We start from the raw sequence: 72,089 nt of genomic DNA, 5'->3' as shown, positions 1-72,089 counted from the left end.
GGTTGGGGACTTTGTGCTACTGAAGGCGTCACCATAAAAGGGAGTCACTCGATTCCAGAAGTAGGGCAAGCTGGGCCCCCAATATATCGGACAGTTCTGAGTGATTGCTTGGGTGTGCAAGGTTGCATACAAATTTTATATGCCCGAGGAGCTCAGTCAGATCCATAACAACTACCATGTTATTCATCTGATAAATTGTTTAGCAGATGATTCAGAAGTGGTGCCTTTGGATGATATTTAGGTTAACGAGCATCTAAACTATGTAGAGAGACCGATAGCAGTTTTGGATAGGAAGATGAAGACCCTGCAAAACAAGGTGATAGAGTCGGTGAAGGTGCAATGGAAACACCGGAAAGGCTTCGAGTGGACTTGGGAACCCAATGAGGAGCGCTACCCAATGTTGTTCACTGCGACGAATTTCGAGGAGGAAATCAAATTGAAATGGGGGAGAATTGTAACATCCGTGTTTAGGTATCAATTATTTAGCATATGATTATTTCAATTTTATTAATTCGGGATTTATGGTTGACCACGATGTAGCAGTGGAGACCCACCGCGGTGCGTCCACGTCATTTAAGTGGCGGTGCGGTCAGGTATCCGCGATGGTGCGGTGGTGGCTAGGGCTCAAAACCCTAGATCTCAGGCCTTGATCCTTATTTAAGGAACATAAGGGCTAGAGTTTTCTCCCATCCTCAGTCTCCACCCTCCAGAAAGTGAAACCCTAACCCTAAAGTCCTTTGTGTGTATTTTCTTGGTGTTTGAAGCTCGTAGAGTGATTTTTAAGAGGTAGGAGAGGAGTGTTAGTGAAGAAAGGTTTAGCAATCAAGTCAAATCCATTCTCTTAGGCATTTTATAGACTTTTGTAAGTCTTGAAGGCTCTAATTTGTGGTTTATCCTTTTAGATCTTGGATATTAGGTTACTTTTGGTCCATTTTGATGATTTTGGATGAAATGATGGAATAAAGGTTGCAAATCTACTACTTCCAAGTTCCCATGAGTATTCTTGATGTTGGATTTGGTCTTTACACTTCAGATGATGCCATGCATGCATTTAGGACCCCCTTTTTACCATTTTTGACATAAAATGGTGTGAGCCTTGCATGGTATAACATCTCAAAATTTGAAGCAATGATTTTACGTTTAATTCATTTCAAATATCCAATAATCATGTCAAAACAACCGAAAGTGTATCATAATGACTAATATCAGAGTACAAATCCCAAAATCACATAATGCGGAAAACATGAGCGGATGCGGTGCGATCAAGTTGTGCCCTTCCCTTTTGAGCTGGAAGTACCTGAAACATAAACGGAAAACTATAAGCACAAAGCTTAGTGAACTCCCCCAAAATACCCCATACCATACATATATATAACAGTCAAAGCATAATTGGGTCTATTTTAACCCCTTCGGTCTCTTTCAACTGATACTAGGCCTATTTCAACCCCTTCGGTCTCTTTCAACCGGTAATGGATATATTTCAACCCCTTCGGTCTCTTTCAACCGGTATCGGGTCTATTTCACCCCTACAACTAACATATAATCATAACAGTAAGAGTCACAAAGACATCAAGCATAAACAGGCATAACGGGTAGTTGTCACGAAGATAATCATCATTCTACAAACATAATCTAGTGGGTCGGCATTGGTGCCTTCGACCCAAGAATATAGCGAAGGAAATTCACCTCTCGATCGATAATCAACTACTGCTGCTCTTACGGTCAGGTACACTAGTGCTACACCACACCTAGATAATCATACAACGCAAAACTTTAGTCTACCCTTCAAAACCAAGAGTTCACCAAAAGTCAACTCTGATCAAAAGTCAATGCCTAAGGTCACCGATCAACATTCCCATCAGCTTACCCTCACGTCGTGACTTGTTCTCTGGTCACATCATGAGAATGGACTCGACCCGACCCCACTCAGCGATTCGACTCATTCACAACTCATCTAACCAGATTCCTCAGATTGGGAAAACCTCATTTCTCACATTGTGAGATTCCCATTTCTCACGTCGTAAGATATGTTCTGACCAACTTTGAGCATTAAGCTCTTAATCCTTTAAGACATTCTTTGGGACCTTCCAGAGGACCTTCATCGAACCTAAGGACCATAAAAGTCATATCTTTTCAGTCATGCATGTCCAATGCATGACATAGATACTAACTAGGTCAAAAGAAATGTATTAAGATCAAGACTCATGCTTGGAGTCTAAAACCAACACCAAAACTCAGATCCAAAGCCTCATATACAGAAGATGTCTCAATGATCCATAAAGTTGCCAACTTTATGGATCCCATGCATGCTACACAACCCAACCATGCAAAGAAAGCTCTCAAAACCTAAATCTAGCATGCAAGAGGCAAAAGGTAAGAGCTTTATGACTTACAGAGGTCCAAAAGCTCAGCAAGACCACGAGGTAGAAGCTAGATTGCAAAAATGAAGCACCACAAGAGTCATCTTCCACTTCAATGCACCAAAAACCCCCAAATAAGCCCTTTAAGGTCACCAACAATGGCCAAAGTTCTCAAGGAGGTCGAATCTAGGGGTTTCAGGAGGCTAGAGAGTGAGAGAGGATGAGGATGGGCAACCCTAGCTCTCTCATTCCATTAAATACTCGAAAATTAGGGTTTTGCATCATCAGGCCTTGCTCACGTCGTGAGGCCTCATGATCATATCGTGAGGTTCAAGAATGTGGGTCAAATGGTCAATGGTCACTCACGTCGTGACCACCATGGCTCACGTCGTGAGACCTCTTCCCAAAATGCAAGAATTTAATAAATTAAGTGCCTCAAGGATTCAGTGCTACAGTTCTCCCCCACTTGAATCAGACTTCGTCCTCAAAGTCCGCCACTGCAAATAACTCTGGATAATGCTCCCTCATCTCATCATTAGTCTCTCATGTCCATTCTGAACCCTTTCGGTACTGCCACTGCACCTTCACCAAGCCCACGACGTTGTTCCTCAAGGCCTTCGTATTCTGATCAAGGATCCCCATCGGTTTCTCAATATAATTTAGGCGATCATCCACCTGGATATCCTCCAATGAAACCACCACGGAATCATCAACCAAACATTTCCGTAGCTGAGAGACGTGAAATGTGCTATGGATCTAACTAAGCTCTTTGGGTAGATCCAAACGATAAACAACCTTGCCCACCCGGACCAAAACCCTAAAAGGACTGATATACCTAGGGCCCAAGTTGCCCCTCTTCCTGAATCGGTTGCCACCTTTCCAAGGTGACACCTTCATGAGAGCCATATCCCTAACCTGGAACTCTAGATCTGATCGGCGCTTGTCCACTTGGGCCAAGCTAAACACACCTTAAGCACTATTTTCATTACATTCTTTCTTTTAAGCACTATATTCTTTTTTCATATATCTTTATTATGCATTATTATTCCTTATATTCAATCGATATTTAAGTTATGTATTATCTTACAATCGATCCCCTAGCCCACATTTAATGATACAACGTCTTTGTTATATATAAAATAAAATTAAAGATGGAGTAAATGGAATGAACTCCCTTAGGATACAAGTGTCAAAATCAATTGCTCATCGTTTAAGCAATTTCTTGATGATGAAAATTCTATTAATATTCGATTAGAGCTTCTTCTTGCGTACCTAGAACAATTAACAGAAGGAAAATCGCAGCATAAATTCATTTGATGCTATGAGATTTTGGGTTAAAATTCTTCCATTTATGTTGCGGCTGATTTTCGCGACTTGAATTAGAGTAATCTCGACCCAATTTGTATACACACGACATGTCAGATTTGCGGGTAGTATTGTTGCTCTTGAAACCTAGTATATTGTTCGTAAATATCTTCTGTGTAAGCTATATGATTGTTGACCTACATTTATTTGGTGCCAAAGGATTACAAAAATTTGGTATAATTGTTTTCAAAATTTCGCAAAATAATAGATCAAAGAATGTTAGCAATCCAAAAAATCAAAATAAGGCATAAAAACATATAAAACATGCAAATAAAAACATACAAAACAAACAATGACGGAAAATAAAATAAAAATTGTTTTGAAAACCCTTATAAGAATTCGTATTTTTTCCCATTTCATTCTTTTTTCTTTTTCTTTTTTGTTTGATTCCATAAATACCGGAAACATTGCATTATTTATCCTTTTTTCTTATAAATTCCAAAATAATTTGCAAAAAAAAATGTTGTTTCCTCTCATCCGAATTACTTGATCAATAAATATCAATTCATCCTTTTTGATCTTTTAATAAAACCAATAATATAGATTGCATATTATTTATAATTTAGGCTTAGGGGTTGTGCGATAGTTGTCGATTGATTAAGATCTGATTGACTCAAAGTCTTCGGATCAGACACAACCATGAATCTGACCGGATAAGAGGTATATTAGAGGATCCAAAAGTGAGTTAAAAGCTTCTAACTGTATTATATAATAGTCTAATTTTGAGCGAGTCAGATTTAACCTCTTACCAAACCAATAAGATGCATATCAAACAACTCATCAATTATCTTTTTGGACTAAACGTAGAGGCGGAGGACGAAGCGAATGTAGAGGACACAACATATCCAGGGAAGGTCACAAGAGCGAGGCGGGGTTTGGAACTCTACTGCGAGAGAGACGCCTCGCGAGCCGGGCAACTTATGACTAAGACTTATAAGGGCCTAAAGAAGTATCATTTAATCCATTAAAAGCCTAAGTTCATTAGCTATTATTATTATAATAATAATTATTATTATTATTATTGTTATTGGATGTTACTCTTCTCATAAACAACTTATGACTAAGACTTATAAAGGCCTAAAGAAGTATTTAATCCATTAAAAGACTAACTTCATTAGCTATTATTATTATTGTTATTATTATTAGATGTCACTCTTCTCACCATTATGGGTATGTATGTTTTAAGAAATAATCACTTTATTGTCTCCCATGATGTTATTTTCAACAGAAATTTTTTCCCTTCCGCATCATAAAGATCGATAACCTACCTCTCTCGAGTGGCAGAGCTCTTTAGAGGCCAAGGGAGGCCATGGCCTCCCTGCTTTTTTTGCCTGCTATATATCTATAATTATTAATTAATCATATGCTTTTGAGAAAATATGTGGGTTTGTCTGTGTCGCAAAATGAAGACGTTGCCAAAAAGTAATTGATTACCGGTCAAACAATAAAAAATATAAAAGAATTTAAACCCCTTTTGATTCCCAACAAACCCTCCGAAAATTAGTAATCCAATATTAAAAGCCAAATCTTAGCAAATCCTTATCACCAATACACCAATAAAATTCCAAATTATCAATCATAATCAAAGCATTTATAAAAGAAACAAAAAACACTGAGAAAACAAAGTTCAAAATGTCAAATACTAAGAAGCCATAACCACCGCAGAAGTCGTTGCCGGAAATCACTGTTCTCTGCCGCTTCACTCTAGCCACTGTTGAACGCTGTCCAGGTTTCTCATCTCAAGCTCTCCGCTTATTGAAGAGTTTCTACTATTTCATAATTAGTTCTTACTCTCTCAGTAATTAGTTCTTACTTGCCGACTTGCCGTTAAAAAAAAGTTCTTACATTCTCTTGCTAATTGCTATGCTCTTTACTCTTTTATTTGCCTATTTTTGTTAAAGAAATGGTGCCTCTTACTCTTTGACCCATAACCCTCTGTCATTTAAACCCTATATATCATGTCACTTATAAAATAAGATGTTTATGTGCTGTCAAAATTCTAGTTGTTTTGTTACTAAATTTATCTCTTATTTTTTCAATAAACAGCTTAACTATATTTATTATTATTTATCATCGTTAGTTTATAACCAGTTTGTATAAAATATTATCCGTTACGATAATAGCTTGATGAAATAATAAACTTATTTATTTGGTTGTTTGAACTTTTGTTTCGGCCCCCTATATAAAACGTTTATGTTCCGCTCTCCATGAGCCGATGATATTATTGCCACCAAGTCACCCGCTCGTTCGGTGCTATAACTCACTACACCCAAATTCTCTCCTCTCTGTCTTGGAATCACGAACAAAAAGCACGGGAAAGCAAGAAAGATTTGTTCAGTTGGAATTCTAGCGGCTCCTGTTCATGCTCTATATGGATCGCCACTTTAGGATTATATGTTTTTATAATTAGTGTCCAATTCGTGTTACAATTCTAAACAATTTATGGGTATATTAGTTGTTGATTAATGATGTTCTAAATGGGTCCGTGGATTTAGGATTAATAAACATTTAAATGCAAGTGATGTCTACTTGTCTAGCCTAGTTGGATTTATGCACCGGGTTTGATACCCACGTGGACTTGAGGTCAGGAGTTTAAATCTTTGAACCTGTTAAATTTGTCACTTGCAATTATGCCCCATGTGTGTGAAGTTTTTCCTGGAAATCCCCTTGGGGGCTGAGTTTGCCATGTAAAGGAGCTCGAACTCAGGGTCACCGTTGAAATATTGTGGTGAGGCTTCCGCTAAATCGTTTGTCGTTTCATAAAAATAAAATAAATAAATAAACATTTAAATTGTTAATGTTTCCGATGCACAAAACCCGAATCCGATCCGGTTTCGCTTACGTCATCAAAATTCCGATCCGGATCCGGTCAAAATCCGATCCGAATCCGGTCAAAATCCAAATCCGATTCTAATCCGATTTGAAACCGGTTTAAACCGACTTTAGTAGGTTTTAATCGGATTTTGGGGCGGATTTGGATCCGGTTTTTAGCGAATCTGGTTTACGATCCGGTATCAAATCCGATTTGGAATATAGGATTACGATCCGATTGAAAATCCGGTTTTAAATCCGATCCGATCCGGTTTGGTCAAAACCGGTTTTGACCCAATCCGGTTTTGAATAGTGAAACCGGTTTTTGTGCATCTCCATAAGCCTCTTTTAGAATATAAATCATAATACTTATTTTAGTTTTTGATGGTTCTTGAACATGATTTCATGTTCATGGAAATAATAATAAAAAAAAAACCAACTTAATTTCCTAAAACCATCGACGAACCAAATGTTTTTACTTTCAGAAAAGTATTAACTTACTTGTTTTTATATGCATAAAAATCAACGTATTTATGAATTTTGTTTTTTCAAAAGGATTGATGTGTCAAAATTTAAAAAATTTTGTGTTGTTTGATGCTTGGTTATTTTTAATTTTTCTCATAAAAGTTATCGTTTTGGTTTGTAATATTGTCTTAAATTGTTTGTAATCTAGATTAGGATCCATAATTATGAGTTGTAAGTTTTGGCTAGCAAGTAAACCACATGAATCAATGGATTAAACTTGAAAAATCCTAAAAGGAGTGAGGATAACCCAATATTGTTTAATGGCCCAACCGGCTCAATGCAAGAAGGTCTCAGACCAAACCGGTTATCGACCCAAATGGGTCTCAGCCTTGACCCGTGATGGTCCAAGACTCCAAGTGTCTATGGCTCAAAGAGAAGTCTATCCCAAAATGCGACCTCATTTCCTCCTCATTGATGGCGACGGACAACAACAGAGGCACCAAGGTGGCCACCGCCATCGACGAGGCATTATAAGTGAGCTATGGTGGTGGAAAACGACATATAGGGCTCTGTAACGCCCGTGTTTCTAGGCTAGACATTAATATTGACATAATAGTCTAGGTTAACCTTTGTAACTCATTTAGAAGAAATGAAAAGGAATTATGTGAATATTATGTGAAAATTATGTGTTTTATGCTTAATTATTAGGGTTTAAATAATTAAGAATAAAAATGAGCGTCAAAATAAAATATTAGATAAAGCCGATATCTATTAAGAAACTTGTAGTGGGCGTGACAATGATTACGGATATATAAAGAATGCCGAAATCCGAGTTATAACGAAGAAGTTATGACCTGTCGAAGTTTCGCGACAAAACCGGCACGGTGTCGAATGTCGTAAAACGCGAGTTTTTGATAAACTACTTTTTGGCCTTAGTGATCTAAACGAAACTCGTAGTGTTCGTTAAACCGAGAGTAGGTATAAAAAGAACGCCTAAATCTGACTTCGTATGAGGAAGTTATGATTTTTCGAAGTTTCAGCTTAGCAATAGACAGCTAAAAACTCGAATTTTAGATCAAGTGATTTTTAGCCTACACGACCTAAACGAGAATCGAAGGTCTCGTAAATAGTAGTACAACGGTAAAAAGTCTGACGAAAACGGACGTCGGATGAAGAAGTTATGAATTTTTAACGGATTTCCTGTCCCGGTCTGTTAAAAATAATAATATAAAAATTAAAGTCAAAATTAGCCGACGAAGTCTAAACGAAAGTTGTAGAGCGTAATTTTACCTACGCGTGCATATAAAGAACGTCAAAAACGGAGCTCGTATGCGAAAGTTATGGATTTTAGAAGTTCTGGCGCGAAAATCGAGAAATTTCGCATGAATAGTGCCAGCCACGTCATCCTTCGCATGCAGCCTCCACGTGGCGTCTTCTGATTGGACCGCAGCCTCGCATGGCACCCGCTGATTGGTCCGAAGTCGTCATCCTCCTTCCCCATTGGACCGAAGTTCGGTCCACTTAGAAGCCTCCACCTGTCCGAGCTTCGCACGTGGCCTTCGCAGGAGCTGCCCCGTGTCCGACCTTGCTGAGTCATCCGAAGCGTGGCATGTCCGAAGACCGACGCGTGTCTGCTGACTCCTCGCATCCGAAGCCACCTGCCCCCCTCGGTCCGAAGCCTCCCCTTATAAATAGAGGGGTGCGAGACTTCCCGGGTAATTTTGGGATTTTGCCCTTTTTCACCCCTAAACTCATATTTTCACCATTTCCACTTCCCCCGATGCCCCAAGATCATTTCCAACGCCCGGAACACGTCCCGGAGGGCCCGAGAAGCCCGCAAAATTTATTTTTTTGGTTTCGAAGCCCGACCCTCGCAGAGCCCGATTTCTCAATAAAACTCTCGGTTTTATTAGAAACGATCGTTTTAGGCAACGAAGTGTTGTCCGGTTATCGTTAAATCATGTGAATGTATAGTCACTTTCACTTTACGCATATATATGAAGTATTTTTTTTTAAAATACGTGCTATGTGTAATTATATTAATTGTTTAATTAAGGTGACTGTTGAATAGATGTTTTATACAAGTTTTAAACTGTGTATGTATTTTTATCTACAAATATGTTGGGTAAAACATGGGTAGATAAATTAGATGATGTGTGATGAAATAAAAGAGATGAGAGATATCGATGTTTAAGATGATCAGGTCATCTAACAGAGTATCGACAACGGCCACAGACTATTTTAGATAGTCCAGTGGAACGTTAGCAGACTTGTAATCGGTAGTTATGTTTGAACTATATGTTCATAAGGTGTTCTCGAACTATATGTTCATTAGGTGTTTTTTTTGAACTATGTGTTCATCCGTTAGCTCTTCTCTTTGACATTATTACGTGTCGGGGTACGGGAGCGTACGGGAGTACTTTATTAGTATTTTCCCTATACTTTTAGTTTGAAGAGCTTTGGAGTCTTTGTTTCTTTTATGAAGTGATGGGACGAGCTTCATGAGTCAGTGATATAAATCATGAGTCAAATAGTGGGTGTGTGACGAAAGGTGAGTTGGATTGATGAGATGATCAGTGATATAGATCATGAGTTGAGAGTGAATGGTGAAATATGAGAAAAGCCATACCCAAACGTTGGCGTGAGTGGTGCAATATGAGAAAAACCCTTACCCAAACGTTGGCCCCCGTCATTCAGCAGAGTATGGATGACAACCATGGACTATTCTAGACGGTCTGTGGAACACTAGCAGGCTTGCAACCTGTAAGTGAATGAACTATATGTTCATTAGCTGTACTCTAAATTGCGGGGGGGGGGGGGGGGACTCCCGTGGGAAATACTGTCGATAAATAAGAGCTATGGACTTAGCACATGGCGACGATGTGACTTCGTGCCTATTTGACATAAATTGCTGAAGGAAAGCAATGTTGTCACCCCGATGTTTATCTTATTTGACATATATTGCAGAGGGAAGCAATGTTGTCACTTTATAGGTTGTTTTATGTTAAGATGTCTTGTTTGACATAAATTGCCGAGGAAAGCAATGCTGTTACCCCTTGTGAAAATCCTTAGGCTAGGTCCCTTGTGATAGTTGTTTTAGGGACGTAAAGTGAGGATAATGGGAATGGGTAATTAGAGTTATTTTGGTTGATGAAATTAATAAATTTATTGTTGATTGAGAACTTAATAAGTTTATCATTGTGGGTTGAAAACCCTATATGCTCACCAGGCTCCCAAGCCTGACCCACTCAGTTTATTTGTATCACAGGTATCGATACGGAGTTGCTTTACACTGAGAGATTAAAAGAGAAGTAGATCACTAGTGTAAATGAATGTAAGTTTTGTTTATGCTTGTGTTTTTGTATTGACAATGACATCCCAATGGTTTAAGTGAATAAAATACATTTCTTCGGAAATGATATGATAACATAGTTATCATGTTTATCTGGGAACAAATTCCGCAACACTTTTAATCAAATGATTACTCTGAAATTATTTTAAAAGCATAAATTAAATCGGTCTTTTCTGGCCGTGAAATTAGGGATGTCACAGTTGTACACTGAGAGATTAAAAGAGAAGTAGATCACTAGTGTAAATGAATGTAAGTTTTGTTTATGCTTATGTTTTTGTATTGACAATGACATCCCAATGGTTTAAGTGAATAAAATACATTTCTTCGGAAATGATTTGATAACATAGTTATCATGTTTATCTGGGAACAAATTCCGCAACACTTTTAATCAAATGATTACTCTGAAATTATTTTAAAAGCATAAATTAAATCGGTCTTTTCTGGCCGTGAAATTGGGGATGTCACAGGCTCCACATTAAAAGCACAGGTGAATTTCTATATCTCTATAAACAAGATTTAAAAGAGTATATATACAAGAAAAATAGAGTGATTCTCTCCTAACTATGAGGAACTAATTTGAATATTCTAAGCTACTATGACTTCTTCAATTATGCACGTTTACAATATGTTATTATCCACCGACAAGCTCAAGAGAAGGGCAAACTTGTAGCTTGGAGAGAACACGTTCTTTTCCTAAAGGCTTTGTGAATATATCGATAAATTGATCAACAGAACAGACATAAGAAATTTTCAATTTTCCTGCTTCAACTTGTTCACGAATGAAGTGAAAATCCAGAGCAATGTGTTTTGATCGTGTACTGATCACTAGATTTTTACTCATGAATATTTCACCTACATTATCACATAGTAAGAGAGGAGGACTGCTGATCGGAGCGTGTAAATCAGTGATTAGTTACTTTATCCATATTAACTCAGCTGTAGTATATGCCAAGGAACGATACTCAGCCTCTGTACTTGATCTAGTCACCACCTTCTGTTTTCGAGATGTCCAATTTTTGAGATTTGAGCCATGAAAATTAGCAAATCCGTATTGAGACCTGCTGTCATCACGATCCGAGTTCCAACCCGCATCCGAAAATGCATGGAAAGCGTTGGCTGTAAGGGTTTAAAATGCAGAGAGTGATCAATGGTTCCTTTTAAGTATCGGAGAATACGTTTGACAGCTTGCCAATGTTTATTGGTTGGAACATGCATGAACTGATAGACCCAATTTACAGAATAAGCAATGTCAGGTCGGGTTATAGTTGATGGGTTTTAGGTAAAACAAATAAACTAGAAAACAATTCCTAAGTTCACATGCAACCTACTTTGGATCTATGTTTTAACTATTGAACATATAACTTTGAATTGCAAACAAGAACCCTAGAGGAGAGAGGCTATTTTCGAAATTAACAAACTAGGGTTTTAGAATTACATACCTTTCAATTGTTATAGTAAACAATTGATAATCCTCTTGATCTTGATCTTGATCTTCTTGGAAGCTTAGCACCACAAATGTAATGCCTCTAATGGAATCACACCCAAGATCTAGCAAGAAGGAAACTTGAAGGAGAGAGGGTAGGGTATGCAAAAATCGGCCTAGGGTTTTTTCCAAGGTAGGAGTGACCGAATTTAGGAGCTGGGAGGCTCCTTATATAACTGAGGGATCTACGGTTTAGGGAAAACCCTAATACTCCTTTGCTTAGGGCCTAAGCTAACCCAAAGGCCTTATCCAAAGCCCCTTGGACGAAATCCTTAGGGTTTCCCCTATAGATTTCGTCCACCTCCTTCCAAGGAGGTTCTGGAGCCTTCCACTCAACTATCTGATAATTGCAAACTAGTCCCTACACTTTATAATTAATACTTTTAACCCCAAAATTAATTCTGATTAATTTCTGGCTAACTATTAATTAAACACAATGATTTCTAATTAATATATTAATCTTTTAACATATTAATAAATCATTTATATTAATTTATTAATCTTATAAATTAATATCTCTCCTTTCATAATTTCCTTGTCCAGTTGCTAGGTTGAGGGCAACCCAAAAGGACTGTGCTGCTATCAATTCAAGTACATAATAATTATAGTTATGGGCTTAGACACCTAATCCAACAGTCTCCCACTTGGATAAGTCTGTAACTATAATTACAAGTATGACTTCTAAATTTGACCAGCAAATTGTAGCTTCCAAAAGCTGCTGCTGAACTCTGACCCAGTTAGTTACGTGTCCTTAGATAAGTGATCATGTAATCCTTCGTTCTGCAAGATATCCCCAGACATAAGACATGGAATGTAATCAATCTCTTTGTCCAGAATCTATGTTTCCCGATTTCTGATTTGTGATGATGTAGGACTTCTAATTGAACACATCAATTTAGTCCTGGCTGGGCCCAACATATAAGTCAACACCAAATCATCGAGGGGCCCACAGATATCGCTTTTCCGGTTAGGGCAAAAGGAACAAATAAACCTTGACTCATATGCTTGTATCTTTTACTCATCAAATTATACATGCCAATACGTTTTATAACACCAAGTTACTGATGCGTTTTCGTATCACCAATGTATAACCGACTTTGTAAATTACAACTCATATATCTTCGTTTCAAGATTATAAGATATTATCGTCTCAGTATTACTCGTGATGAATTCCATGAAGTGATACTCTGAGCGAGGGTTTATCCAATACTCAAATCTCAATTTCTGAGTACTCATGAACATTGCAGCAATTCTATTGCCATGTCTATCCTCAGACAATCTGCAATCCAATTCATGACAGTCTTAATTCACTACTTACTTCCAAAAGTACGAGCGATTGTGGAGTTTGAATAATCTTATTATTCGGGAAGTAAAACATGCAAAATATGAAACACAATAACAAACAATCGACAAAAGGCAGTAACCAAACTTATAAATAATACTTTATTATTTAATCACCAAAAGTCAATTACATTTACTTTGTTACAAGTTTCAGAACAAAACTAATCTAACTACTAAAACTAATATCATCTTTCAGTCCTATGCTCCGAGCATGCTGAATATGCTTAGCCCTACTCAGACCCTTTGTGAGGGGATCTGCTGGGTTATCTTCAGATGACACCCTCTTTACTACAAGATGGCCTTCTTCTACTCTATGTCTGATAAAATGGTACTTTCTGTCGATATGTCTGGTTTTACCATGATCTCTCGGTTCCTTTGTTAAGGCAACCGCTCCCTCATTATCGCAGAACAGTTCCATAGGCTCCTGGATGGTTGGAACAACGCCGAGATCTCCGATGAAGTTCCTTAACCAAGCTGCTTCTTTCGACGCTTCACTTGCTTCTATGTACTCTGATTCACAAGTAGAATCAGCCATTGTATCTTGCTTGGAACTTTTCCAAGTAACCGCTCCTCCATTTAGTAAAAATACCCAGCCAGATTGAGAACGGAAGTTATCTCTATCCGTTTGAAAACTGGCAACACTGTAACCATCTACTCTCAAAGTATCATTGCCACCAAGCACAAGGACCCAGTCCTTTGTCCTTCGCAAATACTTGAGTATATTCTTAACCGCTATCCAATGAGCTCTACCCGGGTTTCCCTGATAGCGACTGACCATGCTCAAAGCAAATGCCACATCAGGGCGAGTACATGTCATAGCGTACATGATTGATCCGACAGCGGAAGCATAAGGTACACGACTCATGTCTGCTATTTCCTCATCTGTACTCGGGCATTGAGTCTTACTCAATTTGGTATTGCTTTGGATAGGTAGCTCTCCCTTCTTGGAATTTTCCATACCAAACCTCTTTAGTACCTTATCCAAGTATGTGCTCTGACTAAGTCTAATTAGTCTCTTCTTTCTATCTCTCAATATTCTAATCCCAAGAATATATGCAGCTTCTCCAAGGTCTTTCATGGCAAAACACTTTCCAAGCCAAGACTTAACATCTTTCAAGGTTGGAACGTCGTTACCAATGAGTAATATGTCATCGACATATAACACCAGAAAAGTTACTATACTCCCACTAGCCTTGATATACACACAAAACTCATCTTCACTTCTAGAGAAACCAAACTCTTTGACTTTCTCATGGAAGCAAAGATTCCAGCTGCAAGATGCTTGTTTCAATCCATAAATGGATTTCTCAAGCTTGCACACTCTATTGGGAAACTTTGCATCAACAAAACCCTCTGGTTGATTCATGTAAACATCCTCAGCCAACTTCCCGTTAAGGAAAGCAGTCTTGACATCCATCTGCCAGATTTCATAGTCATGAAAGGCAGCTATGGCGAGCAATATCCTAATAGATTTAATCTTAGCTACTGGCGAAAAGGTCTCATCATAGTCAACCCCTGGGGTTTGAGTGAAACCTTTTGCAACCAGTCGAGCCTTGAATGTGTGCACATTTCCATCCATGTCTGTCTTCTTCTTGAAGATCCATTTGCACCCAACTGTCTTACGACCTGGTGCACTATCAACCAAATTCCAAACTTGGTTGTCATACATGGACTTAATCTCACTGTCCATTGCCTCTTTCCACTTGGAAGCCTCTGGGCCTGCCATTGCTTCCTTATAAGTGACTGGTTCATCTAAATTTACCAGTGTCCTATCACTGATGAATGTGTCACCGTCTGAAGTAATATGAAAACCATACAACTCAGGTGGCACACTCACCCTAGTGGATCTTCGAAGAGGTAATGAGTTATCAACTGGTTCAACATGAACTGTTTCCTCTGGTTGAGTGCTAGTGTCATCTAAGGTTCCTTCATTGGCTAACTCTTGAATTTCTTCAAGGTCAATGGTGCTCCCACTGTCCTCTTTGAATATGAGCTCTCTTTCTAGAAAGACTCCTCTTCGTGCTACAAAGACCACGTTTTCACTAGGTCTGTAGAACAAATATCCAAAAGACTGTTTTGGGTAACCAATGAAAACACATTTCTCACTTCTAGCTGCTAGCTTGTCGTGAGTCTCCCGTCTTACGAAAGCTTCACAACCCCAGACTTTAATATGTGCTAACGAGGGAACTTTCCCCATCCACATTTCGTGAGGTGTTTTGGCAACCTTCTTTGTAGGGACAAGATTGAGGATGTGGGCGGCTGTCTCTAAGGCATACCCCCAGAAGTGAATAGGAAGCGAAGCACGACTCATCATAGAACGAACCATGTCTAACAAGGTTCGATTACGCCTCTCAGCTACACCATTTAACTGTGGTGTCCTAGGAGGAGTTAATTGTGAGACTATCCCACATTCTTTCAGATAGTCGTTGACCTCGATACTAAGATACTCCCCGCCTCTATCGGATCTAAGTACCTTTATCTTCCTGCCCAATTGATTTTCGACCTCATGCTTAAACTCTTTGAACTTTTCAAAGGTTTCTGACTTATGTTTGATTAAGTAGATATAGCCATATCTGCTATAATCATCAGTGAAAGTCACATAGAATCGATTAGCATCCCTTGTAGTTGATCTGAAGGGCCCACACACATCTGTGTGTATGAGATCCAACAGACCTTCACCTCTTTCACAAGACCCTGTGAATGGTGATTTTGTCATCTTTCCCAAAAGACAAGATTCACACATATCATCTGATTTTAGGTCAAATGATTCCAACACTCCATCCTTTTGGAGTTGGGCTATGCGTTTCTTGTTAATGTGTCCAAGACGACAATGTCACAAGCATGCCTTGTCTACACTATTAGACAAGTCAATATTAAATACACTATTTCCTAAGCTATCAACATAAGTCACTGTTTCATATACACCATCACAAGGCAAAGCTTCAAATACAAAAACACCATTCTTATAAACAGAAATTGAACCATTCAAATCATTAAAAGAATATTTAAAACCTTGTCTGAACAATGCATGAAATGAAATAATGTTTCTCGTCATCTCAGACGAATAGCAATAATTAAATAAATCTAATCTAACATCATTACTAAGCAAAAGTTGATAAACTCCGATCTTGGTCACTGGTGAAGACTTCTTGTTTCCCATGATCAAGTTTATCCTTCCTCGCTCTATCTCCTCACTTTCTTTTAGCCCCTGTAAATCAGAACAGATGTGAAAACCACATCCTGTATCAAGGACCCATGAATGAGAAGATAATGAGTTATTAGAAGAAATAGTGTAAATACCTGCTGAAGATGGCTTCACTTTGCCATCTTTGATATCCTGCAGATATTTTGGCAACTTCTCTTCCAGTGCCCTTTGTCATTGCAATAAAAGCAATCTGCATCTTTTGGATCAGAAACATGGGGAATGGTAGCATTGGGCTTAGCCTTTGGGCCATTACTAGATGACCCAGCTTGAGCCTTGTTCTTCCAGTTTTGCTTAGGAGGACCTTTCCTCTTTTTCCCCTTTCCCTGTCCAATAGCCAAGACAGGGGCACTTGCAGGAGTGGAGGCTATACTTTTACCCTTCATCCCTGCTTCAGCTGTCTGCAACAAGTTGTGCAATTGGGTCAGTGTCTGCTCAGTGTTGTTCAAATAGTAAGTTAGAATAAACTGACCATAACAATCAGGTAATGAGTTCAAGACCATGTCAATGGCCAATTCCTCATCAAAGTGAATGTTGAGCTTGACCAAACGCTCTATGTAGCGTTGCATTCTTTGCACATGAGACACAACCGACTCCCCTTCTTTCATCTTGCAAGCCATGAGTGACTTGACTACTTCAAACTTTTCTTGACGAGCTCGCTTATGGTACTTTTCCATAAGGTCCTTGTTCATCTCAAAGGGCCAGTAGTCCTCATAGTACCTCTGCAGTTCTGGGGACATGGTGCGACCATGATGCATGCCACTTTGGTAGCATCATCATAATGTTTCTTGTAGGCAGCATATTCTTCAGGAGTAGCTTTAGACTCATCAAGCTCTTTGAGATCCTTTTCAAGGACATATTCTTTGTCCTCAAATCGAAGCACCATCTTGATGTTACGCATCCAATCGTTATAGTTAGAGCCATCCATAACGACTTTGGAGCAAATGTTGAGCAAAGAGAAGTTGTGGTTGGAGTATGATGAAGCAGAAGTGTTTCCAGGAGTAGCCATCTGAAAAGAAAGAAAGTTTTAGTTAGATTTCAAGATACCTCAATATAATAACCAAAGATATAATATTAAGGTTAGGATCCAACTATGAAGATTCACAACTTAGAAATGGGATGCCGAGATCCAAGTGTAAATTTCATAAAGGTAGGTGAATGATGATTCACCAATTCCACCATTAGACGAAATAAACGAAGTGAAATTCCTAATTCTTTTGAGATACATTGAAACTATTCAATGTCATGTTTTAATCTCAGATTATGCTCTTCTATTTGTGACTGGGATGCCGAGGATCACAAACAAGATGTGAATAACCATGCAAATGTGCTTGGTAACTTCATTGTCTTTATCATTAACTATTGATGTGCTGGTAAACCACACACGCTCCATCAAAATGACAATTATGAGATACCCATTACTACTCTTTATTGGTGCCTTTTAGTGTGCTGGTTAACCACACACGCTCCATTAACGACCAATAAAGCATAATGTGCAATTTCATGGATTAGCATACTTTTCACATTTTTCCTAAAGTAACTAGAGTTGGGATTTTGTAAAATAATGTTCTAGTACTTTCTTTAATAACATTATACTTTTAATGAGATGTAGTTGTCCTATCAAACCCATTCTGCTAACGACCCTCCACTAATCAAGGAAGCGGTGGGTGAGAGTGGACACCCATTCAACTACCATTTTATAGGCAGTTTCCTTATACCCCCCTTATAGACTAGCTTCGTGAATGAGGCATACTAGCGATTTGACTGACCATATTCTTATACATATATAATATTAAACTTTTAATTATAATACGTATATAAGGTGTGTTTTAAACTTTTTAAAACTTTAAGGTTTATATATAAATTTCGAAAAATTAAACTATTAATTTAAATTTAAAATAAACCAAATAACTAGATTTAATAATTATCTATTAATTAACTTTTAATTAATCTATTAAATCTTGTAAGGATTATCTAATCAAATTAAACAATTAATTTAATCCTAATCCTTATCCCTCTAGATTTCGAAAATTAGGGTAAAGGATAATTTCCTTATTTTTCTCAATTATCCAATTTGGCAATAATTATCCAATCAAGTAATAATTATCCAAAATAAGATAAAACCCTAAAATAACAAGCAAATTTCGAAATTCAAGGGAGGAGGCTAGGGTTTTCCAAAACCCTAACCCTAATTTCGATTGGGGTTCATGGAGGCTAGGGTTTTTCGAAAAACCCTTTGAACCAAAAACCCTAAAAAACGAAAATTTTGGCCTTTAGGGTTTAATGGCTATAAACCCTAATTTGCAATTCAACTATTATAGCAATTCAATTTAAAACAAACAATGACTCTGATACCACTGATGGGTTTTAGGTAAAACAAATAAACTAGAAAACAATTCCTAAGTTCACATGCAACCTACTTTGGATCTATGTTTTAACTATTGAACATATAACTTTGAATTGCAAACAAGAACCCTAGAGGAGAGAGGCTATTTTCGAAATTAACAAACTAGGGTTTTAGAATTACATACCTTTCAATTATTATAGTAAACAATTGATAATCCTCTTGATCTTGATCTTGATCTTCTTGGAAGCTTAGCACCACAAATGTAATGCCTCTAATGGAATCACACCCAAGATCTAGCAAGAAGGAAACTTGAAGGAGAGAGGGTAGGGTATGCAAAAATCAGCCTAAGGTTTTTTCTAAGGTAGGAGTGACCGAATTTAGGAGCTGGGAGGCTCTTTATATAGCTGAGGGATCTAGGGTTTAGGGAAAACCCTAATACTCCTTTGCTTAGGGCCTAAGCTAACCCAAAGGCCTTATCCAAAGCCCCTTGGACGAAATCCTTAGGGTTTCCCCTATAGATTTCGTCCACCTCCTTCAAGGAGGTTCTGGAGCCTTCCACTAAACTATCTGATAATTGCAAACTAGTCCCTGCACTTTATAATTAATACTTTTAACCCCAAAATTAATTCTGATTAATTTCTGGCTAACTATTAATTAAACACAATGATTTCTAATTAATATATTAATCTTTTAACATATTAATAAATCATTTATATTAATTTATTAATCTTATAAATTAATATCTCTCCTTTCATAATTTCCTTGTCCAGTTGCTAGGTTGAGGGCAACCCAAAAGGACTGTGCTGCTATCAATTCAAGTACATACTAATTATAGTTATGGGCTTAGACACCTAATCCAACAATAGTGGCATATTTAAGAGAGCCCACGATTTGTTTATACAATGTTGGATCCACAAAAGGATCACTTCTTTGTGAAGTCTTGTGTACGGATCAACAGGAGTGGAAATTAGGGTTGCCATTGTCATGTTGCTGCGATCTAGAATACCTTGAATGTAAGCTTTTTGAGAAAGTGTAAGACCAGTAGCATGTCGGCTTATTTGAAGACCAAGGAAGTAGTGCAAATCACCAAGATCTTTGAGTGAGAAATGTTGATTTAAGGTATGAATGAATTGTTGAAGATGAGATTCATTTGTACCTGTAACAATCAAATCATAGACATATACTAGGACATAAATGGTTGAGACAGAAGAGATGAGCACAAAGATAGATGTGTCAGATTGACATGCCCGAAATGCATGGTTAAGCAAAACATGTTTTAGTTTAGTGAACCATGCCATTGGGGCTTGTTTTAAGCCGTAAAGAGCTTTGTGCAACCTACACACATGGTGAGGATGTGTGGCATCCTCAAAACCTCGAGGTTGTCTCATATAAACTTCCTCCGTTAAGTCACCGTTGAGAAAGGCATTGTTAATGTCAAGTTGCCTAATGCGGCATCCTTGAGAAATAGCAATTGAAAGAACTAAACGAATTGTTGTAGGCTTGATTACGGGACTAAAAGTATCAAAGAAATCAACCCCGACCTCTTGATTGAACCCTTGTGCAACCAACCGTGCCTTGTGTCTTTCAATTGAACCATTAGACTTTCATTTTATCCTGTAAATCCACTTACAACCGACAATATTAGTGTTAAGAGGACAAGAAACAAGTCAACATGTTTTATTTTCATGAGTGCATCATATTCTTCCTGCATTGCATTTTGCCAACATGGGTGCTTAATATCTTGAGAGTAGGTGTGAGGTTCGAGTGGTATTTGTGTAGAGAGGTTTGTTGTAAATATTTTGGGTTTTAAAGAGTTGGTGTGAGCTCGTGTTACCATAGAGTGTTGATTTGTATCAGTCGGGCAAAAATATGAGGGAATAGTCGGGTTTTGTTTGGCTCGTGAGCTAGTTGTGGGTTGTTGATAATGAGGTGTGGATGTAGCTGACGTAGGATGTAACATCCCAAAATTTCAACCAATTAAAAACTTTCAAAACAACCCTTTAACTAATAAAAGTGTTTGCAAAATTAGTGTTCTTTAAAACATTATGTAAAAATTAGTGCCTCCCAAGATCAATGACATAAAAATTAGGATGTGTATAGTCACACCTTTGCCTTGCCACGATTCTATGAAACACCTGAATCTATAACCAAAAACTGTAGGAACAAAGCTTAGTGAGTTCCCCCAAAGTACCAACACACAAACAGATAACATATACAAATAACAACATGCATACAGGGCCTTCAGCATGACTGGAATGCCCCGCCGGCCTACAGTCCATCTCGTACGCTCACAGAGCCTTCAGTCCGACTGGAACGCCCCACCGGCCTGCAGTCTATCTAGTACGGTCACAGAACCTTCAACATGACTGGTACGCCTCACCGGGCCTTCAACCTATCTGGAACATTCTTCGGGCCTTCAGCCTGACTGGTACGCCCCACTGGCCTTCAGTCTATCCGGGACGCCCTGGGTTTGTTGGCCTTCAACACAAAGCAGGTCCGCCTCAACCCAACCACATATAACCATGTCGACATATTCATAATAGATAAGCATACATATAACATATCAATATAATTATTACCGGGTTTGATGACTGGCAGCACAAAGAAGTACAGTCTCAACCCAACCACACTACATCAACATATGCAACCGGTAAACGTATAGCCAGAACAGATAACAAGCAGATCTAACAGACCACTAAGCATAGCACCATCCTACATACCAGGATACAAATCTAACAAATCACTTCAGTACACCATCATACGATAAACCAGGATAACAATCCAAAGGGCCAGCCTTGGTGCCTTTGAATCGCAAGTACAGTGAGGAAAAGTCACCTCGAATACTGAAGTTCAGTGCAAGAATCCTTAGCTACTGACCTGACGACACCTCCGATCTATCAGATCAAAATAACACTCAATTAGCAACTGGGTTTCATTCTAAGGCCCACCACCCATTCTTGGGGTAAAATGACCATTTTACCCCTGACCCAACATGAACCAAAACTGAGGCCCAATTCCATTAACCAAAAGGTCCAAAACCAAAAGATCCACAAAGGCCCACTAGTGGCCTAATTTTCCCAATTGGGCACAAACTCATATGAGTCTTATCCTAAGCCCATAATTTCCTTTATTACAATTCAGGTTACCTCAAGTACCCCCTTAGGACAACTTGGTCAAACACAAAAGTCAAGGTCAACGGTCCAAGTTGACTCAACTCGCCGAGTTGTTCCTTCAACTCGCCGTGTTTTTTTTCCATTTAACTGCAAATTCGGGAAAACCCGATCCAACTCACCGAGTTTATCAATAAACTCGTCGAGTCCTCTCAAAACCCAACAACTTAATACAATAAGCACTTAATCCATAAGGACATGACCCCAAAACCTAGATCTGACTTCCTTGAGCTGGAACACCACGTAAAGTTGCCAACTTTACGTTCATGCATGTTTAAATGAAGCTCTTAAGCTTAGAATGGACTTAAGAATTGAGTTAATGCATGCATGACACCAAAATCATCATAAAGCTTGCAACTTTAAGCCAAATGAGGCCACAAAATGGCCAGATCTAAAATGACAACCCATGAAACACTCAAATCCTTGGACAATCCATCAAAGAATCCAATAATCAAGATAAAACCCCAAAAGAGATCTAATCAATGAAGAAGCAAGATACAAGCTTTATACCTCAAAGATACTACAATAAGTGGGAAAGTTCTGGATCTAAAGCCTTTCCACCAAGCTAGACACCTTCACTTCAAGGCTCCTTCAAAAGAGTACCAAAAATCAACACTCAAAGCTCTCCACAAGCTCACACACTCAACTATGGAAGATGATACTTGAATTTAGGGTTTCTGGAGAGAGGAGGTTGGTAAGGAGGCCAGCCAAGGGACTTAAGGCCTTTAAATAGGGTGTAACATCCTAAAAATTAAGGTTTCCTTCTCAGCTGCCAACTCAACGAGTTGAGGCTCCTCAACTTGCCGAGTTGCTTCATTAAATCCCACAGCCAAAACATTCCTCAACACGCCGAGTTGAGGCTACCCAACTCGCTGAGTTCGACCGGAAAATCATACAAAAGATAATTCTTATACCGGGAAGTCGGGATGTTACATAGGAGTATGAGTGGGAGGTGTTGTTTGATGTGTATTAGGGGTGAAAGGCGTAGAAGAAGGTAAAGAAGTAGGTATAGCAGGTGTGGATTGTGTTGAGGGTCGTAATGAGGGAAAACGGGTATTATTGTAGGAGAATTAGCGGATGAATCAGGATCAGAAGGTGAGTTTGAATCTGACTAGAGGAGATATGGAAAAACGTCTTCATAAAGACAACATGGCGAGAAATATAAATTCTAGAAGTAGGTTGATGAAGCAGATATATCCTTTATGGGATGCACTATAACCAAGAAAAATGCATGGTTTGGAACGAAAATCAATTTTATGAGCATTGTATGGTTGCAAGAAAGGGTAACAAAGACAACCAAAGGTTTTGAGAAAGTCGTAATCTGGAGTTTTTTGATAAAGTTTTTGATATGGAGAATCATAGTTGAGAGTGGAAATGATGGTGCGATTATGTAAATAAGTGGCTGTTTTAAAGGCATGTTCTCAGAATAATTTTGGTAAGGAGGGTTGAGCTAATATGGTTAAGCCTTTTTCAACAATAATGTGGTTTCTTCTTTCAACAGCACCGTTCTGTTCTTGTGTATATGGATAAGACACTCGGTGTACGATGCCATTTGTGTTGAGAAAAGAAGATACATTCCTAAACTCGCCACCCCAATCAGTTTGCAAGTTTTTGATATCACAAGAGAATTGAGATTTTACCATGGTACGGAAATGTAAGAAAGTTGGGAAAACTTGTGATTTATGAGATAGAAAATAAATCCATACAAATCTAGTGCAATCTTCCACAAACAAAAGAAAATATTGATTTCCATTTTATTAATTCCTGTGACCCTACTGATGATTTTGATGGGGTTTCAGCATTCTAACACTCCTATGGTGTACATGCAACCCTAGAAACCTTGGATCTATGTTTGACTAAGATACATGCAAATAATTATTTTTCCAAGGTTCTTATCCTAACTAGCATGACATGAGGTACTTGAATCAAATAAAACTAGTAGAATTACTTACCTTGTAATAGTAGTTGATTACTTGTAGTTTGAGAGCCTAGCACCAATAATGTGGATGCCTCAAATGGAAGTCACAAATCACCACAAACTTGGAAACTTGAGAGAATAGTCACAAACTTCTTGAAATCGGCCCTCTTAGTTTACACACTTCAACTCGTGCAATTTCAAGAACCAAAGCCTCCTTTATATAGTGTGGTGGATTAAGGTTACATCCATGTAAACCCTAATACCCATGTCTTTTCATTTCCATGAGATCCATGGGTTAAAGCTCCATGGAGTATCCATGGACTTTCCATGCAAGCCTAGCCCATTCCAAATAAGCATCAGCCCACACTATATAAATACAAGAGCCCATATTTAATTAGTCATACTTTTGATCTCTAAATTAATTATAGATCAACACTAATTAAATAATATGATTTTATATTAATAGATTAGAACTTATAATATATTAATAAATCATAACTAATACTATTCTCAAAAGATTATCCGTAAATTGTTCGGGTGAAGTGCAACCTAAATGGACCATGTCTGGTCGGGTCAAGTACATACCAAATATAGTTATGGACTTAGACACTATCTCCAACAGTCTCCCACTTGGATAAGTCTAATAACTATAGTTGCAAGTATGACTTTAGGAACCGATCAACAATCGTAGCTCTTAAAACTCTGTTGAACTATGAAGCACCATTTTAGATAAGTGATCATATAATCCTCTGTTCTAGATATCAACCGGACAAATACATGGAACATGGTCTTGCTTATTGTCCAACATTTGTTTCCCGATTTCTGATTTGTTTGACATAGAACTTAACTGAACACATCAATTTAGTTCTGACCGGGCCCGGTACATAGGTCAAAACAAAATCATCGAGGGGCCCAGATATCGCTTCTAATCCTAGAAGGAACAGATAAACTTCGACTCATATGTTTGCTCTACTACTTGTTGAACTACACACAAAGGCACAGTTTATAACATCGAGTTACCAATGCGTTTTCGTGCAATCAATGTATAACCAACTCATAGGCAACAAATCATATCTCTAGGTTTGAAGACTTATATGATATTACCGTCTCACGATCACTCGAGATAAATTCCATGAAGTGATACAAGTGAGCGTGGGTTGAATCCAATACTCAGAACTTATGAGCACTCATGAGTGCTGTAGCCCCGCTTTGTCTAACATCTTAGACCTCTACAAGCCAACCCATGACAGTCTTGATTCATATCTACTTCCAACATATGACCGAATGTGGAGAGTTTGAATAATATGATATAAACCATAACATAATTATTCTGGAAGTCAAAACATGCAAAAAGAAATAATAGTAAACGATTGACAAGAGATAGCAACACTTTACTCATAAATAACAGCTTTTATTTATCATCAAATGTCAATTACATTTTACAAATTTCAAGATTATCTAACTACTAAAACTAATATCATCCTTCAGCCCTATGCTCCGAGCATGCTGGAGATGCTTAGCCCGAGTCAGTCCCTTCGTGAGGGGATCTGTTAGGTTCTCATCCGATGATACCCTCTTTGCCATGAGGATTCCTTCTTCTATTCGATGTCTGATGAAGTGATATTTTCTGTCAATGTGTCTGGATCTCCCATGATCTCTTGGTTCCTTGGCTAAGGAAACCGCACTATTGTTGTCACAGAAAATCTCCATTGGCTCCTTTATAGCTCGTACAACTCCAAGGTCTCTGATGAAGTTCTTTAGCCATATAGCCTCCTTTGCTGCCTCGCTTGCTGCTATATACTCTGATTCACAAGTGGAATCAGCCACTGTCTCCTGCTTGGAACTTTTCCAAGTAATTGCCCCTCCGTTTAGAGTAAAGACCCAGGCTGACTGAGAGCGGAAATTATCCCTGTCAGTCTGAAAGCTAGCATCACTGTACCCTACAACTCTCAAGTCCTCACTGCCAGCGAGAGTAAGGACCCAGTCCTTAGTCCTCCGTAGGTACTTGAGGATATTCTTTACCGCAGTCCAGTGTGCCTTGCCAGGGTTCCCCTGATACCTGCTAACCATGCTCAAAGCAAAGGCTACATCAGGTCGAGTACACGTCATAACATACATGATCAATCCTACAGCTGAAGCATAAGGTATTCGACTCATTTCTGCTATCTCGGCCTCAGTACTAGGGCTTTGTGTCTTACTCAATCTGGCGTTACTCTGGATGGGTAACTCTCCTTTCTTGGAGTTATGCATGTTGAACCTTTTCAACACTTTGTCCACATAGGTGCTTTGACTAAGTCCAATTAGTCTTTTACTCCTGTTTCTCAAAATCCTTATCCCTAGGATATAGGCAGCTTCTCCAAGGTCCTTCATAGTGAAACACTTCCCAAGCCAGGACTTTACTTCCTGCAGGGTTGGGATGTCATTTCCTATGAGTAGTATGTCATCCACATACAGTACCAAAAAGCTGACTATACTCCCACTAGCCTTGATATAGACACAAGATTCATCTTCACTCCTTGAAAAGCCAAATTCTTTGATTTTCTCATCAAAGCAAAGATTCCATCTGCGAGGTGCCTGTTTTAATCCATAAATGGATTTCTCGAGCTTACACACTCTACTGGGGTACTCTGTACTGACAAAACCCTCTGGCTGAACCATGTAAACATCTTCAGCCAACTTTCCATTAAGGAAAGCGGTTTTGACATATATTTGCCATATTTCATAATCATGAAATGCAGCAATGGCTAACAGAACCCTAATAGACTTAATCTTGGCCACTGGTGAAAAGGTCTCATCATAATCAACTCCCGGAGTTTGAGAATAACCTTTTGCAACCAGTCGTGCCTTATAAGTGTGTACATTACCATCCATGTCGGTCTTCTTCTTGAAGATCCATTTGCACCCAACTATCTTACGATCAGGTACATTGTCAACCAAGTTCCAAACTTGATTGTCATACATGGACTGTATCTCGCTATCCATAGCCTCTTTCCATTTAGCAGCCTCAGGGCCTGCCATGGCTTCCATGTAGCTGTTAGGCTCATCCAGATTTACCAGTGTGTTATCACTGATAAGTGTCTCACCTTCTGCAGTAATATGAAAACCATAATAATGCTCAGGTGCATTCCTAACTCTGGTGGAACGCCTCAGAGGTATAGATTCTTCAGTCGGCTCAACAGGAGTTTCCTCCTCAGGTTGAGGGCTAGGGTTTGAGGTTCCTTCACCACTTGACTCTTGAATTTCCTCAAGGTCAATTTGCCTCCCACTGTCTCCTTGGCTCATGAATTCTCTCTCTCGAAAGAATCCTCTTCTTGCTACAAAGACCACATTATCACTGGGTCTGTAGAAGATGTAACCAAAGGATTTCTGTGGGTAGCCGATGAAAATACACCTTTCGCTTCGGGGTTCGAGCTTATCGTGAGTCTCGCGTCTCACGAAAGCCTCGCAACCCCAAATCTTGATGTGGTCTAGATTGGGAACTTTTCCAGTCCACACCTCGTGAGGTGTTTACCTTTTTTGTAGGGACTAGATTAAGGATATGGGCGGCAGTCTCTAAGGCATACCCCCAAAATGAGATTGGTAGCGAAGCTTGACTCATCATGGAACGAACCATGTCCAACAAGGTCCGATTGCGCCTCTCAGCTACACCATTCAACTGTGGTGTCCTAGGAGGTGTCAATTGTGAGACAATCCCACATTCCTTAAGATAGTCAAGGAACTCAGTACTAAGATACTCACCACCACGATCGGATCGAAGCATCTTAATGTTCCTGCCCAACTGATTCTCCACTTCTTGCTTAAACTCTTTGAATTTCTCAAAGGTTTCTGACTTATGCTTGATTAGGTAGACATATCCATATCTACTAAAATCATCAGTAAAAGTCACATAGAACCGATTAGCATCTCTTGTGGCGGTTCTGAAGGGTCCACACACATCCGTGTGTATGAGGTCCAACAAACCTTCACCCCTAGCACAAGTGCCAGTAAAAGGTGACTTTGTCATTTTACCAAGCAAACAAGATTCACAACTATCATCTGACTTTAGGTCAAATGACTCCAAGACTCCATCCTTTTGGAGTTGGCCTATGCGTTTCTTGCTTACATGCCCAAGACGACAATGCCATAAGGATGCTTTATCTAAGCTAGTGGAAGAGTTAATACACAATACATTATTTCCTAGATTATCTACAACAGATACAGTTTCATACACGCCATCACAAGGTAATGCTTTAAAATAAAGAACATTATTAAAGAAAGCATCAACACTGCCATTATTATTATCAAAATAAAAGGTAAAACCTTGTTTATACAATGCATGAAAGGAAATAACATTTCTTGCCATTTCTGGCGAATAATAACATTTATTCAAATCTAATGTAAACCCACTATTTAGCACTAAGGAATAAACTCCTATCTTGGTGACAGGTGAAGCTTTCCTGTTTCCCATGATCAAGTTTATCTTTCCCTGCTCCACATTCTCACTTCTTTTTAGTCCCTGCAAATCACAACATATGTGAATACCACAACCTGTATCAAGGACCCAAGACTTAGAATGAGGTGAGTTATTAGACAATATAGTGTATATACCTGCATGGTTGGGTTTTACTTTCCCATCCTTCAAATCTTGCTGGTACTTTGGGCAGTTTCACTTCCAGTGCGACTTTTCATGGCAATAGAAGCATTCAGCCTCATTAGGGTTAGCAGAAGGAGTGACAAAACCTTTCTTGGTTTTGCTTGAAGAGGAGCCTTCAAGGGTCTTACCCTTGGTACCCTTAGAAGGGTTCTATCTCTTCTTCCCTTTGCCATGCCCGATTGCCAAGACATTGGCCGTAGTTGGAGTAGGAGTAGGAGTAGTAACAACCGACTTACCCTTTAGACCACTTTCGGCGGTCTTCAAAAGTCCTTGAAGTTTGCTAAGGGTGACTTCTTCCTTGTTCATGTGATATGTCATGCAGAATTGATCATAACACGATGGCAAGGAGTGCAAAATGATGTCTATTGCTAACTCCTCAGGGAAGTTCACATTCAGCTTCAGTAAACGGTCCTTCATTCGGGTTGTTATCATGGAGGAGATTATTTCATATCGCTCTTGACGAGCACTTTGATGGTAGCGGTCCATCAAGTCCTGGTGCATCTCAAAAGGATAATAGTCCTCATAGGACTTTTGGAGCTCGGCTGTCATGGTGGCCATCATGATGCATGCCACTTTTGTAGCATCTCTTTCATGTATCTCATATTCAGCAAGCTCTTCAGGAGTAGCAGTTGGCTCGGGTACCTTCAGCTCCTTGTCGAGAACATATTCTTTGTTCTCATACCGAGTGACCATCCTGATGTTTCTGATCCAATCTGTAAAGTTGGACCCATCAAAGATGACTCTCCCACAAAGATTCATGAGAGAGAAGGAGCTAGTAGGGTTTGAGCCAGAAGCATTGTTATTAGAAGACATCTGAAAAGAAGAGGGAATAGATTAGATTAGATATAGAGATAGTCCTTAACAAAACACCCAAATGTAATATTAAGGCTAGGACCTAACACAATATTTTATAACTTAGAAGAGGGATGCCGTAATCTAAGCTATAAGATATTTGAAGGTAGGTGAATGACGATTCACCAATTTCCACCATGAAAAACGAAATATTTAATTAGGTTTTAATTGGTTTAGAAACTCCTAGATTCTTTGAGATTCATTGAACTTTCTTCAATGGCATGTTTCAATCTCGAGTGTGCCCTTCAAGTTTTGTGACTGGGATGTCGAGGATCACAAAACAAGGTGTGAAGTAACCATGCAAATTACTTGGTACCCTTAATGTATTACCCCTCAATTGATGTGCCGGTTAACCACACACGCTCCATCGATACTATGATAAACATTAAGTCACCCTTTACCTACCTTGTTAAGTTCAAGTTAGTGTGCCGGTTAACCACACACGCTCCACTAACGACTTAAACAAAGTGTAAAGTGTAATTTCATAGATTAGCACCTTATTCACATTTTCCTAAAATAACTAAGATTGGGAATTCAATAAAGTTTAGTTACTTTAGTATTATCATTATACTTTTAATGAGAATTTATAAGTCCTTGTCCTACCCGTTCGGCTAACGACCCTCCACCGATCAAGGAAGCGGTGGGTGAGAGTGGACACCCATTAAGTTGCCATTTTATAGGCAACAACCTTATACCCCCCTTATAGACCGACTTCGTGAATGAGGCGTACTAGCGGTAAGACGACTTGATCTTATACATATATATAAATATTATTAAACTTATAATATTATAAAGTATAAGGGTTGAATTTTAACTTTTAAAATTCTAGGGGTTGGAACTAAAGTTTTTAATATGACTTTACATGTTCCAAAACTTGAGGGCAAGTTTTGAAAACTTTCAAAACTTTTCATTTCTCATAACTTATGAGTTAATGGTTATTAAAAATGAAGACTCTTCATTTTTTGTAACCTATGTGTTCTTTTAATGGTTATTTATAAATGTGACTTTTGGTTATCCATAACTTAAGAACTAGTTATGGACTCCATTAAAACACATAAAGATCAAGAATTAATCTAATCAATTATTAGCACATAATTTCTATGATCTTCTAAACTCATATGTTTATGAATGTTCATATCAAAAATTTCAAGAATCGTAAGTACATATACAAAACTTGAAATTTTGATACGAGCTTTTGAACAAAACTTCGATTTTCAAGTTTTTTTTTTTGCATCAAGTATCAAATAAACAAACCAGGCTCTGATACCACTGATGGGTTTTGAGCATTCTAACACTCCTATGGTGTACATGCAACCCTAGAAACCTTGAATCTATGTTTGACTAAGATACATGCAAATAATTATTTTTCCAAGGTTCTTATCCTAACTAGCATGGCATGGGATTGAATCAAATAAAACTAGTAGAGTTACTTACCTTGTAGTAGTAGTTGATTGCTTGGAGTTTGAGAGCCTAGCACCAATAATGTGGATGCCTCAAATGGAAGTCACAAATCACCACAAACTTGGAAACTTGAGAGAATAGTCACAAACTTCTTGAAATCGGCCCTCTTGGTTTACCCACATCAACTCCTCCAATTTCAAGAACCAAAGCCTCCTTTATATAGTGTGGTGGATTAGGGTTACATCCATGTAAACCCTAATACCCATGTCTTTTCATTTCCATGAGATCCATGGGTTAAAGCTCCATGGAGTATCCATGGACTTTCCATGCAAGCCTAGCCCATTCCAAATAAGCATTAGCCCACACTATATAAATACAAGAGCCTATATTTAATTAGTCATACTTTTGATCTCTAAATTAATTATAGATCAATACTAATTAAATAATATGATTTTATATTAATATATTAGAACTTATAATATATTAATAAATCATAACTTATACTATTCTCAAAAGATTATTCGTAAATTGTTCGGGTGAAGTGCAACCCAAATGGACCATGCCGGGTCGGGTCAAGTACATACCAAATATAGTTATGGACTTAGACACTATCTCCAACACTATATGTTTACGGTCATAGGTTTTACGGTCCTATGTGTTTACGGTCCTATGTGTTCACGGTCCAAGTGTTCACGGTCTAATGACCTTACGGTCATGGAGTTCACGGTCTAAGGAGATCCAACCGTAAACTCATCAAATATTTTCACAATGATGGTTTTCAAGGCTCTAATCAAGTATTTTAACTAGATAACAAGATAAGGAGGGAGTACTTACGATATAGAGTCTTGAAATGGTGATTAAGGTCCAAGAACACTAGTGTGTGTTCTTAGTGTTCTTGGTGTTTCTTGAAGATGATTTTGATGATCTAGGATGATGAACTTGATGATACTTGAGAGGATTTGGAAGTTCTTGAGTTTGAAAGGGAAGAAATGATCAAAATGATCATAAAATATATATATAGGAGGGAGTTTATGGTCACCCTGACCGTAAGCTCTAAAGTCTTGACCGTAAACTCCTTTTTGAGGAGGTTTACGGTTGCTAGGTAGTCTAGAACTTCTGCTGATACTTCCAAACAATTATTCCTTAAGCGTGCTAGGCTAAAACTCCTCAAAATGACCTTTAACAAGGCTAGAACTCATTAGAAATGAGTCTGACACTCAATTGAGTTGACTGACTGAGCTTTCAAAGCAAATATTTTTCGGGTTGTCACAACCAGCCACTACCACCTCGGGTAGTGGTGGTCAATGGCGGCTCACGGCGGCGGCCACCACCTCACGGTGGTGGTTATGGTTCTAGTCCAATCATATCCAAGCATCCCAAAAGCAGTCTAATCACAAGAAAAAGCACACCGCCACCCAACACGGCAGCTAGTGGCGGCAGCAACCACCTCACGGTGGTGGTTATGAGTTTCTTGATTATACTAGGCAATAATGACAATTATACAATGCAATATCTCGAAATAAACCCACACATAATAAGATAATCACACACACAACCACCCTTGTGGTGGACGGCAGTGGTACAACGTGGCAGAAAAAGAAAAGTGGCGGCAGCCACCATGGTTGGCTGCCACGGTGGTTGTTTGAGATATCCGGCCATTTACACACACATACGACCGAACATGATATAGCAGCACACGCAAACACCCAAACACGAGTAGGAACACACCACATCTAAACCTCCATCTTGGAGGAGGACAACGACGGCGAGGCGGCGAAGGAGCGACGCAAGGAAAAAGCGGCAGCAACAGCAGCGCTACAACTGGCAGCGTATGATACGGCTACATCTTCAACGGTTTTGGCGCAGCGGCAGGAACTAGCTGCTGTGGAATGGAGTCTACGACGAACAGCTGTAACAGCACCAACGATTGTCACAGGCCGCTATGGATGGTGACAGAAAGAAGGAGGAGAAAGGTGGAGGTACGGCGCCAACAGCGGTGGCTAGGGTCCGGCAGTGTCCTTCATTGGTCTTGATGGATTCCTCACGACAACCCCGCTTAACACATCGTCGGGAGCAAAGTGCTTCATCTATGTCGGCAGCGAATGGAAACACTGCGACGGCCAGTGGCCCATGGTGGCGACACAATCGGCGACGGCTGGAACGATAGTAGAAAAGGTGGCGGCGGGTGTATAGTGTGTCTAGGGTTAGGGTTTGGGAAGGTTATATACCCGACTCCCTTAAACTTATTTCCATAATGACGAAAATGGTCCCTCCCTTCAGAAATACTTTCGAATTAGCTCCAATATTTACCCATTAAACCCCTACTCCCATAATTCTTTTCATAATAAGGCCAACAGTTACCAAAAAGCCCCTTAGCCTCCAAAATCTCTTCAAATTAAGTCCCAATAACTTACCAAGCAGCCCCTGCCTTCATAATATTTACAAAACTAATCCGGAACTTACACTTTTAACCCGCAACTTCTAAAACTGTGACAGTTAACTCCTCGAGACCAACACCTTGCTATATAATTATTAATTTTAGGGCTATTATTCATTCATTAATTTGTCTATTTATTTATTTAATAAACGGGGCGTTACAAGCCCAAGCCCACAATCTTTTAGGGTTTCCATCGTATTTAAACCCCATAATCTTCATTTTAGGGGTCCAAACCAACCTCATTCGTCCCTAAACTAGGTAAAACCCTAACCCTAGCCTCTCTCCTTGTGTTTATTGAGATTTTGGTGGAGTTTTGTAGGTTTGAAGAAGAAGAGATCACCATGGAAGCATGATTGCAGCTTGGAAGCTTCACTTGCAACCTTTAGCCGCATTTATGGACGAATGTGAGTAATCAAGATCCAAGCTTTATGTTTCCTTATTGCTAGATCTAATGTTTTATGCATATTTGTCTAAGATCTTAAGAGTTAGAGTGTTGGGACTCCATAAATTTAGCAAATTTATGGGTCCTTAGGGTCCCTAGATGCTTATATGTCATGGATCTAAAGTTTGAATGATGTTGGAGTTCATGCATGAGAATTTATCTTCTTTTCCTCGATGAATGACCTAATTTGAGACCAAGTCTTGTATTGGACATACAAGACCTTAAAGCATCAATTTTTATGATCCTTGGAGTGTTGGGAAGCCTCCTGGAACAGATGGATTAGTGGCTTAATGGATTAAGAGGTTTTTGAATCAATATGGCATTCAAACGAACTTACGACATGGGGAGATGCATGTCACATTGTGAGGTTAGTCAGATTCAAGTATTTCGTCATGTAGTGGCTCACGACGTGAGCCATAGATGGTCACATTGTGAGGGTCTGCTAACCGTTAACTTTTATTGACTGTTGACTTTTTGACCAAGTTTGACTTTGGGTCAAACTTGAGGATTTTGGGCTATTGATTAAGATTCTATCTGGTTCTGGTGTTAGTGGATTCACGGAAGCTAGCAGTGCAGAAAAGGGGTCATATCATAGTGTTCGGAGTTCTTTGTTTCGTGTGAGTTTTGCCTCATTGTACCGTGGGTCGAAGGCACCAATGTTGGCCCATTAGTTTTGGTTATCTGTCAGTAGAAGGATGCCTTAGGGACTGTATATATAGTCATGTAGGATAGATTGAGGACTCTTGGTCTAGGCTTTCTTACCTGTTACTTGTTTGGTTGTGATTCTAAAGTAGGACCATCTGTCCGGGTGGTTATCTCACCTTTGAATATATATACGGTCATGCATTCCTTGGATTGTTGATACCTAGTATGTTGCTATGTTGTAGTGATCAGTTAGATCGGTATCCTGTTATATAGGATGTTGTTATGCTTTAGTGATTTGTTAGATTGATATCCTGTTATATAGGATGTTGTTATGTTGTAGTGATCTGTTAGATCGGTATCCTGGTACATAGGATGTTTCTATGATATAGTGCACGGTTGGATCTGTATGTTGTCTATACTTGCTAGTTATCGTCTAGTGGAGTGCCCTTGGGACTGTCTATGGTCATATAGGATAGCTTGAGAACTTTTGATCTAGGATTTCTTGCATGTTCCTTGTTTGGTTGTGGCTCTAGAGTAGGATCATCTGTTCGGGTGGCTATCTCACCTCTGGCTACTTGTGGTTACGCATTTCATGGAGGTTAGCTAGTAGTGGGACTGTATGCTGTGAGAGGAATATTAGGCGGTAGTAAGCTGTATGATTGATGTTTGCCTGTTTTATGTGCCTACTTGATCCTTTAATGTTTATATGTCGACATATGGTAGTGGTGGGTTGAGGCGGTCCTGCTTTGTGCTACAGGCCAAGATACCCGATGTGGGTCAGTTGTAAGCCGAAGGCACGGAGGCACAGGAAGAGCATTTGGGTTGAGGCGACAGGCCAACAAACCCTGGGTATTCGAGCCCGATGGCTGATTGGACCCGTTGCATTGGAGGTTAAAATCCATGGAGCATAAGGAATGGGTAAAGTTATGAGTTACATGGTGTAACCCTAATAGCCACCATATAAAAGAATCCCATGGCTCAAGAAATCGTGCACTAATGTGTGAATATGAGGGCTAGATGATTTCAAGGAGTGTTCCATTTCTCTCAAGTCATTCCATGTGCATTTGGTGTTGTGTGAACCATTTGAGGTGTCACACTTGGGGCACTAGGCACTCAAGCTTCATGAAGTCATTCTACATCAAAGAGGTATGTATTCTAACATGTTATATTTCATATGAATCAAAGTTTTGGTATGCTAGTTAGTATAATACCTTGGATATTCATATTTGCATGTATCTTAGAGAAAACATAGATCCAGGGTATTTAGGGTTGCGTGTACACTTAGGAGTGTTAGAATGCTCAAAACCCATCAGTGGTATCAGAGCCAAGGCTTGTTTTCTTGTTATACTTGCAAAATTAGCTGAAAAATCGAATTGTATTAGTTTAAAAGTTATGCTAATTACTTGAAAAAAATTTGATGTGAATTATCTTTGTTCATATGAGTTTATTAGATTAATAGAAAAGTTAATTTATTATGTGTTTTCAATCCATTTTAATCTAAGAGTTGATTCTAAAATGTGTTTTTGTAACTTGTCCTCAAGTTATATGAAAAGTCACATTTAAGTTTCATAAAATTCATAAAAAGTTGGCAATGGTTACAAAAATGAAGAGTCTTGTCCTCATTAAATGGTTTTATGACTCCATAACATATGTGAATACCACAACCTGTATCAAGGACCCAAGACTTAGAATGAGGTGAGTTATTAGACAATATAGTGTATATACCTGCATGGTTGGGTTTTACTTTCCCATCCTTCAAATCTTGCTGGTACTTTGGGCAGTTTCACTTCCAGTGCGACTTTTCATGGCAATAGAAGCATTCAGCCTCATTAGGGTTAGCAGAAGGAGTGACAAAACCTTTCTTGGTTTTGCTTGAAGAGGAGCCTTCAAGGGTCTTACCCTTGGTACCCTTAGAAGGGTTCTTTCTCTTCTTCCCTTTGCCATGCCCGATTGCCAAGACATTGGCCGCAGTTAGAGTAGGAGTAGGAGTAGTAACAACCGACTTACCCTTTAGACCACTTTCGGCGGTCTTCAAGAGTCCTTGAAGTTTGCTGAGGGTGACTTCTTCCTTGTTCATGTGATATGTCATGCGGAATTGATCATAACACGATGGCAAGGAGTGCAAAATGATGTCTATTGCTAACTCCTCAGGGAAGTTCACATTCAGCTTCAGTAAACGGTCCACATACCTTTGCATTTTCTGCATGTGGCCCGTGATGGGTTCACCATCCTTCATTCGGGTTGTTATCATGGAGGAGATTATTTCATATCGCTCTTGATGAGCACTTTGATGGTAGCGGTCCATCAAGTCCTGGTGCATCTCAAAAGGATAATAGTCCTCATAGGACTTTTGGAGCTCGGCTGTCATGGTGGCCATCATGATGCATGCCACTTTTGTAGCATCTCTTTCATGTACCTCATATTCAGCAAGCTCTTCAGGAGTAGCAGTTGGCTCGGGTACCTTCAGCTCCTTGTCGAGAACATATTCTTTGTTCTCATACCGAGTGACCATCCTGATGTTTCTGATCCAATCTGTAAAGTTGGACCCATCAAAGATGACTCTCCCACAAAGATTCATGAGAGAGAAGGAGCTAGTAGGGTTTGCGCCAGAAGCATTGTTATTGGAAGACATCTGAAAAGAAGAGGGAATAGATTATATTAGATATAGAGATAGTCCTTAACAAAACACCCAAATGTAATATTAAGGCTAGGACCCAACACAATATTTTATAACTTAGAAGAGGGATGTCGTAATCTAAGCTATAAGATATTTGAAGGTAGGTGAATGACGATTCACCAATTTCCACCATGAAAAATGAAATATTTAATTAGGTTTTAATTGGTTTAGAAACTCCTAGATTCTTTGAGATTCATTGAACTTTCTTCAATGGCATGTTTCAATCTCGAGTGTGCCCTTCAAGTTTTGTGACTGGGATGCCGAGGATCACAAAACAAGGTGTCAAGTAACCATGCAAATTACTTGGTACCCTTAATGTATTACCCCTCAATCGATGTGCCGGTTAACCACACACGCTCCATCGATACTATGATAAACATTAAGTCACCCTTTCCCTACCTTGTTAAGTTCAAGTTAGTGTGTCGGTTAACCACACACGCTCCACTAACGACTTAAACAAAGTGTAAAGTGTAATTTCATGGATTAGCACCTTATTCACATTTTCCTAAAATAACTAAGATTGGGAATTCAATAAAGTTTAGTTACTTTAGTATTATCATTATACTTTTAATGAGAATTTATAAGTCCTTGTCCTACCCGTTCGACTAACGACCCTCCACCGATCAAGGAAGCGGTGGATGAGAGTGGACACCCATTAAGTTGCCATTTTATAGGCAACAACCTTATACCCCCCTTATAGACCGGCTTCATGAATGAGGCGTACTAGCAGTAAGACGACTTGATCTTATACATATATAAATATTATTAAACTTATAATATTATAAAGTATAAGGGTTGAATTTTAACTTTTAAAATTCTAGGGGTTGGAACTAAAGTTTTTAATATGACTTTACATGTTCCAAAACTTGAGGGCAAGTTTTGTAAACTTTCAAAACTTTTCATTTCTCATAACTTATGAATTTAATTGAGTATTAAAATGAAGCCTTTTCATTTTTCTAACTCTTGTGTTCTTTTAATGGATTTTTATTAAAGTGTGACCTTTGGTTTTTCCATAACTTGAGGACAAGTTATGGATTCCATTAAAACACATAATGATCAAGAATTAAACTACCAAGTAGGTTACAAACAATTCCTATGATCATCTAATCTTCGTAAGTTCAAGAACATGAATATGAACATTTCAAGAATCATAAATTACTCATAAAACTTGTAATTTTTTGATAATAGCCATTGTAAATGGATTAGCATAAACATTACACCATCTAAAACAAGTTTTATAACACCAAAACAGTTTAGGGTAATGTTTCTAGTCCATTTCCAGCAGCAAAACTCGAAAAATTGGACACTGCAGCCTCTACTCGTCGAGTGCATGAACAGACTCGACGAGTAGCAAAAAAAACGATTTTTAAGCTATTTGCATCAAGTATCAAGTAAACAAGCCTAGGCTCTGATACCACTGATGGGTTTTCAGCATTCTAACACTCCTATGGTGTACATGCAACCCTAGAAACCTTGGATCTATGTTTGACTAAGATACATGCAAATAATTATTTTTCCAAGGTTCTTATCCTAACTAGCATGGCATGGGGTACTTGAATCAAATAAAACTAGTAGAATTACTTACCTTGTAGTAGTAGTTGATTGCTTGGAGTTTGAGAGCCTAGCACCAATAATGTGGATGCCTCAAATGGAAGTCACAAATCACCACAAACTTGGAAACTTGAGAGAATAGTCACAAACTTCTTGAAATCGGCCCTCTTAGTTTACACACTTCAACTCGTGCAATTTCAAGAACCAAAGCCTCCTTTATATAGTGTGGTGGATTAGGGTTACATCCATGTAAACCCTAATACCCATGTCTTTTCATTTCCATGAGATCCATGGGTTAAAGCTCCATGGAGTATCCATGAACTTTCCATGCAAGCCTAGCCCATTCCAAATAAGCATTAGCCCACACTATATAAATACAAGAGCCCATATTTAATTAGTCATACTTTTGATCTCTAAATTAATTCTAAATTAATTACAAATCAACACTAATTAAATAATATGATTTTATATTAATATATTAGAACTTATAATATATTAATAAATCATAACTTATACTATTCTCAAAAGATTATCCGTAAATTGTTCGGGTGAAGTGCAACCCAAATGGACCATGCCGGGTCGGGTCAAATACATACCAAATATAGTTATGGACTTAGACACTATCTCCAACAGATTTAGTAGGACACCAGAGAGATTGAGAGAAAATGCTCCATTATTTTATTCATAATATTGATCTTATACTAAAAGAATAGGAAAGAAATATTTATACTAAAAAACTAGGGCCGACTCAGCTTTATAACAAAACAAATAAAGCGATAATACCCCTCCAGCCTAAATAAGGAAACAAATAAGAAAATTAAACTCAGAAATCTTCACTCCCCCTTAAGTAGGATATGGATATCAATCATATCCAGCTTGCTCTTCATATTTTCATATTTGTTCTTTGGAAGGGCCTTGGTGAGAATGTCAGCAACTTGAAAGTCTGACGGGACATGCTACAGCTCCAAAATTCCAGATTTTAACTTTTCTTTAATGAAATGGCGATCAATCTCCGCATGTTTGGTACGATCATGATGGACAAGGTTTCTATCAATTTTAATTGATGCTTTATTATCACATAATAGAGTCATCTTTTGGTTATTCTGAATTTTTAGTTCCTTTAGCATCCTTCCTAACCATATCCCCTCACATATTGCTTGACATATTACTCGGAATTCAGCCTCAACACTACTTCTAGCCACCACAAACTGCTTCTTGCTACACCAAGTGACCAAATTACCCCACACAAAAGTGCAATAACCTGTTGTTGACCGTCCATCAACACAAGATCCTCCCCAATCTGCATCAGTGTAAACGTTTACTCCTCTCTCATTGGATTTTTAAAGTATAGACCATATCCTGGATTTTTTTTAAGTAGTGCAGAATTTGAAAAACAGCTTCCATATGCCTAGTTGTGGGAGCATTCATGAATCTACTCACCATACCCACAGCAAACCCAATGTCAGGTCTTGTGTGTGCAAGATAGATCAACTTACCCACCAATCTTTGATATCTTCCTTTATCAACAGGTTCATCTTCGGCTCTTGTTCGAAGTTTTATTCCTGGTTCCATTGTCACACTTTTTGGTTTGCAACCCAACAATCTGGTTTCTTTCAAGAGATCAAGAGTGTACTTTCTTTGTGATACATAAATGCCTTTTCTTGATCTGGCAATTTCCATACCAAGAAAGTATTTAAGTTGGCCCAAATCTTTTATTTCGAATTCTTGTCCTAAAACAAGTTTCAGTTCTTTAACTTGCTCTGAGTAGTCTCCGGTTATAATGATATCGTCCACGTAAACAATCATGATTGCAACTCTCCCATCATGAGAGTGTTTAGTGAACATCGTGTGGTCGGTTTGCCCCTGAATGAATCCGTATCGCTTAACCACTTGAGTCCGTTTTTCAAACCATGCTCGTGGCGATTGCTTTAGGCCATAAAGAGATTTTTTAACTTTGCACACCATTCCTTTGTTTTTCGGAGATTCGAGACCAGATGAAACATCCATGTAAAATTCTTCCTCTAGTTCCCCATTTAAGAACGCGTTCCTTACATCGAGTTGATGCAATGGGCAGTCAAGATTTACAGCAAGAGAGAGTAATACACGAATGGAATTTAGTTTTGCCACGAGAGCAAAAGTTTCCGCGTAGTTGATCCCGTAAGACTGTGTAAAGCCTTTAGCGACCAGCCTTGCTTTAAATGTGTTTACACTACCATCAGAGTTGTATTTGACAGCAAACACCCATTTGCACCCCACGGTTTTCTTTCCTGGTGGAAGATTAGTGTATTCCCATGTTTTGCTTTTCTGAAGGGCATTCACTTCTTCACAGACTGCATTTGCCCATTCCTTTTTTGAGATTTCTTCTTGAAAGTTCCTAGGAACTTGAATTTCTAAAACTGAAAGAGAAAATGCTTTGTACTTTGGTGAGAGTTTGTCATATGACACAAAGTTACTTATTGTATGCATAATACAACTTCTCTTCCCTTTCCATAAAGCAACTGGAATATTTAAATCATCCGACTCATTTGGGGAAATGTAAGAAGTGGAATCATTAGATTGAGTATTACCTGGTGAATTCGGAGATGATTCATGGCTGTGTGCTTCAGTGGTGACTTGCTCTACCACCTTAGTATGATGTCTCGGCCTTCTGGTGTAGACTATGTAGTCTTTTTGAGCATATTTATTTGAAGTTCCATCAGTTGGTGGAGTTTGAATTCCCGGATTTGCACTGTTAGAATCTACTTGGACTGGTATCACTATTGCGTCGGAATGGTATAAGGTAGGATAGTCCAGAAATTGATATTCCTCAAAGTTCTCCCCATGAATATCAGTTTTGGAGTAGTAAGGTTTATCTTCAAAGAATGTGACATCCATGGAATGATAGAGTTTTCTGGTGGACGGGGAGTAGCACTTATAACCTTGCTGGTTCGGGGAATATCATAGAAAGAAACATTTGAATGACATAGGATCTAGCTTGCTATGGTTTAACTGATGATTATGAACAAATGAGGTACAACCAAATATTTTAAGTTGTACCTGGGACAAAATCCGAATGTGAGGGAAACTAGATTGTAGAGATTGGTGTGGCGTTTTGAAGTCAATGAATCGAGAAGGCATCCTATTACTAAGGTATGCTGCACTTAAAATGGCTTCACCCCAAAAATAATTCGGAACAGAACTGGATAATAGTAATGAACGAGTTACTTCAAGTAGGTGTCTATTTTTTCTTTCTGCTACTCCATTCTGTTGAGGGGTATCAATGCATGATGTGAGGTGAACAATTCCCTGTCGAGTAAGGTAGTTTCCCAACTCAGAGTGAAAGTATTCTTTTGCATTATCAGATTTAAGCACTTGAATTTTTGTTGCGAATTTGTTTTGTATCATTTGATGAAAACATTGGAAGATCGGCCCAACCTCAGATTTGTCTTTCATAAAAAGTACCCATGTAACACAGGTATGGTCATCGATAAAGGTAACAAACCATCTCGCACCAGAGATATTTTTCACTCTGGAGGGTCCCCAAACATCACTATGGATTAAGTAGAAAAGATGAGAAGGTTTGTACGGAAGTGGAGAATAAGAATGTCTAACATGTTTGGATATTTGACACACTTCACAATTGTAATCATTCGGATTTTTATTCATTAAATGGGGAAACAACTTCTTTAAGTAACGAAAATTTGGATGACCTAACCTATGATGCCATAACATCACATTATTTTGACCAGAAACATGAAACACTGATGAGACCAAATGTTTTTTTGACTTCTCGGCTTCAAGGTGGTAGAGCTCATCGCATACTTTAGCACTGCCAATCATCTTCCCCGAACTCAAGGCCTGAAACATACATATAGATGGGGTTAAGATAGTAATGCAATTAAGATCCCTCATTAATTTAATGGGGGATAACAAATTGAAGTCAAGACTGGGGACATATAACACATATTTCAATGTTATATTCTTGGATATGACAACTGTACCAATGCCCTCTACTTTCGAGTCTTCTCCTGTAGCAACTCGTATTGTTCTTCCATTAGGTACCGGCTGAAAGTCGGTGAATACATTCCGATCCCCAGTCAAGTGATCGGTAGCACCACAATCAACAACCCATGGTTTTTCTGCAAATGCATTTGTTACGAATGCAGATGAGACTCCACCTTGTTGAGCCACATCAGCAATCCCTTTGTCTTCATGGGATGTGATTTGCAACATCTTCCGGAGAGCTTCAATTTGTTCTTTGCTAAACACTTCCTGGTTGTCACTAGCTGCTACATTTACACGAGAACTAGGTTTCCAGTCAGATGGTTTTCCATGAATTTTCCAACAGGTTTCTTTGGTGTGACCAGGTTTCTTGCAATGATCACACCAAGGCCGACTATTCTTCTTCTGAGACATTCCAGGGCTCACTTGAAATTTCATACTAAATGGAGCACGAGTTGCGAGAGCAGATCCCTCATTTGCGATGTTGCCAATATTTCCAAGCATTACTCTTCTTCGGCTTTCTTCACGTCGGACTTCTGAGAACACTTCCCTGAGGTTGTGCATAGGTTTAGTACCAAGAATCCTTCCTCGGACTTCATCAAGTTCCTGGTTGAGTCCAAGAAGGAATTTATAAATCCTTTCAGTCTCAACCAACCGCCTGTATAGTTTTCCATCTATCGGGAAGCTCCAAGTAACAGCATCAAGGACATCGATTTGCTGCCAATAACGGTTTAATGCGGTGAAATAACTCGTCGTAGTTGACTCTCCTTGACGGAGATCATGGAGAATTCCCTTGATTTCAAATAGAGCTAAAGTGTTATCTTGATTTGAGAATGTGACACATTCTTATAATTAAGTAGCTATATATATTGAAGTTTCTCTTCTCTCCACAATGACTCTTTTGGAGAGACAATCTTGGGTTCCACATATATTTTATAAGCGATAGAGGTGCATGGCAGCAGCCAATGCTGCTGGGTAGCACATGCAGTCGACTCTGACATGTGGTGCAGACATTTGTCTGTCATCCATATCACACTACTAGAAAAAAATACCTTTAATGATTGACATTTTTAGAATTGTTAATATATTTGTTAGGCCTATGTCATTCGGACATTATTTATTTGCTTCTCCTTTCACACCATTCCCTGCCCCATTCCCACACATTCATTCTTTGTAGTCGTTTGTGTGCTCCTTTGCCTCTATCCCCTTTTCCATGTTTGTCTTGCCCACGTATATGATAGCATCTAGGGATTCAATTGTCTATCCTCGGGTTGATGCAAGACTGCCCACATCTACCTCCCCATATCCTATTCATATGGGACTGTGAGTGTGATGGTGGTGATGATGATGATGATCAAGGAGAAGGCAAAGGAAATTAATTAATCTCCAAAACTTATCTTATCATAAAAAATGTTTTGAACAAGAAAAAAAAAAGAATAGCATAGCATCACATTTATGGTTTTGTCAACATCAGGTACAGCAAAGGATAAATCACACAGGTTTAAATTCAATAAAACTGATATATACTCATGAGAATATTGGCCCTCTACTAAGCATGTACAGTAAACGGCAATAAAAAGCATTTGATTCCACATTGAATATTTTCCGTAAAGAATTCTCATTCGCCCTCAACACCAAAGTCTCGCTTGCTTAGAAGATATTTCAAGACATGTAATCCTAGCTATTTGATTCCAAATCATTACCTATTTTTGGTATCCTGATCACCACAGCCCCATTATGTGATATTCGACGAAAGCAACTTCAACAACTTGTTTGGGGTCCCTATAGCTTTCGAGTCCTTTCCCATGTTCCACAACCTTTGGGTTTTGTAATGTATAGTAAGGTAATTATCCATAGCTGGTCGACATTTGCACATAAGATTAATCACTAAAGGAACTAGGTCCTTTTAAAGTTCATTTTTTTTCAACTATAGGATATAACTTCTGGAAATGGGTTTAACAAATAATCAACTGAAATGAACTCCGTTGATTTTAAATATGTTCTATTTCGTTCCATCCAGCTAAAGATCCTATAAATGTTTCGAAATGGCAGGTTGTCAAGATTTTTATAGCAAGCTTCATCAACTATGGGCCTGTGCCACTTATTTTATGTACTAGTGCAACTTGGTTTATGAGTCTACGTGGCTTATGTAACTGAGCTACTGTAGGCCATGCAAATTGTTCAAACATCTGTGTTGCACAATGAACCTCAAAAGAAAGAAAGCTAATCGACTTTTTGATGATTCAAAGCAGATACTACATGTTCTGCCACTGAATATGGTTCCCATGAAAGCACTCCAAAATTCTCTGATTTCATCTAAACACTAGCTAGTTAGTTAAGTAGATTATCAAGTGGTTAATGACATTACTGTCTATGACTCTATGAGTACTGCTTGAGTCAAACATAATCCAAAATATTTTGAATAGTAGACATCCAAGTGATGTAGGAAGATAATATTCTCATCTCCCTTCCAAGTTGATGGAGTTACCTTCATCTTTTAATCCCACAACTTTAATCAAATTAATCCCCAATGGAAGATCAAGGAAAAAAGATTTCTGTTTTCTTCTCCCTAGAGGTCTAGACCACATATCGTACACAAAGACAATGAATAACATAAAGAAACAAAAAGACAATATTTTTATTTAATGACAGATAATTTTATAACTTAGGGAAGAAATTGAGAGAGTAGTAGGTAACACGTGTTGGCATTGTAACGTAGAATGGGGATAACAAGATCACGTACGAACAACAATAGGTAGCCAGCTACAAGATTGGATTTTTGTTCAGGACAAAGTACATCTCGATGATAACCCTCCGGTTTCTGAAGAACCCAAAGGTTTTTTCTTTTCTCGTGAACTCTTGAACTGGTAAAAGATTGGTTATTTACACCCTCGTGAATGCTTTTGTTTCATCACTCGATTTGGCAATCCAGCCAATGTTCAAATTTGAATGCATGATGTACAAGTAAACTCTATGATTACTTATCTGCATTTGGAAATTTCAGGTCTGAGAAAAGGATCACCTATTATATCATAAGAAGACATTTTTCTGAAACCTAGTTGGTTATTTTAACTGGGTATGTTATATAGTCTAAAGTACTGAATTATTGGACATACCTAACGTAAAGATTAGATACGAAACCCAATAATAAATAATCATAATAATAAAACGTCATCGAGATATTAAACTTACTTGTAAATAGTAAATAGTATGCATAATGGGTTCTTGGAGATGCTGATTCTTCCACCATGCATTAGATATAGTTTTTGTCCTGCTAATTTTGTGGTGCTTAAGGAGACGAATCATCCAAAATTCTTCTCGTTTGGCCAGCTTTAGGGGCCAACTAGCAGGACTCCACCTCACCCCCATTGTTCCTGGAGCCTATAAAAGAACAAACTTGCCACCTACTAACACATATCGGCATTCACTTCTTAAGCCTAGACATAGAAGAGTGTGTTCTAAAGCTCAGTCTTTGAGTGTTTTCATGGCATCTAGCTCAATGTCTTCACGTGGGTCAGGTTCATGGACTGCTAAGCAGAACAAGGCCTTTGAAAAAGCTCTTGCTGTGTTTGACAAGGATACCCCAGACCGATGGCACAATGTCGCCAAGGCTGTTCCTGGGAAAACGGCTGAGGAAGTGGAGAGGCATTATCAACTCCTTGTGGAAGATGTTAACAACATCGAGAGTGGTCGAGTTCCTTACCCTATTTACAGAACTAGTCATAAGGGGGCGTAACTAAGGTAACGTTATGATCATCTTATATAGTATATACATTTACATGTCACAGTTTTCAATTTGTCATAACAAAATGCTGCATCCACGCCAAATTCATAAGAGTATATGCAGAAGAAAGTAATTACAACACTTTTAATATCATGTTGTAACTTGTAAGAAAAAACACTCATATGAAGTGAAGAATGGCTAGCTGTGTATATCAGACTCGTAGCTACTTATGCGGAGGCATCTGTTTGGAAAAAACCTCAAAACGACATTGTTGAAAATCTCAAAATATGTCTTTTTACACCTTCAGCTTTAACAAATTTGATGTCGAAGCCGTAGGAGGTTTCTCTAGTCACATGAACTATATACATTGCAACAAGCTCATGCATGAAAGAATGTGATATCTATTAAATGCTGATCAATATATAATCTTCCTCCACAGTAACGAACCTCTTTGACTATGATGCAGGATAGGGAATCAACGCTCCATGGAAGCAAGCATGGATATGGAAATATATAAGTGATTCCTTAATGTACTTTTATTTCTGCTATCGGCTGGCAAATATCTTTTGTTCTTCATTGTATGGTATAAAACGCACGTCGTTATTCAAATGAGATAACAGGCAAAATGTGCTTTCTGATTTCTTCAATCTGTCCATTAGCAAAATTCGCAAGCAATTTCTGTATTGCAAATGAACTAATCCAATGTGTGTTTATTATATGAGTTGGATTTAGCGATTCAATCTGCAGAATATTACGTAAAGTATATGAATATATAAGAAATGGATAAAGTGATAATGTTTACTATGGGTTAGCATATTAACGGAAAAACCGAACCAAAATCAAATTAATCGAAATAACCGAAAACCGAACCATTACTAAAAAAAAGGTGATGTGATTAATATTTCTGATTAACCAAATATATATGATTCGATTATAGTTCTCATCCAAAACCAAACCGAACCAATAATATATATTAATAAATGTTTATAATATAATATAATATTAAATATATGGTATATAATTATATTTGGAATTGAAAATTTAAAGGATAATTATTTGGATTTATATGGGATACCTAATCTTCTATCATATTAATAAGGTTATAAACATTGAATCAGTCATTTTTTTTATAACAATGTACTTTGTATTTTTCAGTGTTTATAACAAAATAGTTTTATTTTTATCTCATTTTCGACCATTATGATAAACTAATATTAATCATTAACCATAACAATCAACCGACAAAAACCGTTAACTAAAACCAATATTAACCAATACTCATTGGCTACCAAAATGCATTAAACACTTATAATGGTCATGGTTCAGTTTTAGCTAAAACACAAATCAAACCACCCCATACATATCCCTAATGTTTAGAACTCAATCCATTGTCTTTCTCATTAACTTGCCACAATATTCATACATGAGTTCTAGATGTGGATAAGGAAACTTGCCTAACTAATGAGAGATTTCTAATCTAATAATATTATGAGTGTAATATATATATATATATATATATATATATATATATATATATATATATATATATATACACACACAAACACACACACATAGAGAAGAGTTAGGTTCATATGTAGATGAACATCTATTGTGCGGACATCTGTGGACAGTGTTATTATGTGAGAATAACTAAGAAATAGGTTATTTAGTAATATGAATACGTTCAACCTCACATAAATATTGTCATTATCATTTATCCTCACTAATTAAATCGTCTATAAGCGTAGTATGAACTTTTTTATAATTCTCATCCTATCATAATGTCGGAATGTGTTCTTGATAATCATATTCTGTAAGAATGATAATGAATGAATAAGGATGTGTGTGAACAAGAATAAATGAAAATTAATGAAAATTATGGTCATGATGGGGGCCTTGGTTCCACTCTTCTTGTTCGCATCAGAAACACGATTTGGGGAAAAATTTGTAGAATAAATTATGAGTTGGTTGGTTTTAATCTCGACCCCTCAAGCCTGTAATTTTATTACTCTAATGTTGATATTCCTAGGTTTAATAGATTGTGTTGGAAGTTTGAAGATGGGCATGACTACTCGGTTTGATCTAGCAGAAATGTTGTTAAATGTTTCTTGTTGGATGCAGTGTTGTTGCCCACGATTTGGTCCAAGGTGGTTTCGCGAAAAGTTAACCTCTTTATCTGGAGGGAACGTCTCGGATGGCTGCCAACCAAGGTTAACATTGACCATAGAGGTGTTTATATTCCTTCTTAGGGGCCGTTTGATATGGGTTCTAACTGGTCCAAAGAAAGACTGGGTCCAAAAAAAGCCAATTTGCATGTTTGATAAGTATTTGAAAGTCAAGGACTCAGTCCAAGGTTTTCATCAGATTCGGCCCCCCCTTTTATATTGATGGACCGAGAATAAAAGTATGTAATTCCCATATTGCCCTATTCTTTTGTCACGCCTCCACTGAAGAATAGCCAAATTGAAATTCTTTGGGTTGCTCACTGTTATCGCAGAGCCTAATGAGCCATCTCAACAAGCTATTGGCATTCTCACCGTGTTTTTGAAGTTAGAGTCCAAAATTTCCTAATTTGAAATAATGTGCCATTATGAAAACTAGTTATTTATTTATTTGTAAATTTGATTTGTTAAATTGAGTATGAACGCGAGAATTGTGAACGGTAGGTATAGTGTTGAAGGCATGTCAGATAAAGGGAGAGATGGTTATGTAAAGCCAAGTCATGTTCATGCTGTATATGAAGTTATAGTATTTTTTGTAAACAATTACAACTACAATATGAAACGTCTAGAAGTTAATTGGTGTGTTTTTTATTTGTTTTGTCATTTATGGAAGGCTTTTTAAGATAATTACCTTTTTCATTTGTGGTGGGATTCCCATACTTGCAACTATAGATCCATTAAATAGTCTCATCAAGAGTGCTACAAGGCCTAGTAGAACTTTGAAGGAGGTTACCAGAATGGAGGCGCATTCATGTGAGTTCTTTGGTCTTATAGGAATTATTACATTTTTAGTGGCAAGATAAAATGTACCGCTCAATTAGCTGTTGAGGTTAAATTTATTTCCTTTCTTTGGTGTACTATTATAGGGAAAATGATAAGGCATGGGCAAGCAAATTAGGTCATGTGGTCTTCCGCCGCTTGTTACTGTCTCTTTCTACCTACTTGCTAGTTCTTTATATAGTCTTATTGTTAAAAAAAACGAATTAGTGACAATGCATGATAATGTACAAAAATTATGTGAGGTTGAACGTATTCACATTACCAAATAATATATTCTCTTAAACATTCTCAAATAATAACAATATCTACGTACGTCCGCACGCGCACACACACACACACTCATATATATATATATATATATATATATATATATATATATATATATATATATATATATATATATATATATATATATATATATATATATATAAAGTTCAATAGAGAACCATTATTAATTAAGAAACCAAAGAATCAATTTAAAACGTCAGAATTTAAAGCGTTCAACGGGAAAAGAAAAGCTAGTAAACTTTTGCAATTGACGTACATGCATCGGATTATAACAAAACTCCTTTCCTTTTTTTTCGTTTAATTTTTTTTAGACCATGTTTTTTATCAACAAAAAAAAACTGAATATACCATTGTTCATGATTTTTCGTCAACTTTCCATTGAGATCCATATTGATATACAAAAACTGAATTTTTTTTTCAAAATAACACACTTCATTTCTTTGTTTTTTGAAAAGTTAAGGCCTGTTTTTTTGGAAAGAATTTTATAAATATATCAAAATTCATATTTTTTTGTACTCTTTAAACATAGATTCATATTGATGTAAAAAATCAGTATAGATTCACAACGTGAATAATAGTAAGTCAGATTCACATTGTGAATATTAAAATTGAAATATTTACAGTTCAGATTCAGACTGTAAATTTGAACTGGTCGAGGTTTTTTTTACTCGATGTTTTATTAATATAGGATTAAAAATTAAAATTTTTGGTAATATTAGTTTTTTTTTTGATAAAAATAAAACTTAAATGTTGAAAAAAACAACAAAACGAATTGCGCTTTTTTTCGAAAAAAATTTGTTTTTTATATATCAACATGGATCACTATGGAAAAAGGACGAAAAAAAAAAGACGTGGCTTGAAAAAAGTTTAAACGAAAAAAAAAAAGATAAGTTTTTTGGTAAATAGGTGTATTTTATGGTATAATCTGGTGTATGTGCATCCAATATACAAGTGTACATCCATTTTCTTAGACGTTGATCGCTTTAAATTTCGACGTTCACGATTGATTCCTTGGTTCCTTATTAATAATGGTTCTCTCTTGAACCTCAGTATATATATATATATATATATATATATATATATATATATATATATATATATATATATATATATATATATATATATATATATATATATATATATATGAGTAAGATCAAATGAGAACACCAAAAATGTTGAGAACGCGAGAACAAAATATATTCATTTGTGATTCTATGTATTCATTTGTGGAGAAATGATAAATTTTTAATTTGGATGAAGTTGTATTGCTTTTTCTCTTCAATTGAAATTAAAGGCATAAAATTTATCATTTCTCCACAAATGAATACATGGAATCACAAATGAATATAGTTTGTTCTCGCGTTCTCAACCTTTTAGGTGTTCTCATTTGATCCTTTCCCTATATATATATATATATATATATATATATATATATATATATATATATATATATATATATATATATATATATATATATATAGAGAGAGAGAGAGAGAGAGAGAGAGCTACGTTCAAATGTTTCTAGCAACTATTGTGTTCCTAAATGCACCAATCACAAATTAGCAAATAATTAAATAATTAATTAAATCAAAAAGGGCATTTCTGGTTTTTTACATTTATAATTAAGGAAACAAAATAAATATATGTTGACATAATATCTCTTCTTTATAACCATCGACCATTCGCAGACATACCTAGTATCCCTCATCTTGCCACTGTCGTATCTTCTTCTTCCTCCCTCTCCATCGTCGGCTTCGTATTCCACATCGAAATCGGTCTATAGCTGCCGCCGTATACCAACATCATAGCCCTGATATGTTCTTGAACTCAATTTCTAATTTTTAAACCTAATTTCTGATTTTACAATCGACCATCTTCCATCTCCTTCTTCGATTAACACAATTCCTTTTTTAAATCTGATTTGAATGCGTATCTAACCGTGTTCAGTATGTATCTATAACCAAATACGAGCAGGTAGACATGGCGAGAGAGAAGAGATATCAAGTCTTTAAAATCATAGACCCAACTTGGATGTATATGAATAATATCTAGAATTCTTAAATCAGGTTAATTATAAAAAATATCTGCATTGGAAATATATTCTGTAAGAATAAAATCGAAAATATATTTACTAGTTTATGGTTGGCATTCTGTCATTCTGACAGAATAAAATCGGATTTTAAATTTGAATTAAGTTAAAATATTCAGATTTTTAAAAATAATGGAATTAATTATCCCTAAAAATCCGAAAAATTCCTTTTTTAATATAGGTTAATTGACTAAAATGCACTTATGCTGAAATTTGTGTGATTATATGGTACATGTTATCCTATTGTAGTATCATAGACCCTCAGATCATGACCTTTGATTCTATTCCATCCGGTGGTCCAGATCTGTGCATTCTGGCACACAATAATTAGTAAAAACAAAATAATGTAACCCTCTATATATATATATATATATATATATATATATATATATATATATATATATATATATATATATATATATATATATATATATATATATATACTCTAATAAATAAAAGTTCTTTATTGTCACATATCATTTTCACTTTACACTAATCATTTTATGATATTTTTAAATAAATAATATCCATATGATATTTTATGGTTTTGTTTTTTTAATTTTTATAAATTAAAATATCGCATAATACTAATATTTATATATGTAAGGTATTTAGTATAATAAATATACTCTAAAAATAGTAAAGAAATTTGAATTGCATTGCAAAACAATCAGAAAAGCTAATTATATCCAAATTTAAAAGGTTTTAGGTCTATTTTGTCGGTTCTTCCTTATCTGAATAAGGTTGGTTTGTAGATAATCTTAAATGGGTAAATTTTGATGGATTTGATTTAACTCTCAGCGTGGTTGGTTTGTAATAATATTAAATGGGTCAATTTTCATTGATTTTATTTAACTTATGCAATCAACTTTTTGTGCTTTTTGTATCACTATCAATCTTTTTAGAATTCATATCCAAAGAAACATTAGAAATATTGAATTTGATTTTGTTCGTTTGTAGTAATTATATACTATATTAATAGAAATGGTCACTAGGAATAGTGTACTTTGTATCTTTTAAGAATTTACCACAATACTTTGTATACTTTGATAATTTTGATCATTTTGTGTATACTTCGACAATTTTTGTCCTTTTGTGTATACTTTGACAATTTTGGTCCCTCACATGTTGTAATTAGAAATTGGTCACGTGTCTTTTAATATTTGTCACTTTAAGTCCCTTTGACCATTTTGTTTTCCTTTTGTCCCTTTTTTCGTCTTACTACTTATTTTTCATTACAGATTGGCCGCACGTGGTTTAATATTTCTCACTTTCAGTCCCTTTGACTATTTTGACATTCCTTTTGTCCCTTTTCCGTCTACCGATTTGTGCTTCCGTTTTGAGATTCGTTTTGTCACCGTTTTCTCATCGTCATCATTTGTGAATAAAACAAGACGCATTTCAGTAATAGCGAGTTTAATAAACATACAAGAACAACCATAATGATGACTCGTGGTTCATCACGGGCTCACCCACTAATTAGAATGAAAAGTTGTTTATGTGTTTTTTATTACTTTTAAACCTAAACAATATGATATTTATTTTTTAACATGCAATTATTTTTGGCATAAAATAATGTTCTTTTATTTTTAAACCAAAACAACGATATATTTTTGCTTAATCTAAAATACCAACATACATTTAGTTTAACCTAAAAAAGAAAATAATTTTTTATTACAAAAACTTTCTTATGTTGAATTTATTATGAAATTTGTATAGTAATTGTAACAGTATCGTTAGGAGCCAAGATAAAGAAGGATTTTTTATCGGAAGAATTCATGCGGTTTCTTCTAATCTTGATGATGAAGCATATTATTTTATGAATTCATTTAAATAAAACCGAAGGTCCAAAATCATTTGAAAAAATTTGTACGACAAAAGAAAAGAATGTACAACTTTTAAAAAGGCTTGTTATGTTGGACTTTTCGAAGATGATAGGGAATATATAGATGGGATGCCTTACTCTGATCTTGATTATGTATCTTCTTTAAAGAGAAATCTCCAAAAAAAATCCTAATATTTTGGTCCAGTTTATGAAAAAAATTCAAATCAAAATTTCGTTTATAGAAAAGCACAAATATCAATTAAACTTCGAAAAAACCATTTTTGTCGGTTTCGTAAATTTAGTCGGTATCCTGTCATTTTTGGTTAGTTTGGTTAAAATATTAGGACTTTTTTGAAAATTACCTAATAACCAAAATATAAGAACTTTTCTGAAAATCACCATGGAATTAATGGATATTATTATTAACAAATCATTTATAAAAATAACAAATATTTTTTATTATAAACAAAGAAAATACGTTTGTTGCTAATTTCTAGGGATAGAATAGTGGACTAAGTACTCCTCAATTGTTTGTTGACCACTTCAAACTCTCTACGTTCCTCTTATAAATCATTGTGGGAGTCATGGTAAAATGTACTATGTACGTTTCTCTAATTAAATACAATATTTGATAATATTTAGTAATAATCAAATTTCTTAATAAACAATCAATAAGTGTGTAATTGCTACAAGGTGTGACGTTATAGGATCACATGTTATTAGAAAATAGAATTACACATTGATTCTTAAACATATAGATCTTTCATTATTTTCTTTAACTTAACTACCACCCAACCTTCATACATTACCTGGTAACAACCATCAAATTACATCGACACATCTATCGAGAGTGAAAATTGAACTTTGAATGGCAATTTAAATAGATAATAACCCTTCACCTGTTTCCATATAAACTCGCATTCACGGTTTAGTTTTCACATTCAATAGATGTGTATTAGCCGATGGTTGTTACCGGATGAGGTGTGGATGTTGGGTGGTAGTTAGGTTAAAGAACATAAGAGGAACACCAACATTTGAGGAACACTCACATAGTACATCTCGCCATGATACCTACAACGATGGATATGAGGAACGTAGGGTATTTGAAGTGGTCAGCAAGCAATAGAGGAGTACTTAGTCCACCATTATATTCCTAGAAATCAACAACAAATGTATTTTCTTTGTTTATAATAAAGATATTTGTGATGTTTATAAATGATTTGTTAATAATAATATGTATTAAATCGATGGTAATATTCAGAAAAGTCTCAATATTTTGGTTATTGGATAATTTTTAGAAAAGTCTCAATATTTTGACCAAACTAACAAAAAGGATAGGGTACCGGCTAAATCTATGAAACCGGCCAAAAAGGGTTTTATCGAAGTTTTATCCGGTATTCTGTCCTTTTTGTAGACAAAATTTAGTTTGTGACTTTTTCATAAATTAGACTAAAATATTAGGACTTTTCTAAGGATTTTCTCTTCTTTAAAAAAATTGTTTGATTATCGAGGAGCTAGCTTTTCATAGAAAAATCTGCATAACGTGTTTTATCAACTACTTTTGATTCTTTAGTAGTTAAACAACGAGATGTTTTTGATGATATCATGACACTTGTTCAACAAAAAAAAAGTCATGTTTTTTGTTTATGGCTATGGTGGTATCGGGAAGGTTTTCTTTAGAAGACATTATATGTGACCATAAGATCCGAAGGTGAAATCGTTTTAAATGTTGTTTCAAGTGGTATTGCTTCATTTTTATTGACAGGAGGTAGGACAACACACTCTCGATTTATAATTCTCTCTATTCAATAACTCCAGATAGTGATGTTGTCGAATTGTTAAATAAAAATATCATTAATTATATGGGATGAGACATCTATGATTCATAAGCAATATTAAGCGTTGGATCGATCTTTGAAGGATATATTGAGTTGTGATCTTCGTAGAAACTCAAAAGTGCCATTTATAGGAAAGCAATTGTATTTTAGGGCGATTTCAGACAGATTCTAAATGTGGTTACTAAGAGAAGTAGACAAGACATTATGGATGCTTCATTACGTTCCTCTTACATTTTGTCAAAATGCAAAGTCTTAAGATTAACGAAAAACATGAGGTTAAGTGTTCGAACATCTGATATTGAACTGAAGATTTCTGAGTTTAATTTTCTTATTTGTTTCCTTATTTAGGCTGGAGGGGTATTATCGCTTTATTAGTTTTGTTATAGGGTTGAGCCGGCCCTAGCTTTTTTAGTATAAATATTTCTTTCCTGTTTTTTTAGAATCAGATCAATATGATGAATAAAAATAATGCATCGTTTACTCTCAATCTCTCTGGTGTACTACTAAATCAACAGTAGGGTTGCAGGAATTAATATGGTATCAGAGAGGAGCTCGATCCAGGCCTAATCGAGTGTCGTCCTTCAAAAACAGGTTGGTTAGATTATCCTTAAACCAATGATCTCTCTTATCATCTCAGTCTTGGGTAGGTTATTCCAAACCAATTTCTTTCTTCTTTTTTTCTTTGCAACCTACTTGTGTGAGGATTCTTTCACGCCTCTGTCACCATGAATAATACTTCAATCAAATTCGGAAATATACCCACTGCCCTGGTCAGTGAAGATGTCAATTCCGGCTCATCATCTGCAAACTCGTCCCAAATTCCACCAACTTTGAATCCTGATTACATCTCCTTGCCCACAACATATAAACTGAATGGTCATAACTACAACCTTTGGTCTCACTCGATTTCAATTTTCATTGGAGGAAAAGGCAAAGAAGACTACTTGTCCATAAACCTAGTCCAACCTGATGATAAAAGTCCAGAATATAAAAAATGAAAAGCAGAGAACAATATGGTTATGTCGTGGCTCTTGAACTCTATGACTCCTGAAATAGGAGAACAATTTATGTTTTACAAGACAACATCAGAAATTTGGGAAGCAGTTCGTGACACATTCTCAAATCAAGATAACACTTTAGCTCTATTTGAAATCAAGGGAATTCTCCATGATCTCCGTCAAGGAGAGTCAACTACGACGAGTTATTTCACCGCATTAAACCGTTATTGGCAGCAAATCGATGTCCTTGATGCTGTTACTTGGAGCTTCCCGATAGATGGAAAACTATACAGGCGGTTGGTTGAGACCGAAAGGATTTATAAATTACTTCTTGGACTCAACCAGGAACTTGATGAAGTCCGAGGAAGGATTCTTAGTACTAAACCTATGCCCAACCTTAGGGAAGTGTAAACTTCTTGGTACGAAACTTCTTCATTCATGGCATGTTTCCAATTTAGATTGAAAAATCCTCTATTGGGGTTACGCGATATAAGAAAAATGGCGGTAATTATGTTAATATTTAATATGTTGTTTTATTTTTGTTATATCATGCATGCACCTTATGGTCATGGTGTGACATGAGGGTGGGGTGGGAGGTTTGGAGGCGTAAAGGTGGCAGTGCACAATTTTAGGGTTGGTCGATGATATAGGTATTGGAGAAAAAAGAGAAAATGATGTTCAAGTTTCATATAGGGACCTTTCTTGGGTGGGTTGTCAAGTCGAGGATGAATATTGTATGATAGGTGGTTATGATGATGAACGTGGATTGGAGAGGTGATCAGGTGGTTGAGGACAACATTTGGTAAATGGTCCTCGTGTATATTTTTTGGTGGAAGCGAGTTTAGGTGATGTGTTATGAATGGAAAAGTGACCTCATTAAAAGTAACATGTCATGATAAAGTTAGATTTTGGTGGATAGATAATAAGAATCTTACGAGTGTTGGTGATTGGGATATTCAAAGAAACACAAGGATATGAATGTAGTTGGATAATGGAGTGGGTTGCTATTGGAAAAAGAAGTAGATTAATCTAAAACATGCATATATGGTCATAAGCAGGGTTGTTGTGCTATAGTGATTTGGGACATGTTTTTTAGTATTTTCGTAGCTAGAATATTTAATAAGTACATTCTGGTTTGGATAGTATGATGCCAAATTTGGAGAGAAGCAGATTAATTAAAGATTAATGTCTGAATTGTATTGTTATTGGTGCATATTTTGCTTTCCGCTTTTCCATTTAATTTGAGGTGATATGTATGGATAAGTGAAGCAAAAACTCATACTATTTTGTGTGCTAAAATTAGTAAATACGAGTTGTTATATTCTTGATCAATGTTTCTTTGTAAGGTTTGGATTTTTGTTTGGAACTAGGTTTGAATAAAATTTAGTGAGAGTTTGAAAGATTGGGAATATTTGTGATTTTTTGCTTACAAAATTCCATAATTTTTTTATACAATGGTCCAAATAGATAACACAATATTTTTGGCGTTTGTTGCTTAAGACGAGAAAAGTATGTGTGTTGCTATGAATAGTTACAAGAGTGATCATAATATTATTAAGAGAGTCATGTGTAACATTCTCCTCTGGAACGTATCATAATATTTTCCTCTTTGGGCTCCCGACACAAAAACTTATCAGGGGGTCACCCATCCTAGAATTGTTCTTGCCAGGGCACGCTTAACTATAGAGTTCTTATGGGATCTGCTGCCCTCATGGCTTTAAAACATGTTGTGACATGGAAGGTATTCACACCCCTTATAAGGAATTCTAAGTTCTCCTTCTCAACTGATGTGTGATTAGGTGCAGGTAACCACCCACCTTCACCCCCTTTATAGGGTTCGTCGTCCTTGTTAAACACGTTGAACCATGCCCTAGTACAAAAAATTCCAACGGGGTCACCCATCCCTGAATTGTTATCGCAGGGGACACTTAAATGTAGAGTTCTTATAGGATCGATTGCCCTCATGGCTTACATGTTTTGATAAGGAAGGTATACACACCCCTTATAAGGAATGTTTAGTTTTCTAACATAATGTGTTTTAAAGTCATGATGGTTGTAGATCATATAAGAACTCTACAATTAAACGTGCCCCTGCGAGAGCAATTCAGGGATGGGTGACCCTATGGGAAGTTTTTGTGTCGGGAGCCCAAAGCGGACAATATTGCGATACGTGCAAGAGGGGGATGTTACAAATGGTATCAGAGCTAAGGCACGGATTGGTGTGTTTTATAGAGACGTCAAACCCTGTATAGGGGGTGAAGGTGGGTGGCTACTTGCACCTGATCCCATATCGGGTGGGAAGGAGAACTAAGCATTCCTTATAAGAGGTGTGGATACCTTCTCTAACACAACACATTTTAAAGTCGTGAGGGCATCAGATCCCATAGGAACTCTATAGTTAAGCGTGCCCAGGCAAAAACAATTCCATGATGGGTGCTTTGGGATGTTTTTGTGTCGGAAGCCCAAAGTGGACAATATTGTGATACATGTTAGAGGCGGATGTTACATCATGAATTGGAAGCTTAATATTCTTCCCTAGTATATATGAATTACCAAGACTAGATCGTCAAGTCTGATTTCATGTGAGAAATATGTTTCGCATAAGGGAATGTAAAGTGAGGTCATATAACCATGTATTTGATTCCAAATAGTTGTTAATAAACCCAAAAAATTAGAATGTGTTTTCATGGGTGGTGTAAATGGATAGAGGTACACATTACTATTGCATATTATGATATAGAAGCCCTTTTGAAAAACCTTCATAATGATACCAAAAGGATCAAAGTTGATGAGTTGGTAATGGTCTTATGGCGTCGAGTTTAAATTGTTTTCCATTTCCCATCATAATTTTATTTTTGACATTCGAGTTAGAATAATATGCAAGAATGCCTTGAGAGGGTGTCATGTAAAAACAATATCAATGTACTAAGAAATGTTTGTAGGATTCATTATCAAATAAGTTTCCATGTCAATATTTGTTGGCGCATATGAAGTGAGTATACAAGAACTAAACATCATGACATCTTTTTGAAGACAAGTTATAGGTATGTTATAGCTACTTAAGTTTTATGGCCAAGACCAAGTGTTTGTAGGGCAAGTATGTGGAGGTGTGGCCCATTGTAGGGGAAAATTGAGCCACATATATATAGGTTTGTTGAACGCCATCCCAATATGTTGAAGACACCTATTGGGGACGGGAAGAAAATGGACAATAAGGCTATCGATGTTGCCCATACCCTGTCAATGACCACCACCATGGTTATTGCGATGTCTACTACAATCAAGCTAATGGAGTCATCAACCAAAAGATTTAGTTTTGTTGGTTTGTTAGACTTGGCCGGAGTTAGAAGATGGTGTCGACTATAGCCCTTCCCTTCCATTCCCTTTCCCTTAAAATCATCCCAAAAGTGGAATGAAATACTTCATGAAAAATAAGCCTTTTCCTCCCCTTCAAATCCTTCCATTTCCCTCCTTAACTGAAACTCAAGAACACACATCATTCCCTTGGGTATGTAGTGGCACAATTGAATATGATTGTCATGGTTTTATCTAGTTAAAATAAACCCGTGAAAATTTATATTGGTCATTAATTATTAGACTATATCGTTAGTCGATAAAGGTTGATGTTAAGTTTCCAAGCTCAAGCACATGTTCAAGTTGTGTGAAAAGAAAAAGAAAAAAATGTTGTGAAAAAAAAAAGTCGGATTAAAAAACAAACATTCAAGAAGAGTCAATAAGGCGAAAATGTCACCAGTTTGTGGAAAGTTTACAAAGTTTTGAGTTAATAAAAAATTATAAAGTATGAATAAATTGAAAATGTTAAAAGTGTACAAAAAAGGGTTCAATGTTTAACATAACTTGCGAAGTCAAAGTAGTAATTTTTATTTTTTTGTTGTTCTTTTTAGTTTTTAGATTGAGTCGTGTGGGAACTTGGCTAAAACACCTTGAGGTTATGGGATTTTTGAAGGGTATGAATTATCATGTGTGATTTTTGTAAGTAGAGTTTTTGTGTTATGATATCGAAAATTAATTGCAATTATGCTTAAAATGAATTTAAGTTTGTTTAAGGACAAGCAAAAAAGGTATTTTAATGTGGTCATACTTGTATATATATTTTAGGTCATTATCTTAATATCTTTGAATATAAATGCTATATTTGAAGATAAATGATACTTAAAATGATTTGGATTGGATATGAATTTTGTGTCTTGGAGCAAAAGGAAGAGATTGGAGCTGAGTTGAGCTTATAAGGATGAAAAACAAAGATAAGCAAGAAAAACAAAGATAAGCAAGAAAAACCAAAAACCGTGTCATGCATGGCTACAAAGCGTGTCACACCCTACTGAAGTGTCTGACTCGAACACGGATTCTATACCACTCGCGACGCTACTACGCCCTGGTCGCAACGTGGCATTGCTTAGTCTATAAATATAGGATTTTTCAACCCTAATTCGGTATGCAACCTTGGGAACCTTTCCCTATGGGTTAAAAGGTTTCTTAACATCCAAAAACCCTTTTGGGTTGATATCAAGATTGGAGAAGCCCTTTAGAGCGAAGATTTGAAGAATCGGAAGCTAGGAGCATTAGGACTACCAATCGTTTTACTTAATGATTGTGTTTAGTAAATCTTTTCTGATGCTTTTATGTTTTTACCAACTGATTATGAGGTAAAACACTTATATTTTCACTATAATAGATTTAACCTAATGACTTGGTGTGATTTTATTATTCGAATATTTAGTTTTATTTAATATATTATGTTTGTTTGATCAAATACCTTATGTGTTAAACTTTTGATTTTTATTATCTATTGTTGAGTTAGTAGAATTTAGACGATCAAGCTGATTTTATTAGCTTGAATCATAATTGTCCAGTACCATTTGACAATTATGAATAATGATTGACCAAATCCTAGAGTTAGGTAATATAATCATAAACTTATGTGGAAGAGAGCATTAGATAATCACTTATGTTTAAGATTGATTGTCATGACAATTAATAAGAACACTAGATCAAATCTCTCATGATACGAACTTAATTATAATTGTTAGATAATTATTGCATGATCTTTATGTTAATTGTCTTAATAATTACACAAATTAGTTAATCGGACCAAGATAACTAATAACATTAGAAATGAGTAAATAATAACTAATATTCATTGTACTTATTTGGAATTCACCATCTTTAAATGCACAATTGAATCTATGTTAAAACATCTTTATCTCTTTTGTTTTTAAATCAATTATCTAGTTGTGTTTTCGTTTTATTAGTTTTAATTAATTGTAATTAAGTTTAAACAAAAAACATTTTTACATTATTGTTTATAACTTTAATTGACATTTGAATTATTTGATATAAATCATTCTCATTTCCCTAGTGTTTAGATAGAATTTCTTACCAAAACTATACTATTACACGATTATACACTCTTGTTGTATGCAATAGTTTAGTTGTGATAGATTAGGACTTATAAATTTAAAACTAATGTACAAAAAAATACACATCACCTGTCCTTACAAAAAATCCAACTATATGAAATGATTTGACGAGAGTTGTTTTTAGGAAATCGTGTTCTGAAAAATTCACACGCTTATGAAGAAAACTCCAATAGCCTTAATAAAGGCATGACAAGTGAGGTAACAATTTTTAGGTGTGATAACATACATTAACATGTTGCCCACACTCAATAGCCTTAATAAAGACTAATTGTTTTTAGTAGGGAATTTGTCTAACACGAAAACCGCCTCCTAGTCAAATCAATACGTTAAAAAGTAACTCCAACACTCCATTAGCATAACATAGAATTTAAATAGCCAATCCAACTTACTATGAGAATAAACTTATGGACACAAAAAGTTTTAAAATGATCAGAAAATACCATATAGGAACATATTACACATTGACATCATACAAACACAATGACATAAATAAAACCAACTAACTTGTATCTTATCATCATAATTCTAATCAATAAGTTACCCATTATTATAACATGCACATTTCTCAAAGTACAATGCTCTAATAAGCAATATAATTAAAAACACAATGCTATAATAAGAAAAACAAAACTGTTTCTTACATTTACCCCTAAAAATAAAAATATAACCGAATTCACTATATTTAAATTAGTTGAAAATACTCATACAATATTACAATTTGTCAATTTCAATATGTTTCTGACAACTACATGTCCAACAAATCTTACAATTTTAATGCAATTTAAGTCTTCGATTATATGGTCTCCATATATAGTTTTTATTTTAAATGAAGCAAGAAAATAGAACTACAAAAACCAAATGTCTTACAATTCCCAATTGAGAACATTTCCAACAAAAAAAGAAAAAGAAAAATGTTTTGTGAACCTCAATAACCTAATGAATGCTAAAAAGTGAAAATATTAAGCACTTAATTCTCTTCACTTCTTTCGGATTTTGATAGTAAGAGTCCAGTTAACCTTACCCTCTGGTAAAGGAAGAGATTTAGGCAATCGAAGTGGCACCTCAAATTCCCCTAAACTTGACAATGGAGACTCCAATTGCAAGTTTTCAGGCTCAATACGCACTCCAATCTGTCTTGCCACCTGTCACATCACCAAAATTGAATCAAAATCATCAATCATCTGTTTCTTTTTTACTTAAATCATAACTTTTTATAGATTGTTACCTCAGATATGATCTCATCTTTTTCCACAGGTGAACGAAGTTCTGTATCTATCTTTATGTATCTTCTCAGAACCTATAAGTGTTGAACAAGATCAAAAAAATGTAAATTTGGAAGATGGAGAATTGAATTACAGTTTACATTTTACATTTTACAAACCAGTTTAGCATTTTCAAGTCGTCTAGCTGCTGTTCTGTATTCTTTCATGGTGTCTTCTTCAGTCTTTGGAACTACCTTCACCTCTTCAGCTTCTTTGGGTTGATATATCTGGTTGAAAATAGATAAAAAGATTAGCATTGTTGAGATCTGTTTATGAAAGAGAAATTCAGAAAGATGGAACAACCTTCCTCTGTTCACTGATGAGATAAGCAAACTTTTCTATATTTGGAACTGCAAGCAATTTGGGCATCAGATGGTTGCGGAAATGTCCAGGAGCAACTTTCACTGTTTCACCTGCTTTCCCCAGCTTGTCTATGGACTGAATTTAACCAAAAATTTCTTCATTTCATGTCGAAGAGTAGTAAAGTTTATACAGAATAGATGGAGGTAGGAGGTTAATCGATGAAACTGATCTACTTACTGTTGTAAGGATGACCTCCAGCTTTCTGTATCTGACACCTTGACTAGCATAGAATAATGGATGATGTAGAACAGAATCGGAATTCTGGAAGAGAGCTGTATCTTTCAGAATCTTACTCTGGCGAAGAATACTTCGGCCATACTTGAGGTAAACCATCGTTTAAATCTTCAGTCGTACACCAAAATGTTTATTTTCCTGAAAAATGAATCGATTGTTTACAAAAAGGTGGAATCATTTGCAAGTTTTGTCACGCATTCAAATTTGAAGCAGACGAATAAGCATACAATGTAAGTGAGTTTGATCGAATTACAAATTTAGGAATTACTTCACTTAGGGTTTATATCTAACCAAAGTAGACGCGAATCATCTGATATTTGATAAAACCCTAGTTTATAGGTTAGAGATTTCGATATTTACTTGGGAGAAGGTGTTCCGCTGTTCTCCGACGGTGGTCGTAACCTGGTGGTCGCCGGTAACGGGCTTCAGAGCGGCGGCGAACGTTCTGCCTCTCCAGTTAAGCAATGGAGTCGGCGATAAATTTATTTTCCCTACTACTAGTTATCGAAGTTGTTGGACTTTTTAAAGTAGCCACAAATGTTTGAGTTTTTCTATATCTTGCATAAACTTCTTTTAGATTTTCAAACCTACCACACAAGTTTTGTAGATTACATAAACTACCCTAATAACTTGTATATTTGGTTTGTTGAAATGGAAATGACAATGTGATGAAATGAAGGAGGTAATGAACTTTTTAAAATAGCCGCAAACGTTTGAGTTTTTCTACATCTTCCACAAACGTCTTTTAGATTTTCAAACCTACCACACAAGTTTTGTAGATTACATAAACTACCCTAATAACTTAGGTTATGTTTGGTGGGTTGGAACGGATTGACAATGTAATGAAATGAATCATTACCATTTCACTATAATGTTTTATTATAGTACTGGAATGAAATGAATAATTAATTCATGTTGTTTGGTAGACAAGTGAATGAAATGAAAAAGATTTACAATGAGAAAAATACTCACGTAACAGAAAATGTATAAAAGTTAAACATTTTACAAAATTATCTTTATTTTTAACTGTAATAAATGCATATTAAATATAGATATAAAAAATCGTTTTCACATAATAATAGGTCGAACTGTAAACACAATTTTGATTTCTAACTTGAAACAACTTAATGGCTACAATAATAGACCAAAGAATTTGAGTCTAAATTTTGTTTCCACCCAACACTTTGAAAGATTACACATGGCCCTCAACTTCAATTGTGTTTAAGCTCCAAAATCGGACACTTTAGCAGTCGATATACGTGTTCTATTGCTATCTTCCAAGTCACCCTCCTTGGAATCGGTATTAAACACCTTCTTAAGTGCCTCGCATGCAACCACATTCTTTTGGTGGAATCTCAATACATCTTCCTCATCAAGGGTCAATCTTAATTGGGCATCACCACATGATTAGTCTTCTCACATGCAATTACATGTTTGTATTCATTAAATGTCAACCGTGTAAGCTTTCAACCATCACCCACCCAAGTTGAACATCATAGTAGCAATTGGAAACAGAAAATATAAAAGATAACAAAATATAAAAGATAACAAAATATGGTAATTGTATGTTTTTGCAACAACACCAGGATAAAAAAAATCATATCTATTATCATATCTCATCCCATGGTCCCAAAAAGAAAGAAATTTTCTATTAGAATTTACTATCCTTAACATGTCTAACATACATACATATATTCCATAATTTTAATTTATATATTCAAGTTGTATTCTAGCATTCAAGGGTACCTCAGAAATCTCGATGGTGTGGTGATTGACTCAATAGCCATTATAACGTTGATTGACATGGTAAGCCCCAACCCCATAACGGAAAAAGATTTATTATTTAACATTCAACCTATTGCAAAGATTGGTGCTTTGTAAATGATGCAAGTCATATTCTTTATTTGCATTGGATATGCATTTTTACTAAAAGACATGAAATTCCTTGAAGATAGTTCATTTAACTATTTCAATGATCACTTAATATGCAAGTATTTGTTCATAAACAAAGTTGTCCAAATAAACTTAAATCGTTTGTTGAAAAACGAATGACTAATAAAATCTGAAAATCAACCAACACATACCTTTCAAATGATAAGCATTGCGGTTTAGCACTTTAGCGATGACGAAAAAAAAAAATAATAATAAACTTTATCGATGTGGATGAGTTGTTTCTTCTTCGGAAATCCATACAATGATCCTTCTTGTAATCAATAATCAATAATCAACCCATTATAAATAGACAATTTTGTGGAGATTTGGATGAATTTTGATGATTTGGCTTGTGATTTGGATCATATTTGACTTACAATTGTCATGACAAATTTCTCAAATACATCACCAATCTCATGTCACATTATTTTAAAACATTTACCTTCAAAACAAAGAACTAAAACAACAATCAACAAAGAGTTTTATAATACCATATTTTCATAGATATCTTGACTATTTTGTCCACAAGTTTCAATTATATCAATTTCTATATCAAAAGAAGTTAAGTCTAACCAATTTTAAATAAGCTATCATTAGAACTTCATGACCAAAACAAGAAATGCCAAGCTCTATCGAGGTTTTTAAGGATCAAAAAGTATAGGTTGAGATAAAAATTATAAAATCACAACTCTTATTCTAATCTTTATGGATTTGGCTTCTATTATAACTAACCATCAAATCATCAAATCACACCATACACTTATCTAATGTACAACCCATAAAGCAACAATTACAAATGCTAGCAGAAATAAGCAAAGTATATAAACATTTCATCTCACTTTATATCAAGTACATCCACAAACATTTCCCTTTGAAAGAAAAAAACAAACTCCTACAATCTCATTACATCACCAACAAATTTATACCCTTAATCGGAAACAACAGTTCGAAGAGGCAATGAGCTTTCAATTCCCTTATTCTCAGCAGCATTTCTCTCTGCAACAACTTTTGACATCCCAAACATCTGCAATTTGTATGTGATTGTAAACAGAGTGAATTTAAAAATTGGAAGGGGGTTTGAGGTATCAGAAACAAACCTTGGATATGGTCTTCTTGAAGCAGGTTTTGTGTTCATCCATGGAAGCGTGTACAAACTCATCGATGTGATCTTTTACATCCTGAAGAAATGTGGCGTCATCTGACTTCTTCTTTCTGCAGGAATCCATGGCTGGTGCCTTCTCTGTTGTCATCTTGATACTTCTGTATAAACAAAAATCACGTAAATTAGGGTTTCAATCGAACAAGGAATCACTATAGAGTATCATAAAAGAATCGGAGGTAGTTTTCGACATTGAAAAGATTAACAAGTCTTTGAAGATTATAAGAATCACAACAAAATATAATTCGTTGCGTTCAAGAAGGAATAAATTAAAGACGTCATGTTTTGAAATTTGATGAATTTAGTACAAGCACAAAAAATTAAAATTCACGTCTATAACCGTTCTTGATCTTAGAGCTCAAATAATAATTTAAGATCCTTTTGTTCTAAAAGAATTATAACGTGTTGATTCGGCATGAAGATTATTTTCTTGGTTTCCTTTTCTTTCTAATTGAAAACTTCATCATCTTCTGTAATCAATTTATCAAAACAAAATCGGTCATGAACAAACCCTAGATGATCGGACTCCATTAAGCAAAACTCAAATTCCTAAAAAGTTCAACTAAATTAATGTTTGTAGTAAGATCGAAGACTTACCGGATTAATACAACGCCTTAAGAACAATCTTAGCGACCTTCCTCGAGTTATCTCTTCCCCATCGTTCAGAGGAACTTTAAAGACGGATGCAGGCTTAAAGTGCTAATCAGGGCCATTCATAGTTTGGGCCATTTAGTTCATTATTTGCTCGGGTAATCCAAGTTCCAAAAAAAGGTAGAAGAAGAATCTTTGTAGTTTGAGGTAATTATAATACTATTAATTGTTATTTGTTAAAATTTGAGGAACATGAAACTTTTTTCTCCTTCTTCTTCCACTCAAGTTTTCCTTTTCATAAAAGCGCCCCAGCTCTTCTCTTTTTTCCTTTCCATCTTATCCGTTTTGGTGCCCGCCTTGCCGCCCTCCTCCTCCAATACAATTTGACTTGCATTGAAAACTCCTCGTTCCCATGTTTCTTCAGCCAAGAAGATACACAACTTGAAGTCATTACTCACTTCATTCGGCAACCTCTCTCTCTCTCTCTCTCTCTCTCTCTCTCTCTCGTTTAGGTGTGAAGTCGGCACCAGCATCCGCTCCGGATAGGATATGTTGATGGTACCACAGCCTACATAAAACTTTTGTCAATCGACATTTTTGGGTGAAAGGTCTATCGGAAACGTCCCAGCTTTTTCCTCAGTTCAATTTTGCTAATTATTTTCAGTCATCATGAGTTGCGACTTTCATTCAGATTACTTGATTATTGCATCACTTTCTTCAATCATGATTTAAAGCGTATATTCGGTAATCGATTTCAGAAGTTTGAAAACTTCCCTTTTGGCTTTTCTTTTCCGATTCTTATCGAATTTCTCCACCGTCTTCTGTATTTGGGTTTTTTTGGTCACCGCCTCCATCAAATTTTTTGTTTCAGGGTTTGATGATTTGAGAGGACGATGAGTTGAAGAAAGCACAGTGGTCGGATATGGGTTTCTATTTGGGCCACAGAAATCGGAACTCGGAAGCGACTTACTCTACCGTTCGCCCACCCTTCCTCACCACAACCTTTACACCCACCCACATACGAGAGCTGCTTTTGTCAAATCGTCAAATCGCCTTTCCCTTTGTCGTGTATGTCTACTGTGCTTAAGTAATTACATTTTTTTTATGTTTCACAGGCCTTTAAACATTCTTTTAATTTTAATTTTATGCAATTTGTTGGTTGTGAAAGCTATTGATCTCCCTCATAGTGTTTCTCAGGCAATGGTTTCTTCACGTGTCAATATTGGAAAAATTGTTTCCTGTTTTGCCCCCCAATTTATGAACCGAATTGGATTAATATTGATTGTGGTTGTTGTTGATGGTGCAGTGACGCCTACATCAATGGAAACTTGAAATGGTCAAACACCGAGGAGATGTGATGATGTTGATGAATCTGATTTGCCAAATATTGTTAACTGGGAAAATTTAAAATTAACCGAGTTTTGTTGAAAGAATAATTTTTTTTGGAAGGTAAGAGTAAAGAGTCTATTAGAATTGATGCATATGCGATCACATGCTTTATAAGAACAATAACTTAATATGAGGCACATCTTTGCATTGAGATTCAATTCCTTTATAGCTGCTAAACTATTAATGTACATGTAAATGTAATTCTTTCCTTTATCATCACAATCCAATTTGGGATCTTAACAATAAGTTTTCAGGCGAAAAAGACAAATTTGTAATCTTTTCTCAAATCTCTTAATATGCTTCTATGTTTTGTTAATGCTACTGATATTCTACACTGATTTATTCTTTGTTACAGTGTTATTCCCTTTCAACCATGATTTACACAGCTACCGATACATTCTATCTAACTGATGAACACCTTGAGAACACACCTTCTAGAAAAGATGGAATAGATAAAGCCACTGAAACAACACTTAGAATATATGGATGTGATCTTATCCAAGAGAGTGGCATTTTACTCAAGGTGTATCCTTTTTTTGTGTTTCTTATGGAATGCTATTCAAAATTTATGCTTCTTGATGAGTTGTTATATTACAATTTGATCATATTTAAAGATCCTTAACTATATATATCACACAGACCTCAACAAGTAATGGCCACATGTCAAGTTCTATTTCATCGCTTCTACTGCAAAAAATCTTTTGTTCGTTTCAATGTGAAGAGAATTGCTGCAAGTTGTGTTTGGCTTGCTTCAAAATTAGAGGAAAACCCTAGAAGAGCAAGACATGCCCTCAATGTTTTTCATAGAATGGAATGTAGAAGAGAGAATTTACCTATAGAACATTTAGATGCATTCTCAAAGGTATTTACTTTTATTTAGTTTAAGCACTTTTTGTATATGCTTATGTTGTTGACATATCACAGGTGTACAGAAATATACAGAATTGAAGATGGATTTGATTAGATCTAAAAGACATTTATTAAAACAAATGGCTTTCATTTGTCATGTGGAACATCCTCATAAGTTCATATCAAATTACCTTGCTACCCTTGAAACCCCCCCTGAGTTGACACAAGAAGCTTGGAAACTTGCAAATGATAGGTATGAAAATTTGTATGCCTTAACTCTTTAACTCTTAACTCTTAACTACTATATTCTCTTATTCTTTAAGGACTAACTTTTACTTCTGTTGTGACTTGTGACTAATAATAATAGCTTGAGAACAACTTTATGTGTTCGATTCAAGAATGCAGTGATGGCATGTGGTGTTGTATATGCTGCTGCTAGAAGATTCCATGTCCCCCTCCCTGAAAATCCTCCATGGTGGAAAGCTTTTGATGCTGATAAATCAGGTATAGATGAAGTTTGTAGAGTTTTAGCTCATTTATACACTCTACCAAAAGCACAATATATACTTGTATGCAAAGAAGGAGGCTCATTCACTGTGTCTAATCGCTTTTGGGATTTCCCCTCTCAACCCCTTCCTAAGGTCCACTCTCAAAACTACGTAGTTTTGATCCTTATTTTGTTTTTTTTTTCTAGGTTTTGTTTTGATTTATAGTTTTTGTGGTGTAGGAATCACAAATGATTGATGATGCTAATATAAACAAGGTGTCTGTGGTGTCGGTTTCAGTGTCTCCGGCATGTGTGATTCCGGAGTTGAAAGGCGGAATTGGAAAGGTGAAAGATTCAACAAAGAGTGATGATGTTGATGAGAAAATTGAGAATCAGAGTGTTGTTCCAATTCCGGTTAAGGGGAATCTGTTTCCAAAAGCAAAGAAAGGGAAAGGGAAAGGGAGAAATATAAAAGAGGGAGGGATTCGAAAAGGGAAAGGAAAAGGGATGATAGAGAAAAAGTCAAAGATAGGAGTCATCGGTCAAAGGATAGAGGAGGAAAGGATTCAGGTTTAGTTTGCTTATTCCATTCCTTTATCCATTCCATTCCATTCCATTCATTCCAATCAAATAAGTTTTATCTATTTTTTTAATTCCACTCTTTTTCAACACACAGGACATGGTGAAAAACCAAAACATCATTCTTCACGACGTACATGACTGAAAAAAATTCACTTAAACATTATTTTTAATATTATGTGTGAAATTTACAATTATGCCCTTTTGTTAGTTCAGATCGGTACTACCATGGCTCGACATATTCCTCAAGGGAGAAGGACCGACATAGACATCATTCGTATGGTTAATATTTGCTAAAAAGTTGTCCATGTTCATATCTCTTATATCAGGTTTGTGAGGTTTATTGACATTTTTACCCTTAATAATTTATTTTAAACATCTTTCATTTTTTTTGACATGTAGGGATGTTGTAATTTTGCTATCTCAGAAATTTCGTTCTGTTTTTATAAAAGTTAATTATATATACAATTATCTTCATAACTTAAAATATTGTGAAAACATGTTGGACCATAGTGAATTATATAGGGAATCATAGTCAACGATCATGAATAGGATTGTCACTAATTTAGTTTAGTATAAACTATGAACAGATCAGAAGCTGAATGGAACAGGAGTATTTTTAAATAAGTACTGATTATGGACACCTGGTGAGTAAAATGGGTTCAGAATATCTACCAAAGCTTCTCTCACAGGTAAGGTCATTTTGATATTTTCTTCTTTAAAAGCAATGACTTATAATATCATTATTTTTTTGGATGATTTTATTAATAGCATTTGGAATCTGTAATTAAAGCAAAAAAAACGGGAATTATTTCCCTGATAAATAAAGGTTTTAAAGAGACGGAAGCTGAGTTAAATCGCCTTGGAAGACCAATTGCAGTTGATGATGGAGTAAAAATCATTTTTTTTTTAAATGCCGGTTTATTATTTTAAATTGATTGGCAGAGTTCTAACACGAAATTTATTATGCAGTAATTGATGAAATTACCAACCTTAACGATAAGGTGATGCTTATTCATGTTACATGTGGTTTGTCTACTTTATTTTATTTTGATAAGCAATTAACCATTAACTGATATTTATTTGTGTCACTTCTTTTGGATCGCAAGACATGAAATCATTAAATCATTGAATTTACATAAAAGAGTCAGGTAAACAGGTTACATATTTTTTTTTGTATAAAACAAAATTTCAAAGGCGACGACACTATGACGTTTGCGAAGGACTGGAACTCGCTATAATTTTTTCCCAATTTTTAGAAAGGTAAATCATGTGTTCCAATTTTTATTCAGGTTTACTCTTTCACTCATCATTTCTAAACATTAATGAAACTTCATATATGGGTATTTCCGTACTTTACCAATTTTTAATTTTGCAGCCTCCATACTCCTTTCTTGTGACTTTGGAGGAAAAAATGCAAACTCACCTGTTTATGAGGCTATACACAAGTTGACATAAGATTTGTATGAGTGAAATGACAATGCTGCCCTTACTACTTCACCTCTGCCTCCCCTACGACTTTCAACAATCGGGATCTCTGGTAACTTGTGTAACTATTATCTATTATTGACGGTTGTGTAATTAGTTTAGGGTTGCCAAATATATC

At 36.3% G+C, this 72,089-nt stretch overlaps 4 protein-coding genes, 1 long non-coding RNA gene and 1 pseudogene across 6 annotated transcripts; 4 read left to right on the top strand and 2 right to left on the bottom strand.

Moving 5' to 3' along the window:
• Positions 1-45,837: 45,837 nt before the first annotated feature.
• Positions 45,838-46,798, top strand: LOC145124589 (protein RADIALIS-like 1 pseudogene; annotated as a pseudogene). Its single transcript, XR_013715656.1, has 2 exons — positions 45,838-46,174; positions 46,624-46,798. The product of XR_013715656.1 is annotated as a protein RADIALIS-like 1 pseudogene (transcript).
• Positions 46,799-62,329: 15,531 nt separating this feature from the next.
• Positions 62,330-63,978, bottom strand: LOC145123725 (Ribosomal protein L9/RNase H1). The gene is made up of 6 exons (XM_079058935.1): positions 63,858-63,978; positions 63,441-63,635; positions 63,204-63,338; positions 63,020-63,127; positions 62,864-62,935; positions 62,330-62,780 (listed from the first exon to the last, which is right to left on the bottom strand). Exons 2-6 carry the CDS (start codon positions 63,594-63,596, stop codon positions 62,616-62,618), a joined length of 636 nt encoding a protein of 211 aa, XP_078915061.1. The 5' UTR covers positions 63,597-63,635; positions 63,858-63,978; the 3' UTR covers positions 62,330-62,615.
• Positions 63,979-66,238: 2,260 nt separating this feature from the next.
• Positions 66,239-67,324, bottom strand: LOC145125170 (uncharacterized). Its single transcript, XM_079060662.1, has 3 exons — positions 67,186-67,324; positions 66,527-66,689; positions 66,239-66,453 (listed from the first exon to the last, which is right to left on the bottom strand). Exons 2-3 carry the CDS (start codon positions 66,677-66,679, stop codon positions 66,358-66,360), a joined length of 249 nt encoding a protein of 82 aa, XP_078916788.1. The 5' UTR covers positions 66,680-66,689; positions 67,186-67,324; the 3' UTR covers positions 66,239-66,357.
• A 1,617-nt stretch (positions 67,325-68,941) lies between these two features.
• RCY1 (arginine-rich cyclin 1) lies at positions 68,942-70,123 on the top strand. The gene is made up of 5 exons (XM_079062672.1): positions 68,942-69,093; positions 69,208-69,430; positions 69,501-69,670; positions 69,785-70,058; positions 70,112-70,123. The coding sequence occupies exons 1-5, from the start codon at positions 68,942-68,944 to the stop codon at positions 70,121-70,123; spliced, it is 831 nt and encodes a 276-aa protein (XP_078918798.1).
• Positions 70,124-70,153: 30 nt separating this feature from the next.
• Positions 70,154-70,634, top strand: LOC145125427 (uncharacterized). The gene is made up of 2 exons (XM_079060894.1): positions 70,154-70,474; positions 70,581-70,634. Exons 1-2 carry the CDS (start codon positions 70,154-70,156, stop codon positions 70,626-70,628), a joined length of 369 nt encoding a protein of 122 aa, XP_078917020.1. The 3' UTR covers positions 70,629-70,634.
• A 690-nt stretch (positions 70,635-71,324) lies between these two features.
• LOC145124768 (uncharacterized) lies at positions 71,325-71,635 on the top strand. The gene is made up of 3 exons (XR_013715709.1): positions 71,325-71,374; positions 71,456-71,487; positions 71,593-71,635. It is a non-coding gene; the product is annotated as an uncharacterized LOC145124768 (long non-coding RNA).
• The last annotated feature ends 454 nt before the right edge of the window (positions 71,636-72,089 follow it).

Source organism: Lactuca virosa, chromosome 7, assembly GCF_052849685.1.
Source record: "Lactuca virosa cultivar CGN04683 chromosome 7, Lactuca_virosa_CGN04683_v6, whole genome shotgun sequence".
Taxonomy (NCBI): Eukaryota; Viridiplantae; Streptophyta; class Magnoliopsida; order Asterales; family Asteraceae; genus Lactuca; species Lactuca virosa.
The sequence above is the reverse complement of the archived record's forward strand: the minus strand, read 5'-3'. Positions and strand labels throughout refer to the sequence as shown.

Bases quoted from the DNA above. Each gene is read 5' to 3' on its own strand.
- LOC145125170 (XM_079060662.1), bottom strand. From the start codon at position 66,679: ATGACAACAGAGAAGGCACCAGCCATGGATTCCTGCAGAAAGAAGAAG. The intron at 66,454-66,526 runs GTTTGTTTCTGA...TACAAATTGCAG, and splicing joins TCAAGAAGACCATATCCAAG to ATGTTTGGGATGTCAAAAGT.
- LOC145125427 (XM_079060894.1), top strand. From the start codon at position 70,154: ATGATTGATGATGCTAATATAAACAAGGTGTCTGTGGTGTCGGTTTCA. The intron at 70,475-70,580 runs GTTTAGTTTGCT...TTCAACACACAG, and splicing joins TAGAGGAGGAAAGGATTCAG to GACATGGTGAAAAACCAAAA.
- RCY1 (XM_079062672.1), top strand. From the start codon at position 68,942: ATGATTTACACAGCTACCGATACATTCTATCTAACTGATGAACACCTT. The intron at 69,094-69,207 runs GTATCCTTTTTT...TATATCACACAG, and splicing joins AGTGGCATTTTACTCAAGGT to ACCTCAACAAGTAATGGCCA. The intron at 69,431-69,500 runs GTATTTACTTTT...ACAGGTGTACAG, and splicing joins ATTTAGATGCATTCTCAAAG to AAATATACAGAATTGAAGAT.
- LOC145123725 (XM_079058935.1), bottom strand. From the start codon at position 63,596: ATGGTTTACCTCAAGTATGGCCGAAGTATTCTTCGCCAGAGTAAGATT. The intron at 63,339-63,440 runs GTAAGTAGATCA...GGTTAAATTCAG, and splicing joins TGGAGGTCATCCTTACAACA to TCCATAGACAAGCTGGGGAA. The intron at 63,128-63,203 runs GTTGTTCCATCT...ATTTTCAACCAG, and splicing joins TCATCAGTGAACAGAGGAAG to ATATATCAACCCAAAGAAGC.